The 72089-nt window shown below is 36.1% G+C and overlaps 1 protein-coding gene across 1 annotated transcript; it reads left to right on the plus strand.

The window, feature by feature from the left end:
* The first annotated feature begins 7755 nt into the window (after nucleotides 1-7755).
* LOC113051603 (stromal interaction molecule 2-like) lies at nucleotides 7756-51931 on the plus strand. The gene is made up of 12 exons (XM_026215500.1): nucleotides 7756-7897; nucleotides 27577-27707; nucleotides 31029-31140; nucleotides 37878-37989; nucleotides 38834-38949; nucleotides 39929-40106; nucleotides 40737-40914; nucleotides 41940-42101; nucleotides 42588-42688; nucleotides 42781-43019; nucleotides 47405-47585; nucleotides 48472-51931. The coding sequence occupies exons 1-12, from the start codon at nucleotides 7756-7758 to the stop codon at nucleotides 49010-49012; spliced, it is 2193 nt and encodes a 730-aa protein (XP_026071285.1). The 3' UTR covers nucleotides 49013-51931.
* Nucleotides 51932-72089: the final 20158 nt, after the last annotated feature.

Here is a 72089-nt window from a genome sequence, read left to right on the forward strand (position 1 = left end):
AGGCTAAGAACACCTTCGCAACTGCATAGGAACATGATTAAAATAATATCTTAACAACTTCTTAGCAATGGGATAAAACCTAAAAAAAAAAAAAAAAGCCACTGTTACTTTATTTTATTTTTTTCTGATGAAATACCTGTAACAACTTAGAAGTGTTTTTCTGAAAATATTAAAATCTTTTTATTTAAATGTAGTTTATTCTTATTCTTATTCTCATTCTTATTATGTTACAATAGTTTCCAAATGGAATTATGATGTCACTTCAGTCAGTGAAACGGTGTTACATTATAACAGTGCAGTGCCATCTTGTGGCTAAATTATGCACACACAAGTCTCAGACCGCAACATTTGTGAAAGCAAATAACAGAAAGTTTTGAAAAAGGGTTTAATACTATACTATGTGTATGTTTTGGGGAGTGTTTCTGAGTATATCTATGTGTGTGTTTGTGTGTGTGTGTGTGACTCTTTTAGGTTGAGTATTGCCTTAAAGTGGGTAGTCTGAGCCTTCTCAGGATACCTGCCCACCGACCAGCTCCTATTGTTATGGGACTATTGCCAACTATTGTGAACATGTCATGAAACATATAATTAACTGTTGCTTCACTGTTTCAAATCACTTCTTGAATACAGCCAGAGTTTGATGTCAGGAATTTAATAGATAAATAGTTAATAGGTGTTTAGTAGGTGTTAAACTGTTTTTAATTGATCTTCATTTTGAAAATGTGTCCTTTATGTTAGGGCACTCTTTAATAAGAAGTCATATGGCATAGGCCTACACCCAATTTCCTGGATGATGACTATTTGTCTGTTCTTCTTTTTCAGTCCTGGCTGCTGCGGTCTTTGCCTTCCGAGCTGAAAACCTATTGGAAGTAACATCACTGGCATCAGCTGTGGTTTTTACTTGTGTGTGTTTGTGTATGTGTGTATGTGTGTGTGTGTGTGTGTGTGTGTGTGTGTAAGGAATACCAAAATAGTGTCTTCACTTACAGCCAACACAAGTAACCCAGTCTACCCAAAGCACATTCTTCAGAATTGCTGGGATAACTACTTTTAAATGTGGACCATGTCCCCCACACCCCAGCTCTATAATGTTCAGACTATGTGATGTCAAATGTTATGGGAATTTTACCATGACAGTTAACTGTCGACACTGTATATGTGTGCGTGTATCCTTCTGTGCCTTTGTATGCGTAACCTTTTATAACTCATTACTTAAAAGAATATTTAGTACAAGTTACGCTCAGTTGTGGAATGATGCTTATTCCCATAAAATAATGTATGATTATCCTTCACAAGGTAATGCCATAAACTAATAACTTTATAACAATTGTGTGATGGAGAACATTGCCCTTCACTTACATTGAAAAAAACCTGTACACAGTAACCAAGATTATTAGTGTTTTATTTTTATTTATTTATTTATATATTTTTTTATATGCAAAAGCGCAACATGTTTTACTTGGGAATTAATTTCTACATGTTTAACTTTTCTGAAAGCATCCTATGCTTGTTATGCTTTGTCGGTCGCATGCAACTCCTTGATTGACAGCTGTAGTAAAAGTGCATCTGACCTGCTTTCATTAATTCTAGCTGTATCCCACAGTGCAGCACAGGCCTGGGTCCCAAGACGGTGTGAAGATGCTGCTGGACAGTCTCTGCATGCTTATGTACCACCTGGTCCCTACAGGACAAAGTATCATAACACGTTGTATTTTTAGCACCCAGGCCTGGTCATGAAACATTAGAAGGAGATGTGCAAACCTGATAGGGGCCTCTGAGTTTATTTGCTTCCAATTCCACAAGGACCGTTGCTTGAGAACACTTGATTCCTTCTGAAGGACCTTGCCCACACGGCTCCTGTGAGGCGGATGCACTCTTAGCACTTTCCAAGCTTTTGAATCACATCACTGCAGGCTAGCAGACTCCATCTAGTGAAACTGGATTGACAGTTATGCGTCTTTGTATTTCGGCTAAATGTGTGGTCACATCAGCAAATCTTCTCATGCAAAAAAAAAAAAAAAAGGTCATTATCCATTGTCAACAAGATTGTCAGTGAATGCGGCAAATTCGCATGACCAACTTGCACATAACAGAAATCTGCATGCTGAACTTTCGCCAAACATGACCGCACCTTTAGTGTCTGGTGTTTTTATTGCAAGGTTTTTTATCTGAATGGATGCCTCTGTTGTGAATATTTACCATAATGGGAAACACTAGCTTAAATCCACCTCTGTGCTTGTAAATACATGGTCAGAAAGAATTTTTGTTCAATTGTTCAATTTTCTTCAATTATTTTCTTCTTGCAGGCTGTTCTTGCTGACCTCTCAACCTTGAAGGTGATGCCCTTGTTGCAGATCTTCCTCTACGCCTCCTCTTTCTGAGAAACCAGCGATGTATTTGTCTTTTAGTGGCGGAATGTTGCAGTCCATTTTGATTTCATGTTGACTTTAAAGGGATAATTCACCTAGAAAATGATAATTCTTTCTTTTTTTATTATTATATTTTTTCTTTCTGATTTACACACCCTCATGTCATTACAGTGACATTTGTATAATATTAGTGTGTTTGTATGACTTTCTGTCTTCTTTGGAACATAAAAGAAAATTATTGAAGAATTTTGGTAATCACACACTGCTTATACCAGGATTTATTAAATAAATTAATGCTCTGTTCCGTGACAATGAGGTTCATTCTGTGGGATATTTTATATGTTAATGGTTGAATTTGTGCTGTAGTTTCAGTGCAAGGTTTAAAGATCCCTAGATAAGGTCTTATAAGGATCTCAGGCATAGTGGAAGTCTTGAAATGATAATATATGCCATCTACTTAGGACACTCTGGTTAGCTCTTTGGTTTAGTGTCAGTGAATTTGGAATGCGAACACTTATCAAAGTATGAACATAAGTGTAATTGCTATGGATAACAGAAGCAGCACTGATGGAGATGCGCATTTGCCTTTATTACTGAATAATGGCTGTTTTGTATAACTTAGACTCAGATCTCTTTACACTCCCTGAGATTACCTAAATGTTATTAATTAATCTGAAAAGAGAATTGCAGGTAATTTTGAAGTCATACACCAAATGAATCGTTCTTTTGTCTGTATCATCGGTTTATTTTGAGCAAAGGGGAACGTTACACATCTGCATGTGCAATAATATAACATACATTTTATGCAAATTGAAATTAATCAGGGTTCATTATCTTTTGGTTTGCTTTAATATATCATTTTCTTTACATGATCATCATTTGTGTATGGGTTCTGTTCTTGACAGTAACTTTTATTTATTTAGTTTTCTTATGCAGAAATGAATGTGAAGAATTGCCTTACAGTACATTTTAAACTTCATGCTAATTCATTATTTATTCAGTATAAGGTGTATAATCTGAACATAATTCCATGTTGTTAAGGGCAAATGTTTCATTGCCCTACATTAATATGCATGACTAGATTTATTTCAGTTGCCATAATTCAATACATTTTATTATATAGGCTTTATAGTCTAAACAGTAATTTCATGTTCTGCATTGCCCTACATTAATATGTATGACTAGATTTAGTTTCAACCTCCATTAATATTTCAGTAATTCTTTGTAACGTAAATTTGGATGATTCTATGTAAATGGATTTTAAATTTGTAAAAAAAATTAAATATGCACATGTGAAAAATGTATAGCAAATAATGCATTAAGTTAAGTTTTACACAAAATGAATACATTTTATTATATCTATCTATCTATCTATCTGTCTGTCTGTCTGTCTGTCTGTCTGTCTTTTTGTCTGTCTGTCTGTCTGTCTGTCTGTCTGTCTGTCTGTCTGTCTGTCTGTCTATCTATCTATCTATCTATCTATCTATCTATCTATCTATCTATCTATCTATCTATCTATCTATCTCTCTCTCTCTCTCTCTCTCTCTCTCTCTATATATATATAGTTAAACTGTGTATAAATATATATAAGGTGTGTGTGTGTGTGTGTATGTGTGATTTTGCCAAGTAAGACATGTTCCTGGACAACATATTCTGCCCAAAAATACCTCTCCCAATCCCTACCTCTAAACCTAACCTTACCCTTAATTTATTCCTAAAATCAGTGGGAAATGAGAGCTGATTAAAAAGGGTGTAGAAGCACCTAACCCTGATTGTAAGGCCAAAACAGATATTTCCTGAAAAGTTATATCTCAGTTCTGATTGGTTGATTGGAATGTTATTCCAGGAATAACAAGGATTTTGATAGGAACATGTTGTACTTGGTGAAATCATGCTATATATATAGTCACGGCCAAATGTTTTGGCAATGACATAAATTTTGTGTTTTGCAAAGTTTGTTGCTTAAGCTGTTGTGGTGTTCATTCACATTGTTTCTAGATTATTTTGAGAGGTCAGACGAGTTGAAATAATTTTTAGAAGCTTAATTTGCCAAAAAAAAAAAAAAAAAATTACTTTTCACACAAACATACAAAAACATTTCATTGTTTTTTGATCCTGACACAAAATGACCAGCTAACATAATTGACTAATCATATCAGCAGCACATGTGAAAGAGTGAATGAGTACTAGTCAGGTTAATTACTATCATACTAATTAGATTGTAAGAGCAGACTGATTGCTATAAAAGGATGGAAGAAGCGATTCCAATCATTGTGTTCTTGTTAGCAATGGTTATTTCCAAAGAAACACATGCAGACATCATCGCTTTGCATCAAAATGGCCTCACATGCAAGGAAATTGCTACAAAGATTATTGCACCCGAAAGAACCATTAACTGGATCATCAAGAACTTCAAGGACAGAGGTTTTACTACAGTGCAGCAGGAAGACACTTCTCTCCAAGAAAAAAGTCAAGGACAGACTGAAATTCTGCAGGAAATATACTGATCAGCAGAAGACTGGTGCAAAGGTATTTTCTCTGATGAAGCTCTCTTCTGACTTTGGGACATCTGGATAATTGATTGTTTGAAGAAGAAAGGTGAACGCTTCCATGGGTCCTGTGTTACGCCAACAGTGAAGCATCCTGAGACCATCCATGTGTGGGGTTGCTTTTCAACCAAGAAGTGGGCTCTTTCTGATAACTCTGCCCAAAAACACTGCCCCATTAATTTCTGAAATGTTTAAGAAATACATTCTTAAATTCATTCTTTCACATTTAAAGACACATGTCACCAGTTTAGCGGAATGACCCCTATTTAATAAAGGCTGTACAGTGCATTCAGGCGCATGGATTTCAGCATCATTCATGACCTTACAAGTTGTCCCCAGCTTATAACAAATTCCAGCAGGTCTCCAACATCTGCTCCATTTATCCACCTGCCCCTCTCATTCCCTCTGTGCTTCATATCAAATTATGCCACTTGTCTGTTTTGCTTTTCGCTCTCCACTGCCTTGTAACTGCCATCTGTTTACACCGCTTCCCATGCCCTGTCCTGTTTTTACTGGACTTTCAGTCACCATGGGACCAGCAAACCCCTAGCGGTCCCTAGTATTGCTCCTCGGTGAAACATTTCTTTTGGACAGGCACTATCACATTTCTTTTGCCTCTCTCTTGGACACCTTTATATATTTAGACTTCTGTGATAACTACTCTCCTCTCCCGCTGATACAGTTGAAACCTTTATGCAGGAAGTTAAGAGAGCTTGCTTTTAGAGAATGAAGCATTTATTGTGAATACTAATTGCATGCTAACACAACCTTGATTTCATCAATCTAAACATTTAAGTCTAATAATAAAATGAATACATTAGTACATTGATATATTAAAGCATTTTATTTTTTAGTATTCACAACAAGTGCTGATTAAAATTGCACTCATTATGCTTTTGTTAGTGTTTAGCTGATTCTTATTTGTTCCAAATAGTATCTATGATTTTGCACTTTATAGTGACACCTATTGGCCTGGATGCATTAAGTGAGTTTACTTATCACTCCCTTCACTTCATATCTCTGTATTTTGTTCCTTTTTTTTTCTGTATGCTATTTTCTGCCTCTTAACACACTCATATGATGAACATTCTTCTAATACGTCCTAACAATTGTTGTTTATTGTGGATGGTTTGTTCTGTTACTTGATTGAGCTGTTGCGGTTTGTTTCACCATAGCGGATTGTTTAAACATTTAAATTATTATTATTATTTTTTTTTCATTTGTATTGATTTGCTTTAAACAAGTCCATCGCTATAGACTATGATGTGGACTCTGGATCTTATGGGATTTGGGGTTAGTGCAAATTTACAATGTTAGTGTCTACTGTATCAATTAAATGCAGCCTCTGTGATCATAAGATACATTTTACTGACCACCAGACTTTTGAATGGAAGTTGAATGCGGTTGGAAGCAGGAACGCACATAATACCTTACTGTAATAAAAAAAATAAAAAAAAATAAAAAAGCGTTTTTTATGGAAGACTTATATGTCTGGGTTCTTCATCCTTTGAACTATATACATAATTTAAATCATAAAGCAAAAAATACAGAAACAAACTAAAAAATGCATAACTTTTAATAGCCTACTAAATCGGATGCACATCGTTTTATGTAGGAATATAAATGAATGAATGAATGAATGAATGAATGAATGAATAAATAAATAAATAAATAATCTGCCTCCACGCTTTCAACCGCGGTCTGCCTTTTCAAAGCTCACGTCTCTCGCGCTCTATCAGCCAATCGGATTATGCCATGTTGGGACCTTTCAGCCAATCGCAGCCCACCGCGAGGAGGAAAACTTGGATGATTGTCTGGGTGTAAATTGTTGCGTGTCGCGATGGGAGAAATACAAGTGGGAAGTAATGAACAATAGAGCTAGCTATTTCCGGGAGGCGCCAACATTCCCGAGCAACTTTCGTGCTCTTGTTGTGCATAGCGATAGTCAGCCAAACACACAGCTCATTGTTGTCGCTCAAAGCCCATCCAGTTCACACTAGCAGCTGGTTTTGTGTCAGGAGAGATTAAGCGAGATCACCGAGGAGGGAGAATCAAACTGCCGGCGTCCTGTTGTCAAATGATTTGCATAAGGACTTCCGCCCCCTGAATTTAGTTTCTGCATCAACTGGCAAAGGCAGTGGGCAGACCCGAGCCCTCAAGTCAGGCGCAGTCATGCGGACTTGACATTTAAACTCGGTTAATATTTGGACATGAACGGCACACGCGTGTATTTCGGATGGTCCCGATGGATTTGGATTAAACGGCACACTGGGATCTGACACTTTCATTCTCAGAGGCGTTTACTATGCTGTTTATCTGCAGGCTCTTGTGGTGGATATACATTGACTATTTGCTGTTACGTCCAGTGTAGACCTGGAGTATTGTATTGGACTCATTGGGGTATTCTGTTGCAGGAAAATGCGCGTTCTCATCTCCTCTCAAACAGGGGATTCCTCGTCTGTTTGGATATGTCTGTTTGGATCCTAAAGTAGGATACAGCCAGATCCTCCAACCCAGTCCAGGATCTGATGTCTATTTCAATGTGTCATATTACAAGAGTTGACCATCTCTTTTGGATGGAGTTTTACCTCGCGATCTTCTTTTGAGGTGTTGGACAGCTTGGATGCGTTTTAAATCGTTGTTCGCCTTGGATTACTTCTTTTTTGGCTACATTTTGCAGGTTGGATCTTCTCGTTTATTTCGGGTGTCTAAACTCGATGTTTACTGTTAAAATCACACGTTTCATTCTTCTGATTCGTTTTGCCGATCCACTGGGTGGAAATACTGTGTGATCTCTTGTTGGTTTATTTATTGGTCGTTTAAAGCTTTTGCACACCATGACTTTCGTGTCCGGGGCAGTGGTTCTGTTGATGCGTGGACTCGTCATCTCTGCGGTACTGGGCTTAGAGGGTTCATACACGAGTCATTTGTCGAACCGAGTCACTCCGGATCCAGCAGCAGTAGCTGTCGCTCCTACAGGTAAGACCTCTATATCATAATAATGCACGGATCTGATCAACCTGCGTTATTCTCTTTAGAAATTCCAGATACTGTTCCAGATACTCGATGGCTAATGCTGTTTTTGATGAGTGCAAATCAGGGAATGTTAATAAGTCATTTCGAGGCACCTGATGGTATGCAGGTCTTTCCCAGCCTCACATCACTTCTGGATGATTCTAGAGAATCTGATGCTTTGCCTGTATGATGGACTGCTTATGAAAGTGATGAAGGTCAGGACAGTATTCACATGGAATCCCTGCTATTCCACCAATAAACGCCTGGCATGAGAGAGCAGGAGGAACCCCCTCCATACAGCACTGTCATCAGGCAGCACCTCTGTGAAGGAGAAACCACCAGATGGGGTTTTCCATGACCACTGGCTGATATAGGCCCAATGCCTTTGTAAAGAGAAACTGACTACTACACAATATTCACTGAAGAACATAGTACATTAACCATGCTTTTTATGGCAAGCTATTTTGACAATTATTTATTTAAACAATCTTTTTTTTCAGTTACTAATTAATAATCTTGTAGTAAGTAGTATCTTTTTTACATTTTACTGCTAACCTATCCATTATTCTATAACTCTTTAATAGTGACTAGTTTCTATCATTGGTAGGTTACTTTTAGTCATTAGTCACAATCCTAATAGTGCCAAATAACCATTTCACTAGTAACTAGCACAAGGCTACCCATTCAAACAGTATTTTTTTATGCAAACTTCCAATATTTGTATTGTAATATTATAGAATATTTCTATATTGAAAAATTTATGTTCATGATTATTTTAGGTATTAAAATATATTTGCCAACAACCATAAGAGATACAACCCCTTTCACTGGCTGATGACAATACATTTTCAAATGTCCAAATATTTCCAGATGAATTGTTGTGCCTGATATACTGTATGTCTGTCACTATTGTACAAGGCTGTTCTTGTCACATGTAGGGCTTAGAATGTTGTTCCGGGCATTGTGTTGAGGGTTGCTCAATAAGATCTATAGTGTAGCCTACTCTTTAGCTTTTTAGGGCCCTTTAAATTTAGAGATGACTGTATTACTATGTGTTCAAATGGATGCATTTGATCCATAGAAGGATAGCTGATAGGACAGTACTTTAAATCCATATTTTAAATATCAAACAAATCATTTGTATCAATAAATAAATTGTGTTAGAAAAAATTGTACCAATACTGGAAGCGCATAATTCATAAACATACAGGACTGATGCAGTCAGTCAGTCTGTTCTGATTCATAACCCCACAGGTGTTTTCCCAATATTATTCATGCCTTAATGACAGTGGACAGTCTGGTCAGAGTGTTTGCTGAGGACACAGGGTGAGATAACAGATTGCAGTCTGTACAGAGCTATAAACTGCTCATATGATGAATGTAATCCAGATCTGTGCTCATACAGGAATACAGACTTAATCGGAAGTTTAAATAACCTGCATGCAATTGGAAGTTGACTCATCAGAAATTAAAGGCCTCAGACAAATTGTTTCAGCTGTTGCCGTAGTTTAGTGAACTCTAATGGACACTCGATATGCATACTTCATTAAATACAGCAAGTGCACCATATTTCCCAAGCTGCAACAGGGCCCTTGAATTAAGGAAACCCTTAATTATAACTCTTAAGTGCATTCTACCTTGAGGTTTTCTTAACTCTGATTTTTCAGGGGGTTGTTGCATTTACAATGATTTGAGCCTTTACAAAGTTTCAATGTTGGTCTTACCCTCTGGTATTTGTAGTCACATTTCAACCTACAGCATGTCAATTTAAATTGAAATGTATTTAACATTGACAACCCAGGCCCATTGGAAAAGCATGCTTGTGGTGACATTACTATGAAACAGATGTTCAATTGCTTTTTGCAAGTTTCGTGACACTTTCAAATCGAAATGTTCAGTGAGTGTTGCTAAAAGCATGTTCAGTTTTGACAAAAAAAGATGCATGTGAATCTGGCAACATTTTAAGTTGTTTGTTACCGTTCGGAAATGAAATGTCCAGTGAGTGGTGGTAAAAAGTCAATGCTGTATTGCAAGAATGTTGTACAACCTACACTAAAACCTATCCTAAACGCAACCAATAGTGATAACAAAAAAAAGCAAATGTGAAATAAAGAGCAATTTGCTGAGGCAACCATTTTGTTTCTATGAACCGTTTTACTGTGATTCTTGTTTCACGGGACTCATACCCAAGCTCTCTGCATCACAAGTGCAATGCTGTGGCAGGTGAAAGCAAGTTTACTACATTAGAAAAGCCAAACATATGGAGCTGATTATGTGTATTAGTTTACAAATATTCACAAAATTCTTAAAGTGTTCTAGGCAAAATGCTACTAAAGAATTTTGAGGTCATAACAGTCTTATTTAATATTGTGTTCCTGCAATCATAGTTTATGTGTAAATGAATAGCAGTTTTGGTGTTTTACTACCAGTAGTGTTAATTTCAGCTGGAACATGCAATAAATTGTTTGTATAGGTAAGTTATTGGAGTATTGTAATAATGTAGGTAGATGCATTATAGGTAGTCTATGTTGATCTTTGACACAATAAGACCTTATTACGGCCTTCTTTGGGAGTCGATTACTATCATCCTCCAAATGAGTCTCTACACAGATACACGTTTATTATTAGGACATGGGAAATGAGAGGGCAGTGTGATCAGTATTGTTCTTAAGTCACCGATGAGTTTAGTTAAAGGGAAAGTTCACCCAAGAATGACAGTCAAGTATTTTTTATTTTTTTTTTAATTCCATGAAAGTCAATGGCTACTGTCAGCTGTCTGGTTTCCAACATTCCTAAAAAAAAACAATATTTTATATATCTGTATATATATGTGTGTGTTTGTGTGCTTGACAAGAAAGAAGAAGTGGAGAGTAAGTACGGAATTGAGTAAGCTATCCTTTTGACTGTAAGTTAAATATGATCAGCAGTTGTATTGTATGAGTTTTATGGCATACGGCTTTAAACCTGCTAACTAAATATATAATTAAATATTTGTTTGGCAGGAATTCTGCCCATTTTCAGACTGATAAGCAGGAAGGTAGCAGAGGGAGTATTCAGATGCTGGCACATAGCATCTGTGTTGGCATGCATACTTAAGAATTGTGCTTTACTTATTCAATTATTGTATATGTGCAAGCATCAGTGAATAACAAATAAAAAAAAAAGCTGTTAAACCTCAGCAGCAAGCCGCGAAAACAGGGAAAGTTGTAATCCAGCTATAGGCAGATAAAACTGCGTGAGTGACAAATGAAGTGCTTGTCTCAAAATGTATTTACACAGGCCGCTGTAAACTGTTGTGTGTGTGTACTTTATTGAGTTCCCACTATATCAATATGGGTGCAGTCATCATGAGATACAACCTATAAGGAATATTTAGATTCCATGTGCTGCTTAAAAAAAGAAAAAAATCCTATAAATGCCCTATACCGTATAAAACTGGCAGCTGTGGTTGCCAGAATTTTACTGTTGGTAACTACTTTTACAGTCCCGGGGTATGTTAATAATGTCAATATAACATCGTATTATAGCTGTTAAAATCTGTTACTGTAAAATGCGCTGAAAATGACACAGGTGGACAATGGAAGGCCTAATTGATGACTTAAAGGCCATCAAAATTGCCCTTTAACATTGTTAGTCATGCAAAGACAAAACACCACAATTATAACACACAAGACTGGAATGCACATTGACATAGAAACCATAATAAAATATGACAAAAAAGATTTTCTTCTGTAAATTGTTGTGATTCACACATTTCACAAAATGAGATCTTTAAGGTAGTCTTTTAAAAATATGTTTTTTTTTATTTTTATTTTTTTACTGTAAGTGATAAGGTAACTTGCAATTAATGTAAACATGTTTTATTGGAGATTTATTTTTAATTACTAATATTTTAGCATTGTATTCAAAATGAAGTTTGATTGTCATTTTTTATGATTTCAGTTTAAAATGCTAAATGAGAATTTGATCTGTTTGATGCATGTGCATGTGTAGTCGTGTGGCCATTCCTCTGGTGGTGTTGTGCTTATGTATGTGTGTGTATGTTGGGAGTTTGACTTTAAGCTCTTTGCGAGTCAAACAGTCCCGCCGGGGTTGACCCAACATTTCACTTCCCATCCGGGCTGTGGTCACCATCGGTTGCTTTGCACGATGCCACTGATAATATAAGTGTGTATGCAAGAAACAGTAAGAAAACGGTACAGTTTCACCAGATGAAGAAGTAAATATAGAAAGCATATAAGAGAAGGGCTTAAGTGGACCTGGCTTGTGTCTGTGTGAGTGGCATCTGTTAGGCTATTTGTTCAGTTAAGGGCTACCAATTGTAAGCACATTAATGAAGGAATTTCCTGTAGCACAGATGACGATCATAACAAATGTCCTCTGAGTGAAAGGTTGATTGTGTTTGTTTCTGTCAGAACATTTAAATACGCATCGTCTTAGAGGCTTAGATTAATTGTTTGTGTGCCTTTTTAGTCTCTGTCCCATGCTAAATGATGAGAGGATGAACTGGTCACTTCAGGCCATGCTGCAATATTTTACAATTAAAGATTTTTTTTTATTTCTTCACTTTACCATTCTAAAATGTGTTTGTAGTGTTACTCGGTTTCAACGGGTCATTTGCATCAGCTTAAGCTGTAAAACTCTCACCATCCTGGTTGAGATAAAGTCTATTGGAATATAATTTTGTTTTTGAAATGCAATGTTTTTTAATCAGGACATTAATCCATTTATAAACAGTCATAGTTGATCTAAAAATTAATCTCTCGTCACTTATTCACCCATAGAAGCTCTGATAAGGAAGGATGACTGAATTGTTTGTCATGGCAAGAATATTGGTAACCGGACGGTGCTGGAGACCACTGATGTCCATTATATGGACAAAAAAGGACACATTGAGACATTTCTCAAAATATATTTTGGGTGAACTGTCCCTTTAAGAGTATGCTCAGTGAATGTAGTTCCTTCTTTACTAATTCATTCCTTATTTGCATTTTCAGAAAGATGAGATACTATATGAGACTGCCAAAATAATTTCTCTCACTTTTTATCACCTCTCTAACTATTTACAAGGCTAAATCATATAAGATTATCTAACAGATACAGTAAATACTAACTTAGAGATATTCTTGTGAACGTGGTTGTCCGCACATATAATGCTGTTGTGTATTTCGACTGTTTAGCTTCTCAACAAACAAGCCTCCTCTTAGAGAAACACACTGTCCTGGAAGTATGAGGAATTGTTTTTTTTTGTGTTTGTTTTCTTCTCTCTTTCTAAACTGAAATATTATCATTACATAAGTCTGAAGTAGAAAGAAGGCATCAATGTCAAAGCTGCCTTTCACAATACAGTATTATGTAGGCTGGTCGATAGTATACAAACTTGAAATGCGACATTTTTGTAACTTGTGTAACTGTGTTGGAATAGTTGGGATTGACGTTAACATAACCAATGATTCAAATGAGACTGTCTCAGTGTGATTAAGATGTTGAAATTCAAAATTACAAGGGTGTTGTACAGTGGGGAAAATAAGTATTTAGTCACCAATTGTGCAAGTTCTCCCATTAAAAAAGATGAGAGAGGCCTGTAATTTTCATCATAGGTACACTTCAACTATGAGAGACAAAACGTAAAAATCCAGAAAATCACATTGTAGGATTTTTAATGAATTTATTAGCAAATTATGGTGGAGGCTCCTTTGTCCTCCACTTGTTATCAGTATAAAAGACACCTGTCCAAAACCTCAAACAGTTACACTACAAAGAAAAAAAAAATCTCAGAACCACACAGGGGGACCTTGAGAATGACCCGCAGAGAGCTGGCACCAAAGTGACAAAGGCTACAATCAGTGACACACTACGCCGCCAGGGACTCAAATCCTGCAGTGCCAGATGTGTCCCCCTGCTTAAGCCAGTACATGTCTGAAGTTTGCTAGAGAGCATTTGGATGATCCAGAAGAGGATTGGAACAATGTCATATGGTTCGATGAAACCAAAAAAGAACTTTTTGGTATGGTCGTGATTGGAGGAGAAAGAATGCTGAGTTTCATCCAAAGAACACCATACCTACTGTGAAGCATGAGGGTGGAAACATCATGCTTTGGGGCTGTTTTTTTGCAGAGGGACCTGGATGACTGATCCGTGTAAAGGAAAGAATGAATGGGGCCATGTATCGTGAGATTTTGAGTGGATACCTCCCTCCATCAGCAAGGGTCATGAAGATGAAACATGGCTGGGTCTTTCAGCATGACAAGGATCCCAAACACACCGCCTGGGTAGAAGTGGCTTCGTAAGAAGCATTTCAAGGTCCTGGAGTGGCCTAGCCAGTTTTCAGATCTCAACCCCATAGAAAATCTGTGGAGGGGGTTGAAAGTCTGTTGCCCAAAAACATCACTGCTCTAGAGGAGATCTGCATGGAGGAATGGGCCAAAACACCAGCAACAGTGTGTGAAAACCTTGTGAAGACTTACAGAAAATGTTTGACCTCTGTCTTCGCCAACAAAGGGTATATATCAAAGTATTGAGATAAACTTTTGTTATTGACCAAATACTTATTTTCCATCGTAATTAGCAAATAAATTCATTAAAAATCCTACAATGTGATTTTCTGGATTTTTACGTTTTGTCTCTCATAGTTGAAGAATGAAAATTACAGGCCTCTCTCATCTTTTTAAATGGGAGAACTTGCACAATTGGTGGCTAACTAAATACTTATTTTGCCCACTGTATGTTCATGTCTCTGTTGACTGGGGAACAGCAATAGAATTCATCTTTAGATGTTGCCATTGTATGTGTACTCCATGTCATAATGTTTGTCATTCTCTAAATAGTTCCTTATCAGGACAGAAACTGCTTCTGAAGTTCACAGATGTGGAATAAATGCAATTCCATAAATGCTGAAATACTGTTATGACACAAAGGCATCATGCTCATTCAGACGTGATGGATCAGGATGTTAACACGGATCATCTTTCTTAATAAACAAAAGGTGTAACACTAAAGTAGACTGTACAGACTTGAACCTACTTCAGCTGGTGCATGGTACCCTCGGTGACACAAATGACTAAAATTGAAATTTATACAAGGTGATATACAAAGATGAAGTGATGAATTGAAAAGTTATAAAATGATAAATTGTTGTTCAGTATTCATTTTATTATATACGTGTGTGTGACAAAAAGTACTTTTTTATTCTTGCTCCGACTAGAACAAACTTTTTTATTTTTTTATTTATTAAAGTATTTTTTGTCCTCAAATACATCATTAAATAAAAGCTGAATATTTATATTTAAAATATTTCAATATATCTGTGCACATTACTATTGTCCAATTCACACACTAGTGACCAATTCTCACTATTTATTAACTAATAAACCAATAAACTCCTAATTTGCTTTTTATTACTTATTTATTTGTCTATTAATCTCTTTATTTGGTCTGATTAAAAGGAACTCTGTGCCAGAGCAATTGTTTTGCATAGACATAGTCTCAAAACAAACAGAGCTATTAAGCGATTCGTTTTATTGCTTTGGTGAGCTGATGCGAAACAAGGAGCGTGGTCTGGCTCTGGAAGCAGTATCAGAATATCCCTGATACAAGGCTGAAGTGGGTCAGAGTTGGTATGTTATAGGTCTGCATATGCAACCTTGTCACTTTAAGTGCAAAACATTAAAGCACAAACACTACTCTGCAGCCGATTCGAAAGATTGAATTGGTAACGTCAATCTCAGTGTTGATGCCTAAATAAATGAAAAAAATAATAACCCCTAACCTACATTCTAACCTAGCCTTAGTATAGCAGTGCTAGCACATCCTGATAGATAGCATTACTGCTGGTCACAGTTGGATCCCTTTACTCATCAGTGGATCTATTTATGATTTTTCTGAAGTCTGAACTCTTCTTGACAGGAGATCGTGTGATTGAGTTGACCAGTGAAATATGCTGTGGGGCTGGGTTTGTGATTAATTGCTTTGAGGGGTGAAAGAATGCTCTTTGAACAGAACAGGCTGCACAGAAAAGGGAGAGTTCATGCAAAAACGTCATTTACACACCCTAATGTCATTCCAAACTTGATGACTGTCTTACTTCTGAATGTTCGGATCCCAACAGCATTGAACCCCACTGTCATTATATGGACAAACCCTTTTGAAAAAGAACTGTGCTTAATTGTATTGAGTTCAATGTATTTTTAACTGTATTTCCAGATAATATAATATTGATAAAATATAAGACCCCTTAGATGTACTTAAAGTTTAGAGTATATTTTAGATCACTATTTTTATAATCTTTAGTCATGCTTTAAAGAAGTACACTTTGATCTGTTGACTAACTAAAGCATGTAAATACATTTCTTTATTATAATATTAATGAAAGTGTTCAAATGTACCACGTGACATTACAAACATATTTAAATATATGACACAAGTTTCAATAGAAATGCCATTAAATTAGGGCCTACATTTAAAAAATTAAGGGTCAAAAGCACTCTAATTGCAATAAATGTAAACTATAATACATTTTAATTTAAATAACATACAGTTGAGTGTCTGAAAACATTACATCTGCTTCCACAGAAGAAAAAAAAAACCATACAGGTTTGAAAAACCATAAGGAGGAGGCAATGATAACAGAGGTTTATATTTGTCTTCCACCGTAATTTACCGAACATTTTACACACTACATTTCCTGTCTGTTAGATTTGTAATTATTTTAACACGTATTTATAAAGGAAATTGGACAGTTACATTTTAGGTTAATTTCTGCTATAGCATAATCACAATCACAAGCACAATACCATCAAAAGACAACTGGTCACAGTCTAAACTTGAATGCTAGGACTAGATGTCATAATCTACACTGCCCTGAAAGCATTTCTGATGACCTGATCATGCTTTTCGATTAGATCTAATATAGTCACACATGTCTGCTCAGATGGGACACTAGATTCCATCAATTCCTTTGGTTACTCCGTCACAGTTTGGGAATATCCTGCATGTCTGCTTCCTGCTGTCACCACAAGATTATGACCTAGACACGGTTCTCACCTTGGGTAATCCATTGAACCCCTCGGAGTTTATATTAGTTCACACAGACACAAACACATGCTTCTGTCATGTTCTAAAGCTTCAGACCAAACAACTCAATGATTCAATTGAATTTAAGGTAGTTTGTTAGCAATCAAGAGTAGGTTTATATACTACTCTTTATGTGAAAAATGTGTGAGGTTAGGTTAGGCATGCAAAACACACCACCATGGTACTAGGCTGCTGTGGATTGGCTGTGTTGTAAGGTTTTTATAGTGCATTTCTATTCATTTGTGGGGGGTTTCTGGTTGTTCATGTGGTTACTCAACACTCTCAAAAAAAATGTTCTTCATTGGCATCTATGTCTCAATGAAGACGAAGAGCCTTTCCATGTATCCTTTACATTCCACAGAAGGCTCTTTATCTTTGGATTATTAAAAGGTAGGCTAGAGAAAAAATGGTTCTTTTCAGTGACAGGTACTTTGGGGAACCAAAACAGTTATTTTGTGACATCACTGTGAAAACCCATTTTGAAGTCTGCATTAAGGCAGTCTCCAGAGGACTGTTACTACTCACATTTCGGAATACATGCTGACTGTTATAAATGCACTCCAGTGAAATTACCCATGGACAGGTGGTGAGCCATGTAAAGAGAAATAAACATCCTTTCTTCCGTTTATTTGGCTCACCACCACCTGGCAATGTCATTATAGAAGGATATTGTTTGCACTTCTTATCAATTTTCTTGTGACATACTGACATACTGTACAAAGTTATGCTGCCCATACTTTACACGTGGTTTTCTGAGTCGTCAGATCGCTTTACCTTTCACACTATATGACTGTTTTGGGTTTCATGTTTCTTTGGTTTGCACATTACATTACAGATCGGCAACTGTGGGTCACACATTACACAATATTTCACAAGGAAGATTCCCTGACAACATCACATTTTGTGGTACGTGATTACGTCATATTGATTCTGGCTCGAGACTGGATTTCCTCCGAACGCAAATGGTACAAAAGAAGCTTGTGATCCAGGTTGTGTGTGTGTGCTGATTTGCTGAAAAAAAAAAAAAAAAAAACACCAATCATGCTCACTTATTGGCTGTACAGATTGACATCTGCATCATTTCAAGTCAAAACACGTTTCACACTAGAAGAGTTGCAAACAAGTCTAGATATTTTAGCCTGCTAAAAGTGTTTCAGGCACTGGCACTTGTGCACAGATGCATTGGCGGTTTTCTCAGATTGCATCTTTGATAAATAAAAGTATGTGATCATCACTCACTTAAACAAGCATTGATTAGGCTCAGATTTTAAACTTTTGTCTGTGATTTCTAGAAAACTGAATAGCAGATGTGTGAATGCATCTGTTAATTTGAATTCAGAACTGGATTTTGTTTTTTAAATACATTTTTACTTTTATTCAGGAAAGATGCATTAAATTTATCAAAAGTGACAGCAACATTTATAAGAAAAATATATGCTTTATATTGCTTGCTTTAGTAATGATGTAAGCATAAGACACCAACGCGATACCAAGACACTTTCACAGACAACACCAGAGAGTAGCTGTCTGTATTAAAATATAGGATGGAAAATGGGCCACAGTTCATGCTGACAGCATGCCTTGTTGTTAAAGCAATAGTTCATCCAAAAATAAAAATTTACTCATTCCATCCAAGATGTAGATGAGTTTGCTTGAACAGAAAATTTAGCGTTGTATAATTTGCTCACTAATGGATCCTCTGCAGTGAATGGGTGCCGTCAGAATGAGAATTCCACAAACAACTGACATGACTCCAGTCGCAAACAAATCCACTTTTTAACTTTTGCTTGCAGCTAAAATATAATAGTCCTCCGTCCATAATATTGCTTTCTTCAGTGAAAAAAAAAAATAACTCAAAAATATACACAGATCCAGTACAGCACACACAAAAACAGTGTTTTGATGAGGACATCATAGGATGGACTTTTCTCTGGAGGAAGCGTTGTTATCAGATTATGGACCCATATGTTGGATTAAAGTTAAAAACCTTCATAAAGGATTTGTTTCTTACGAACATGCAGCTTTTCACTCCATAAGATGCTAATTGATGGATTAGAGGCATGTGGATTACTTGTTGATGTATGTTTTTTTTATCAGCTGTTTGAACTCACATTCTGATGGCACCCAATTCAAGTGATGCTAAATCTCTCCATATCTGTTCTGATGAAGTAACAAACTCGTCTACACATGGCATTGGGTGAGTACATTTTAATTTTTGGGTGAACTATCCCTTTAAATTCTCGAAGCACATGAGAGAACATAAAGACAGAGACATTTTACACATTCATGCTTATGCTTTTTGGTCCAAAACCACTGACTTGTTCACTCATTCACTCTCCCTCACTTTTAATTAATTAATTAATCAATCCTGTTTGAACTGCAGAAAACTAGACTGTTATGCCCTTCAGAGAGATTGTTTTAATGTAGTCGGGTTTAAGGCAGATTCATATGAATGACATGTATTAGGAAAGCTTGAAGTAGTGCTGTTCATGGGTGAGGAGATGATGAAGAGATATTTTGGATGAAAGGAATAGCGGCAGCCTCTCATTTCAGGGACTTTCCCTCTTCAGGGTCAGAGAGAGAGGGAGAGAGAGAGTGAGTCTTACATCTTCACGCTGCAAAGAAGCCCAAAACAGACCGAGTCTTCAGAAGGGGGTGTGTTCTATGAAGAAGAAAAAAATAGCTGTCACTTCCCTGTCACTAGGAAAACAGCCAGCTCAAAAAACATTGAAAGCAGTAGTGAGAAATGAATGTCACATTTTCACACTCTCAGTTTTTTTATTTCTAACTTCAATGAGTACTTCTCAGCACTTTGTCTACAGTAGGCAAAATGACAAAGACATCACTTTCTCTTTTAACAGACCCGGTATTCATCAAAATGTTTGCTTTTGCTTTTACACCTTTTCTGTTTCTGTTTCCCTTTTCTTTATTGAAAAGTATTTCCAATTCTAGTAAATGCTGTCCTTTTGTTCTTTATATTCAGCAGAGAATCCTGAAAAAAAAAAAAAAAAATCATGTTGTCCACAAAACTATAAAGCAGCATAATTGTTTTCAACAATAATAAATTGTAAAATGTTAAGTTTCTTGAGCACCAATTTAACATATTAGACTGATGTCTGAATACATTTCGACTGGAGTAATGGCTGTTTAAAATTCTACTTTGCCATCATGAGATTCAATTACAAAGTAAAAATGAATTAAAAACCTTACTGACCCCAAACATTTGAATGGTAGTGTAAATGCACATTAGCGTTAGCTAAACTTTTCTTTTTAAGCAGTGCTTAGTGACAAATAGTAAATCAAGTCACCTTTTTTGGTGATTTTACTTTGCATTGTGGGTAAAGTGGGCTGTAGTGCTAGATGAGTCAGCGTGGGCTTTGAGGTTAGTGGTAATCCTGCTCTGCAGGCCCTCCAAAAACAGGTGTGTTCTCAAGGGCTGCTTATCAGCGGCTTCACAGACTGCTAGAGTTACACATCCTGTAGCTGTGTTGTTATGTGCTGCGCTTCCGCTTTAGCTCTGTTCAGCTAATTGATTGTGGATAGATTGAAGGCTCAATTATTCCAGTTGCACATTAGATGTGGTCTAAGGTTAGATCCATCGTACTCGGATGTCACCTCTGTGGAAAGTGAGCGAGGTGTGTGCTGCCATGACATGCTGAAATACCATTCGTGCTACAGTGCTCCAGAAAACACCTTCTAACTGTTGTACCATCTTTACCTTCTCAATCTCATTAAAGTTGTCAATGGACACTTGCTGATGAAGTCATTGGATGAGTGGCAAATATTTTTCAGCAACTGGAAAATATAAGCCCAGAAATCCATGGATGTAAACCTTTTGTAAAGCTGAAATGGAAATTGAAAAATGGAGTAAAAGTGCACTCAGATTTGGAAAGGTCTGGTTGTGGCAGTGTAGTGGAGCTGTACTACGCTGCTGTAGTTGATCATAGCTGATGTCTTTCCCTGCTTAACTGCTAAAGTCATGTTTGTGGTGGCGGCATTCTAGAGAACCTGTAGGAGAGCTCGCAGGAAGTGGTTCCAAACAAACAGGAAGTCACAGTTTTAAAACAAGAAGTTCAGAGGGTTGCCTAATGCCTACTCAGAATATTCATGATGACTCTTGTTTTCGAGAAGTCAGATTAATAAAGAACTGTTTGGTAAATGGTAAATGGTAAATGGACTGCATTTATATAGCGCTTTCAACAGACCACATGGCCATCCAAAGCGCTTTACAATTTGCCTCACATTCACCCATTCACACACACATTCACACACCGACGGCGGTGTCTGCCATACAAGGCGCCATCCAGCTCGTCGGGAGCAGCTGGGGTTAGGTGTCTTGCTCAAGGACACCTCGACACTTGGTCAGGTGGAGCCGGGGATTGAACCACCAACCTTCCGGTTTGTAGACAACCTACATGAACCACTGAGCCACTGCCGCCCCTGTTTGACTAGAGTTGTCTCTCTCATGATAATTACTGTGGAAATATACTGTAGTGCCAAAGTCAACCTAAATGCAAATATCACAATAACCAAATGCTTTCATTGCAAACAAATGTTAACCAGACATGTGATTTTCTATTTAGGCTACTGTTCACAGTCTGTAGTTTTTGTCAGTGATCTACAGCAGCCCTATTGCTTGTTTGCCCTACTTTATTTCAGTATGAGACCATTCGACACTCTGTTCACAGTTCTAGCTGTACAGGTTTCCTCTAATGTGTGCAAACACAAGTAACACCTTAAACCAGCAGTTCACACATTGCAACTGACTTTTTAGACTATTGCTTGTCGGGTCATATGACCTCAAGTTGTGCCACTCAGTGCAATATTTTAAACACTTATAGGACTAAATCTTACAACCATTGATATTGCACATAAAAAGAAACAAGTTCAGCTAATTGACACAAACAAGTTTATTTTTTCCTTTCTTTTTTGATATTGAAACTGAATATTGTTGTGAAATATTGTGCTTCTTTAAATGTCAATGCATTAACTTTATAGCTAGCTCTAGATGAATAATCTTGAAGGCATCAGTTGTAATGGGTTGGAATTGAATAAACAACAATCATATGCTGTCATTTTCCATTAATTCTAGCTGTTATCATACATTAAAAATAGGGCCGGGACTCGATTAAGAAAATTAATCTAATTAATTAGAGGCTTTGTAATTAATTAATAGAAATTAATCGCATTTTAATCGCATATAAATATTTGACCTGAGAACAGTGAGAAGTAATTTTTTTTCACATGGATTTATAGTATACCATTGAATAATGACTGAATACATAAGCTTAAGCAACACAATATTGTTTATTTTTGTTCAACCAAGTCTAGCAGACCAGTGCAATTTTTGCCATGAAGTGTAGCAATAGCATATTTAGAAACAATTTAGAAATAGTACATTTCAGAAATTCAGGAAGCTTATAGGTGCTGGAACCTTCTGTAAAGTGTTTTTTAAGTAATACACAATACTGTCAATTACATTCAGAACATTTGAAACACTGACTATTAGAAAACATCTCTCTGTTGCTTCAGAGGCCATAGCATACTAAGTCCATCTCTCAATAACCTTGGCCAAAACAATAAAGAGTTCAACATAAACTGTTGCACCAACAAAATAATACATAGTTCAACATAAAGTGTAAAGTCCACGCTAGCTGCTATATGTTTTGCGTTGAGGTGATACTTTAGACTTGATGTGCTGCTGCGGCGATATGCGAACGCTAGTTGGTGCTCCAGTATAATCGGTCCGCCGAAACGCATCCAGTGAGAAACGTTCCGCGGTGCAAAAATAAGCTACTAAAAATGCGGGATTTTTTTTCTGTAATTAATTAATCTTAGTTAACGTGTTATTTTTTGTGTAATTAATTAATCTCAATTAACGCGTTAAAGTCCCGGCCCTAATTAAAAACCTACGTATATATATATATATATATATATATATATATATATATATATATATATATATATATATATATATATATATATATATATATATATATATATATATATATATTTAGTTGGGTAAGCTTCTGTAGCATTGAAGGGGAGACTTTTTTGCACTCCCATTTGCTCAAATAGCAAAATAAAAACTCCACGACAGTGTTTTCAGGTCTTTCAAAAAGAGAGACATTGATGGTGCCAATCAGAAGAGAGAATGATGTGGTTTTTTTTTTATTTTTTTTTATTTGAAGCAAAAGTGAGTGTTAAATTTTTATAACACAAATACACACACGATTTATGATGCTGATGACCATTGAAATGCATCATCACAGTCTGAAAAAAAGTGTCCAGATTTACCCCGAGCAATGTGTGAGTGTCAGTGTGGCCCTCGACATCCTGTCTTAATGTTAAAGTCACAGCATTTGTGACTATCTCTACACATCATCTGCAAACACAAACGGATGGTGTGTGGTTCTTCTCCCTCTGATGACTGCTCTCTTTCCTCTCCTAGTGCAAACACTGATCTTCTCTGCTTATACGATCATAGATAAGCATCTGCTCTAATTAAGACTCTGGCTGTCTTTGCGTTGGTGGTTAGTCACTCATATCTTGAGTTTCAGCTTCTATCTGCACATTCCTATTGTAATGGTGCACAAGCTCTGTCTCCTTTTCTGGAAGTCTGAACTTTTGGATTGTGAGCTTTGTCAGATAAAAAAAAAAAAAAAAAAAATATATATATATATATAGGAGTATTTTAACACACACTTATGCAATGTCATAAGCAGAGGATTAAAGATACCCTTTCCAAGGATGAATAATATGCCTTTTTATGGAGGTTCAAAAAGATTGCTTTTCACCAACACGTGTCCAGATTTTTTTTCTTCCTATTTTTACACTCGTTATGATTTGCTCATCTTGCTGATTTGAAACTGGAAGCTTAGAAACTCTGAAAAAATAAAAAAAATAAAAAAAATAAATAATATATATATATATATATATATCATGCCAAGAGGTGTGAGTATAACAGGAAATGCAGTTTCTGCTGTGTAGAACCAGTTTTTGATTTGATTGTTCAGGGCTTCCCAAAATTGTATTCGCAAACCCCTGGAGGTATGCAGTGGGTTCTTAAGTTTATAATTCAATTATTATAAGTTATTGGTAATTCAATAATAAACAAACAAATAATTTATTAAATAATACAAATATAAAAACAAGTACATCAATAAAAAATGAATAATAAAAAAGCTAAAAAGGGTTTACATACATGTCAACATCATTAACCTACAGCAGAGAACTGTGAACTCATTTTATGCCAATGTTAACTTAAAATCTGGGGGTAAAGTAAACTTAAAGTAAATATAGTAGCTCAAAGTGGTTTCACTGACAAAAAAAGTAGTAAATCCCTGAACTGTACCATTAGAAGGTGGATAAATTTGTTTATAGAATTCATAAATCCATGGATCAGATTTAAAGGCTTTTGAACGTTTAAAGCATGGTGATATCACAGCATTATTACTTTAATTTACTTTATCTCAAAGGCATGATGAATATTGTTTTGGGAAAGAGGACATTTGAAATGTGAAAGAAAAGGTTTAGACCTATGTTTTATCTTGCTATTTGGAATAGGAATAGATGGAAGTCAATAGGTTGTCTACTTATTTAAAATCATACTTTGAATATGTTAAGTACTCCCGAAGTACCCACAACATTTTATTGGAACATTATTCAGTGTCATTGGTACTTTTTGTCACATCTTTAATATTGCAGAATATTTTTTTTTTCTGGTGACTGTCTTACGGTAGCCCACCAGCTCCTCTTGGTTTGTCCATTAATAAACTGTTGAGTGCGCACATCTCTAATTCTTTTTCTCTCCTGCGATGAATGAACACACACTTACATAAACACAGTTTCCGACCTCATACTTCCTCCGATGCTGACGTGTGTGTTGGGAGTGTTTCAGCAGTGTGACCGCTCCTGTAATCTGAAATCAGATCTCTCACAATATGCATTTACTTTACACTCCACTTCATTCTTGCAATTCTGTAATTACCAGTTAAATTAAAGGGACCGCACAACTTTGAAAAAAAGGTTTCCATTTTGAACTCTTTTTAAGGGTTGATTATTGTGCAAATATGTCCCTTGGAGCATACAAGCTGTTCTGCCAGTAAAGGTACAATTTAAATACTTTTTTTTTCTTTTTCCTGAGAGTGTAACAGCATACTTACTGATATATTATTAATGATAATAAAAAAGGCCTAGAAGATTGTTTGAGTTTCTTTCTTCTTGATATAGAATGTTTGTGCAAGTGGCGGTTCATCTTTTCTCTGTAACTCGTTACTTCAGCCTCTGTCATTTAAAAAGTTTGTGTATGTGCGTGTATTTCTCGTGGAGGCCTTTACTGTTCTTTGTCATTTAGATAAACCACTTCCTGACAACTGGAAACAAAAATCTATTTATAACTTTGTATGTCCTAATTTTACACTCACTGACTTTGTTCTCCAGAACTATTTTTGCTACATGTTTATTCTCCCCCTCACAGTGTCACTTCCTGCCACATGCTGTGTGTGCGAAGGGAAGCTTTGTAGTAAGTCGATTAATGTTATTTGACCTGCACATCATCGGCAGTCTTTTTGTTTTCTTTACTAATCTGAATATGCTGTTGAAAGATTTCTCTGTTTTTATTCACGTGATCAGTGTCACTAATTTTGTCAAAAAAAATGTTTGTATCATCATTTTTGTTTTCATTTTTTACAATCCAGAAACATTATTTTCGAGGTTTGATACAAATCCAAATTCAGTTTGCATGATATCCAACATTTGTAATTGTTAGGCATTTCTTCTTGCCACAGTGTTCCTGTGATATTACCCATCAGCACAGTGAGTTCTATGCAAAAAAAAAAAAAAAAAAAAGAAAAAACACATGGAAATGAGTGTGGACAGTGACATCTGGTATACAAATATGATTATGCAATCAGATGGGGGAACACATGCAAAACAAGATGCAAATACTAAGAAAAGACCTTCTTTTGTTTTTGTTTAGCAGCATTTTGAGGTTGTTCAGCCATACAAGCAAGGGCTTCAGTCACTTTCATCTGTGATACAGTAGCTTTCTGCTTTTTATTCAGTTAACATAGAGTTTTTGGTTACACTTTATTTTAAGGTTTCCTTGTAACAATGTAATTACACATTTAAGTAATGAGTAATATTAATTAAATACATGTACTTACTTTATGATTGGGGTTTGGCTTAGGGTTACTTGCATGTCAAGTCTAGTCACATTTATTTTTATAGCGCTTTAAACAAAACAGATTGTGTCAAAAAAATTAATTCTAATTATGCATAGTTAATTGTTATTATAATAGTATGTACATGTAACGTGTAACAAGGACACCTTAAAATAAAGTGTTACTGAGTTTTTTTTTAAAAAAATAGTGTGCTTAAAGGTACTGAATATGCACAGGTAATGCATTTCAAATCTTAAAATTCTATTAAAAAATACTTGCATATAAAATATTATGAATGAAATAAAAGGCTTCTTATTTGTACTTCGAGCACACATTCATCACTGTTTCTTATCACACTTTTAAAAAGTGCGCTTTGTCATTTCAAATGAAATATTTTACTTTAAAGTACATTTTAAATCTTGTTTTCATATTCATTCATTATTATTTAAAGGAGTACACTTATTTTGATGTGTTGACTAACATCCTAAAGCACATATTTTATTTATGATGTTTGATTAGAAATATTTTTTTATTAATTAAATACATGAATTACAAGTTTCAGTAGAAATTACCTTATTACCTTATTACCTAATAATGTTTTTGATTTACCATAGGCTACATGTTTCTCAGTAAAATCAACAGTACACTTTAACCATATTTATTTCACAACAGAATTATGAAATTGCATATGAACTTTAGTCCTTCTTAAAGGAATAACTCACTTAAAAATGAAAATTCTGTCATCATTAAGTCACCCTCAAGTTGTTCCAAACATTTATGACTGAATTCTGCTTGACACAAAATAAGATATTTTGAAGAATGTGGGTTTTTGGATAACATCAAACTTTTTTCATATAGTATAGTCTAGATTTGTCTTTATTTAAGCATATACTACAGCTAATATTTTGATAAGGCAATTATATAATTAAATATGTGGGTCTTTTTTCTGTCTAATGTTTCTGTCCATTGGAAAATGTTCCTGGGCTCCTCAGTGATGTGTGATGTTTCATCCAATCAGGGGTCTTTTAGGGTAATAATTTTGTTAAAACTGGATTGATTCTTCTATCCTCGCACGTCTTCTCTTAAATAGATTAATATTCTCATTTAAACAGCCTGCAACCTAATACGCGTGTCAAGCACACCACTGTAAACAGAGTCTCTCATACATAAAGACAGTTAGACAGGATAAAAACTTGATGAGTAGGATTATTATTTATTAATCAACAATAGAAAGTCTTGTTGACAGGCATTTAAGGCCTGAAAATTGCCATAAAATAATAATGATCATAAATCATCTGTCTGGATATGCAATAAACTTGAACTACATAGAAAAGCATAAGTTTAAAGCAGAGTTTAATAAATACAAAAAAAAAATTAAAGAGGATAATTTTGTGTCTCTCCCTGCAGACCCGTGTTTGACAGTCATCCCTCCATGTATGAATGAAGCCGACCGCTTCAGTTTAGAGGCGCTTCGGCACATTCACAAGCAGCTAGATGATGACAACGATGGAGGAATTGAAGTGAATGAGAGTGTAGAGGTGAGCATACATTGTTTAGATCTGGAGAAGTGTTTCTTTAATACTTGCCTTTCATTTGTTTGAGTGTGGGGGCATGTCTCTCTCTCTCTCTCTCTCTCTCTCTCTGTGTGTGTGTGGGTCGGGGGGCTCAAAAACAGGTCAGTAAAGCTTAGACCCACTAGGGACCTCAAATAGCAAAGTTGACATTGGTTCTTGCCTGCAAAAAGAGTCTATTGACATATGAACACATCACCCAGAGGGCGAAGTGTTCATTCTTATGTGTTTGTGTATACATGATGAAATATATTCATGCATATTCATACAAGATTTAAATAATAATTTGTTCTAAATATGTTTAAGAAAATCAACCCACAGCCATAAATAAGTTACAAGAAAGTTAATTTAATTTATATTATCATGAACTAGCAATTAACATTTTTACAGAATTCATTAATCCTAATTTAAGATAATTATTAATAAAGTTAATAGCTTATTCATGTTTGTTCATGAATACACACACACACACACACACACACACACACACACACACACACACACACACACACACACACACACACACACACAGTAGGTACGGAAAGTATTCAGACCCCTTACATTTTTCACTCTTTGTTATATTGCACCCATTTGCTAAAATCATTTAAGATGATTTTCTTTCCTCATTAATGTTCACACAGCACCCCATATTGACAGAAAAACACAGAATTGTTGACATTTTTGTAGATTTATTAAAAAAGAAAATCTGAAATATCACATGGTACTAAGTATTCAGAATCTTTGCTTTGACACTGATATATTTAACTCAGGTGCTGTCCATTTCTTCTGATCATCCTTGAGATCCAGCTCTGTTTGATTATACTGATTGGACTTGATTAGGAATGCCACACACCTGTCTATATAAGACCTTACAGCTCACAGTGCATGTCAGAGCAAATGAGAATCATGAGGTCAAAGGAACTGCCTGAAGAGCTCAGAGACAGAATTGTGGTGAGGCACAGGTCTGGCCATGGTTACAAAAACATTTCTGTTGCACTTAAGGTACCTGAGAGCAAAGTGGCTTCCATAATCCTTAAATGGAAGACGTTTGGGATGACCAGAACTCTTCCTAGAGCTGGCTGGGGGAGAAGAGCAGAGTGGCCCGACGGAAGCCTCTCCTCAGTGCAAGACACATGAAAGCCCCCATGGAGTTTGCTAAAAAAACACCTGAAGGAATCTGGTCTGATGAGACCAAGATAGAACTTTTTGGCCTTAATTCTAAGCGGTATGTGTGGAGAAAACAAGGCACTGCTCATCACCTGTCCAATACAGTCCCAACAGTGAAGCATGGTGGTGGCAGCATCATGCTGTGGGGGTGTTCTTCATCTGCAGGGACAGGACGACTGGTTGCAATCAAGGGAAAGATGAATGCGGCCAAGTACAGGGATATCCTGGACTAAAACCTTCTCCAGAGTGCTCAGGACCTCAGACTGGGCCGAAGGTTCACCTTCCAACAAGACAATGACCATAAGCACACAGCTAAAATAACGAACAAGTGGCTTCACAACAACTCCTGAAACAACATCCTGAAAATGGCTGTCCACCAATGTTGAAAGTGAAAGTGAAGTGACTTTCAGCCAAGTATGGTGACCCATACTCAGAATTTGTGCTCTGCATTTAACCCATCCGAAGTGCACACACACAGAGCAGTGAACACACACACACTGTGAACACACACCCGGAGCAGTGGGCAGCCATTTATGCTGCGGCGCCCGGGGAGCAGTTGGGGGTTCGATGCCTTACCTAAGTCATGGTATTGAAGGTGGAGAGAGAACTGTACATGCACTCCCCCCACCCACAATTCCGTCCGGCCCGAGACTAGAACTCACCCTTCGATTGGGAGTCCAACCCTCTGACCATTAGGCCACGACTTCCCCATCCAACCAGACAGAACTGGAGAGGATCTGCAAGGAGGAATGGCAGAGGATCCCCAAATCCTTGTTGCATCTTTCCCGAAAAGACTCATGGCTGTATTAGATCAAAAGGATGCTTCTACTAAATACTGAGCAAAGGGTCTGAAAACTTAGGACCATGTGATATTTCAGTTTTTCTTTTGGTTGTGCAAAAATGTCAACAATTATGAAATAAAATAAAAAAAATATATATGTATGTGTGTGTGTATATATATATATATATATATATATATATATATATATATATATATATGTGTGTGTTCTATATTAAATTATTAGTATAACTAATGCTATTTGAACATTTAACTTATTACAAGTTATTAATAGTACAAAACGATTTGTACAAAAGTTGCTGTTAGTCTGTTAAAATAACAGATAAGTTACGAGGTATTGAGTCTTCTGGTTTGTCCACACTAAACGCGTACATATGTCACAAGTGGCCCTCACCATTTCCTTTGAAAGTGAAGATAGTGTTTATTTACTTTCCTGTTTCTTAGCTGCTTCGCTCTCTTTGGTTTTTGACGTTTGGTTTTTGACTTTTTACGTGGTTAGTGAGGATGTGACGTGTGTTTTGAAGATTGTTTTTGGTCATGGCTGGTGTTCCTAGGCTCAAGAAGTGTTTCGAGAAGAGGCCCAAGAATTTCTCCTTACAGCCACTGAAAGCCACTGAGTTGGTGTCCTCTTTCAGGACACAGCAGATTCCCGAGTGTGTGTGTGTGTGTGTGTGTGAAGAGAGAGCGAGTTGCTAAATAAACCTACATGACTTTAAAGCTGTCTTGTCCCTCATTTGTTGGATACGAGTATGTTAGCATAGCAACATAATTCACAAACAGAAAGGACAAACAAACCTTTGTTTAACAAAATTAAATTTTTCATCATGTATGTGCAGCACACAAATATACAGAACCACTGATAGATACAGAGTTTACACAGACTTGACCACAGACAGCTTTACTTTTATCTAGTATGCTTGTCATATTTGAATTGCTTTATTGTGCAACAAAACTCTGCTCTATTTATGTATTCTTTTGGTCTTTTTTTTGAAAGTGCATTGTGGCTCTGCAAATGTTGTAGTCTCATTATGATTAATCACATGTGTTTTTCCTCATTTGTTAGTCGCTTTGGTTAAAAGAATCTGCAAAATGACTCATGTGTAAGGCAACAGATACAATATTCAAATGTAGTGTTTCTCTTATGTCTTTTTGCATTAAAATTATTTGCATTATATTGAAAGGTAATTTTGAAACCAGTAAAACCTCTAATAGAGTCACTTGTGACCTGAAGCCAAATTTACCCTGATACGGCATTAACTAATTGGTAAGAAGTCATTTTCATGTGGTCTGAGCAGTAATGTTATCCTATTGTTCTTTTGCAGTTTATCATAGAGGACATGAAGCAGCAGCAGACCAATAAACACAGTAATCTTCACCGAGAGGACCAGCACATCACGGTGGAGGAGCTGTGGAGGGGCTGGAAAATATCAGAAGGTAAAGAAAGATGGACTGGGAAAACGTGAGCTGGGTGGCATGTACAGCACTGTGTGAAATAAAATGTGTCCACAGGTAGAAATTCTGCTTTACTTTTATAATTTGAAAGTACTGAGCAGGGGTGTATTTGCTAAAAGCAACTATGGTTGCAAGTTCCATCATTACCAATAGATTTCAATTGAACTAAACACCATAGTTAGCTTTAACAATGCTTTTGGGAAACGCACCCCAGGATGTGTCCCAAACTAGTCAAGTCAAGAAAGGTATGGTTTTTAACTTATTAAGGGAAGAAAGTGCTCCAAAATCTTCAGGTAGATGGCTACATTTTACTTCATTATTCACAGACTACTTGAAATACACTAGTTATCTTTTGATACAAAAAAATCTAATATATTTGCATTAATTAATAATATAATTGATTGTTATTTAAATATATTTTACTCAAATATATTCTGATGACTCAAGAACAGTCTTTAACCAAACATTAATAAAATGGTATGTCAACACAGACAAACAAGGTGCTTGCACTGGGCCATGTGTCTCTGTTGTAATTGTAACAAAATGTTAAAACAATGATAGAACATCGTCTGCCATCTATACATACCTATATAAGCATAAGTTGTTAATTTTTATCAATAACCTAGAGAAAATGCAGGTAAGTTTAAATTCACGGTTCTCTAGGGTAACGGTAACTTTAGACAGCAGAAGAAAAATACTGTACATCCAAAAAGTAACTTTCATACCTCAAAATCAGGATTTTGTTAAAAACTTCAGCTGGGGTGAAATTATTGTGCTGCTTTTTCACAGACAGAGAGAGAATCCTACTGAGCATGTGCAGATGAAGTGTCATCACTCTAGATTGTGGAGGAATTGAGTATGATACAATTGCCCCCGATCTCCCCTACAGTACATCCAACTTGCTGCTTAAATATATAATTCAGATGATGACATTTGTGCATTTGTCTAAAGCATATATAAATAAAGGTGACTTGACTTGACATATAAATTGGCTATTTTTAGTTTTTATTATTTGAGAACTATACAATTTTTTATTAGTGAAGTTCATTGCTTAAAAATTCATAATAATGTAATAATAAGGTGAAGTATATTTTTTAAGTGTTTAATTCACTTTTAAAATCAAAATTCAGCATTAAAATGTGGTTATTAAAATTAATGTTGATTAAAATAATATTTTTGTTGAAAATCTGCCAAAAATAATTACTGTTCAAAAGTTTGGAGTGGGTAAGTTCATTTGATGGTTTTTGAAAGATTGATTTGAAAATATAGTACGATAAAACTGTATTATTGTGAATTGTGTTATTTCAGTTCAGAACTGTTTTCTATTTTAATATATTTTAAAATGTAATTTATTCATGTGATGGCAAAGCTGAATTTTCAGCTTCCATTCTTTGATGAATAGTAAGAACAGTATTTATTTAAAGTAGAACCCTTTTGTAATATTACAAAAATCCTTATCGTCATTTTTGATCAATTTAATGTATCCTTGCTGAACAAAAGTATTTATTTCTTCAAAAAAAAAAAAAAACTCTTACTGACCACAGATATTTTAACAGTAGTGCATACCATTATTGTAATAGACTGTACAGAGATATAAAAATTTGGTCAAAATATACATCTACATATGTAGATTAATGAAACACATTCAACACAATCACCAGGAATATAATTTGTGTTTGGTTTTGGGGTTTCCTAGTAGTGATGGCATGACTCATGGGATATCTGAATGGAGCGATGTTACTGAATTGAACAAGCTTACACAGACATCTCTAAACAAAGATTGTGTGTTTCCCATTTGCGCCTATATTATGGAGTGATGTCACCATACAGCATCAGGCTCTGTTGAAGCTCTGAGATATAATCTGAGAAGACACTGGTGCACCCTGTTGTGTAGATAACACACACACACACACACACACACACACACACACACTATGTATGTACTGTTGATTGTTTATCTTCATTTTGGTTTGAGTAAGAAATGTGATAGTAAAGTCATTAAATATTGATTGTCAGTTGTTAAACTTAATCTCATTGTCATGAGTGGCCACCTGAACAACCCCTACAGATTCACCCTGTTTTCTTGATGTCATCTTTTTCAGATTGACTGAATATAGTGAACGTGATTTCACCAAGTACAGAATGTTCCAGGATCAACATCCATGTTGATCCTTGGAAAAAAATTCCAGTCAACCAAACAGAATTGAGGGATAAGTTTACTGGAAATATCAGTTTTAGGCTTATGCCCAGGGTTAGGTGCTTTTACACCATTGTAATTCAGCTGTAATTTCCATCTGATTTTAGGGATAAATTATGGTTAGGTTTAGGTTTAGGAGTAGGGATAGGGTCTATGTTTTTGGAAAGAAATGTTGATCGAGGAACAGGTCTTAGTATCTCGTTTGCTTAACTTGATAGCAGAATGCAAGCTGCATTAACTTACAAAAGTTTGTATGAAACCTGATGATATGATCCAAAGAGCATCTTAAGCTTCAGTGGAAGAACATCTGACCATTTGTACCAACTATCACTTGATCAGTTTCCCAAAAGTAGGGGTGTCATGATTATACAAATAGTCACAATTATTGCAATTAATTAACTGTTTTAGGGCTTTGGCAATTCTGACGATAATGCTTATTATCACGATTAATTGTCTGTTTTTTATGGCTTTCATAATGTAATTGTGATTGGCTCAGTAAATAATTATGATGTTATCCTAAAATCTTCTTTGTAGTTATTATTTTGCAGTGTAATATTATATTAAATATTTCAAGAGTTTTTTGTTTTAATTCTGATGGTTATAACTTACAGCTTAGGAAAATAAAAAATCAGTATCTCAAAGAGTACTTATCTTACTCTTAACAATACCCCATAGATTATTTGTGAGTTTCAGGTCAGGTGAGTTGGCTGGCCAATCAAGCACACTAATATCATGGTCAGCAAACCACTTTGAAGTGGTTTTGGCACTGTGGGCAGGTGCTAATTTCCTGCTGCAAAATTAAATCAGCATCTCCATAAAGTGCTCCAAAATCTCCTGGTAGATGGCTGCATTGACTGTGGACTTGATAAAACACAATGGACCAACACCAGCAGACACCATGGCACCCCAAATCATCACTGACTTCAGAAACCTCACAGTGGACTTCAAGCAGCTAGGATTCTGTGCCTCTTCAGTCTTCCTCCAGACTTCAGATTTTGATTTTTAAATGAAATGCTAAATTTACTTTAATCTGAAAAGAGGACTCTGGACCACTGAGCAACAGTCCAGCTCTTTTTCTCCTTACCCCAGGTGAAATGCTTTTGACATTTTTTTCTGGTTCAGGAGTGGCTTGGTTCTAGGAATGTGACAGCTGTAGCCCTTTTCTTTAAGACGTCTCAGTGTGGTGACTCTTGATGCGCTGACTCATGCTTCCGTCCACTCCTTGTGAAGCTCTCCCAAGTTCTTGAATCAGCTTTTTCTTACAGTCTTACCAAAGGCTGTGATCATCCATGTTGCTTGTGCACCTTTTCCTACCACACTTTTTCCAACGGTTAATTCCATCAGGTGCGTGATTTCACATAGAGCAGCTGTTACTACACAGAGCCGTTGTTAACTGAGAAGATGCGCAAATAAACGCTGAAAATGAACGTGGATTTGCGCAGCTTCTCAGTTAACAACGGCTCTGTATAGTAAAATAACGCACCTGATGGAATTTACCGCTGATTAGAGAACCGTTTTTACTGACGAGATGCGCATAACGATCGGCCGACCGTGATCGGCGCACCCCTACCTTCCAGTCAACTTTCTATTAATATATTTTGATACAGCACTCTTTGAACAGCCAGCCCTTTCAGGAATGACCTTCTGTGGCTTACCCTCCTTGTGAAGGGTGTTGATGATTGTCTTACAACATAATTGTGTTCTAAACTAGCCCAAGAGATACCCAGTATTTATACTCAAAATAAATCAAACTAATCAAGCTCAAAACGGAATATTGTATTTTTTTGAGATATAGAATTTTTAAATTCTCTAAGCTGTAAATGGTAAGCATCAGAGCATCATAACCAAAAAAATCTCTTGAAATATTTCAGTTTGTGTGCAATGAATCTAGAATATAAGAAAGTTTGCTTTTTTGAATTAAATTACAAAAAATAAAGCACTTTTCCATGATATTAAAAAAAATTTTTTGTAGATGTACCTGTACTCACTTACTCATTAAAGAGAAAAACTACATTTGAATAAAAATATAAGTCATGAAATTAAACTAGCTGACTGTATAATTAAAAAAATACATTCTTATTCTTACAAAATACATTCTTGAAAATAAGATAGGAATCTTGAGAAAAATAAATGCTTCTAACAATCATTCTGTGTGCAAACTGTTGATAACGTGAAACACTTCAAACAGAGTGCCATAAAGCTCTTGTGCACATCCAGGGTGCATAATGATGTGCTTGAAGCAACATAAGTCTCACAAAGAAAAGAGAAATGAGAGAACAATGAACTCCAGCAAGATGCCTGGAGAATTTTATGTGAAATACCCAGACCTTTTGTCTTCACATCAATTATTATAATGGGAATATATAATCTTTGAGAAAGAGTTTTACTGTGCTGTCATAACTGAATGTAACGTGCTGTTTTAAAACAATCATTGACCCTCTTCACAAGGAGGGTAAGCCAAAAACATTAATTTCCAAAGAAGCTGGCTGTTAACAGGGTGCTGTATCCAGGCATGTTAACAAAAAGTTGGGTGGAAGGTAAAAGTGCACTCGCAAGTGGATATTAAATTATGTTGTGGGATAATTAAATATATTCTAAATAAACTACAAACATAAAATGATATAAATTTATTTTGTCCTTAAATTCTTTCTCGTAACTCTTCCCTCTCAGTGGCACAGCTGACAGAGAGGCTCATTATGCAGCTCATTAATGCAGGCCTTTGTCTTCTCAGGTGTAAATTACAATGATATTCATGATAGTTGACGCCTACTCGCATATGACTTTTACCAACAAAAAGTGTCTTCGAAATTTTAAATCAATATATTGTTTTCTGTGAGTGAGTAAACAAGATGATTTTCACATAATTTAGAAAGAAAAATTCTAGGCTTCAAGCTCCAGTTCTCAAAAGTCCCGGGAACCAATGTTCTGTATGTGTTTTATGGCCTTATTCAAGTGATTTAACATTTTTAGTTTTTCACTAACCACTCATGACATTTTTTTTTCTCAAAAACACAATCATGTACATACATGATGCTCACATATTATAGCCCAGTTTGTGATGATTACAGTGAGATTAGACTTTAGCCATTTAGATATTTATAAGAAACTGAAAAAATGTCAGGGTATGACAAAACTTCTCCAGCCCCCCAAAATACCCTTAGACCTCAGAAGGTTAATTTTCCACAGTCTGTGATGATTTGGGGTGCAATGTCATGTGCTGGTGTTGGTCGATTGTTTTTTTTTTTTTTTTTTTGAAAACCAAAGTCACTGCACCCATTTACCAAGAAATCTTGGAGCACTTCATGCTTCGTTCTGCTGACCAGCTTTTTGAATATGCTGATTTCATTTTCCAGTAGGATTTGGCATCTGCCCACACTGCCAAAAGCACCAAAAGTTGGTTAAATGACCATGGTGTTGGTGTGCTTGACTGGCCTGCAAACTCACCAGACCTGAACCCCACAGAGAATCTATGGGGTATTTTCAGGAGGAAAATGAGAAACAAGACACCAACAAATGCAGATGAGCTGAAGAAGACTGTCAAAGAAACCTGGGCTTTTATGCCAGGCAGTAATTAAAGCAAAAGTGGCCCTTACTAAGTATTGAGTACATGTACAGTAAATGAACATACTTTCCAGAAGGCCAACAATTCACTATTTATTATTATTATTATTATTATTATTATTATTATTATTGGTCTTATGAAGTATTCTAATTTTATGAGATAGTAAATTGGTGAGTTTTTGTTAAATGTGAGCCAAAATCATCACAATTAAAAGAACCAAAGACTTAAACTACATCAGTATGTGTGCATTGAATTTATTTCATACACGAGTTTCACAATTTGAGTTACTGAATTACTGAAATAAACATACCACTACGTTCTAATTTATTGAGATGCACATGTATTTTATACTGCCTCTGGAGCTCATCAGTATCTGCATGCTATCTGCATACTTTGGGACAATTGGCCATTCATTTGGGCTGGCATGAGCTAATAGGACTTCTGGAAAGGTTGTAAGGGAAGGAGTTCCCATAACAGAGAAATAACTCGGTGATGTTTGTGAACGCTTGAGAGGGGGCCAAACTGGTGCTTTTCTGTTTATGACTCCCCCTTGTGCGATATAAAAAGCACCATTATAATAATAAGCCGTTATATAATATAATCGCGATTTGACAGTAATTTAATTATTGCAATAGTCCTCCCCGAAAGTGACATAGAAATCTGAAATATTTTTTATTAATTCCTCAGAGTGTTTTTCCTTCTGTTTTCAGGTAAACCCTCTGTTTTTTTTTTTTTTTTTTTTTTTTTTTTTTTTTTTTTTTACTGATGTACCTACATTGAAAAAAAAGCAAAATATTAGAAGAAAAGTGAAGACTGAGCTCTCAATTTTTTGTTGTTGTTGTTGGAGTTTTGTGTTCAAAACATACTGAAGGATAACAAATTTGTCATTGAAATATGTTACAATATGCATTTTTTTTCATACGTCTTCTCACCCCTCTCTTTGCTCTGTCTCTCTCTCAGTGCACAACTGGACACTGGAGGATGCAGTTCAGTGGCTGAAAGAATCCGTGGAGCTTCCCCAGTACGAAAAAAACTTCAGAGAGTTTAAAGTAGATGGCAACACGTTACCTCGGTAAATGCATACACACTTTTGTCTATTCATCATGGACTTTCCATTTACTTGAATTGATTTTAAACTTAATTATAATACTTCTACTCCTAAACCAATCACAGCCTCACAAAAACATTATATTTTATTTTATTTTTATTTATGCATTATTTTTAAGCCACACTTGTTAAAGGCAAATTAAACTAGAGTTGAAACTAGTAGAAGCTAAAGTTGTACAAGTATCTTAACTAACTCTATAAAAGTAAAAAGGTGTGTATTCAACACTGATATTAAATGCTTATACACCAATAAAAAGAATCACCAAATGTGAGTTTTTAGCAGCAGTGCTTCCCTCTAGTGGTGCTGATGTGTCAGTACACAGACAGTAAAGTTTTGTGCATAAGCTTTGGGGGTAAAGAAAGGTTCAGGGTGTTAGGTTTCCCCTCTGCCGCTTCTCCGTGACTCATGAAATGATGTCACAGCAGCAGATCACCTTTCACCTGCAGCTATGCTTAATATGTGTGTGGCAGCACATGTGATCTTTCAGTCGTCTAGTACTCGCTTCTTAAAATTAGGCCTTTGAGCTTGAACTTGCCATTCATGCACACATATACATTGCGACAGACTGTGCCCTTAATACATACCAGTTAATTTCACGGTCACAGGATAGTTTTGCAGTTACATGGATTAATTTTTCTCCCCTAAGATTATCATAGACATTTCAGAGACATTTATTGAAGCCCTAGCATTTCAAAGTAATGTTTGAAATCACAAACTGAGCTTTATTTTTAGCAAGGAAAACTGGCTGATTTTATGTGATCTTGACTTATTCTTACTCCCTGACCAGTGTTTTTTCTTTCTGTTACAGAATAGCGGCCAATGAACCGTCGTTTATGTCAATGCAGCTAAAGATATTAGACCAACGACATAAACAAAAATTAAATCTAAAAGCATTGGACGCAGTGCTCTTTGGACCTCCACTACGTAAGTCAATGCACATAAACTGTAATAAGACTTGGTAAATAGTTTATGTAATTGGAAAGTTCAAACCAAAATGTATGTTGTCCCAAACTTTGCTTTCTTGGAATACAAATAATGTACTTTAATGTCACAAACAATGTCACTTTTTTCAATGCAGTTAAAAAGAATGAGAATGGAAAGTTTTAAGGTTTAAAAAGGATGCATGAGCAACACAAAGGTGTCATAAGTAGTCAGTATGACTGCACTACCATTCAAAAGTTTGGTGTCAGTAAGATTTTAAGATTAAGTTAGGGGGAAGTCGTGGCCTTATGGTTAGAGATTCGGAATCATAATTCAAAAAGATGGATTATTGTAGCATAAATGTCTGTCAACTGCTCCGGGTGTGTTGTGACGGTAACTTTGGATGTGTTACTGTAAATGCAGAGCACAAATTCCAAGTAAGGGTCACCATACTTGTCTGTATGTCACGTCACTTTCTCTCTTTTTTGTCACTTTAATACTCAGCAAGTACACAGCAAATTGATCAAAAGTGATAGACTTCTACAAAAATCCTAGAAAAAAATAACAAAAATATTAAGCAGCACAACTGTTTTCAGATGAACAATAAGAAGAAATGTTTCTTGAGCACCAAATCAGCATATTAGAATGATTTCTGAAGGATCAAGTGACTCTGAGGACTGGAGTAATGCCAGCTGATAATTCTGCTTTGCCATCACAGGGATAACTTATATTTTAAATTATATTAAAATAGAAAACTGTTATTTGAAATGTACAATATTCAGTATTTCACAATATTGCCATTTTAACTGTACTTTAAATGGTCATATAAATGCAGTCTTTGTGAGCATAAGATGCTTCTTTCAAACATTTAAATTTTTTTATATTTTTGCGCAAAGCTATTGTATAGAAGTATTTCTTTTATTGTAATATTTGCTTGCTTAATGGGTAACAATGCTCTCTCTTTTCTCTCTTTTCCCTCCAGGTCCTCACCATCACTGGCTGAAGGACTTTGTTTTGATGATTTCAATCATCATTGGTGTGGGAGGCTGCTGGTTTGCATACATACAGAACAAATCGTCTAGAATTCACATCTCCCAGATGATGAAAGATCTGGACAGTTTACAGCATGCTGAACAGAGCCTGATAGAGCTACAGAGCCGGTGAGAGAGAGAACAAGAGCACTAAATATTCTGTATTATTCTGTCACCTGTTTAACATCATATATCATTCCTTGTTATGATAAGGCTCATCAAGCTTTTCTATAAGAACCTGCAAGGGAAGAGTTCACCCTAAAAATAAAATTCTGTCATCATTTACTCACCCTCATGTCATTCCATGTTTGCATTACATGTGGAACACAAATGGAGAGACTAGCTCCAATATGACAAAAAGCACAATAAAAGTTGTTCATGCCACTCTCACACAAATTCCAGAAGCTGTAAGTAACAAAGATGTATGTGAATAACAGAATGGGTTTTGCTGTCTTCACCCACATCCATATGTCAGTATAATGAGACGCATTGCCATTGAACATTACATGTCAAGTATGGCATTACATTCATAATGTGATTTTTCTGTCTTTTTCTTGAGCTTGACTGCCTATAACCCTTTCACTTGCATTATATGGGAAAGAGTGCACATGATACGATTTGTTTTATTTTCCTCTAAAGCCCTTTGGGTTTTGAAAGACATGAGGGTGAACAAATGATGACATAATATTATCATTACTATTTTAAATTGCAGCACACCAGATTTCAGATGTGGCTTAAATTTCTCTGTGGTTTCATCAGACTGGAGAAGGCTCAGGAGGAGAATCGTACAGTTGCGGTGGAGAAGCAGAACCTGGAGCAGAAGATGCGTGACGAGATCAACGGAGCAAAGAGAGAAGCCAGCAGACTGCGAGAGCTGCGAGAGGGGGCTGAATGTGAACTCAGCAGACTCAAGTATGCAGAGGAAGAACTAGTGCAGGTAGGAACCGATATAAATCAAACAAAGCCTTTCATGGATTTAGATCATAGAAAAATAATAAAGTATTAAGTATTCTAAATATTTTATGCTTTAAGTTTAAGTATAAGCCTGCGCTGCAGTTATGTAAATGACCAAGCTCTGTAAAGCTGGATGGATTCTGATTGGCTGTCACTGTTTTTATTGTCCTTCAGCTGGAATTTATTTTTTGTGAAAGTGATTCCAGCACTATCATTCCTCTGTATAGTTATGGTTATAGTTGAGGTTAATACTTCTTTGGTGTGAATGGGCCATAAATATGCATTGAAAAAACTTATCCATAAGCCAGTAACACTGACAAACACAATTCTTCAAAATCAAAATATTTTTATTCTATGTCTAAATTGTAAATTAATTAACAACTGTAAATTGTAAATTCATTAACAATTTATTTAGTAAACAAGAATACTACTAGTACATTGATATTAGTGTATCCTTCATAAAGTATACTTAGAAAATACTTGATGTATACTTGAACTTTTAAAAGAAAAAAAAGTACACTTATATTTTATGCTTCTTTTTGTAAGGCAAGCCAGATTTTTGACCACACTGTATGCAGCCTAACATTTTCCTTACATGATGCACATATGAAGGGGGTAAATCTGAAATTAATGCTACCACAATAACTGACCAATAATAGACAATTTTATGTAGCAAATTATGAGCTATCAACATGATAAAACAATGTTAAATATATTTTCTCAAGCTATTAAAATGGCCTTTGGGTCTCCAAGACTCGAAACAGAACAGAAGTATTAAATATAGTAAAATGTAATTAATTACTTTTTGTCCAAAACATATTATCTCCTGCAGTTTATCATTGGATTTCTATTGCCTTTCAACACAACAGCCTTATTCTGTAAATACACCACTAGATGGGTGCAGCGTTCCTCAAATTTTTATGTCTGTCATACCACATTACAAGTAATAACTTACAAGTTCCGCTTGTAATATATGTTTGAGTGTCTGTGTTTATTGGGTATATCCAGGTGCGAATGGCACTGAAGAGAGCAGAGAAAGAGATGCAGGCAGATTGGTCGGTGCCAGAAGCCTTGCAGATGTGGCTTCAGCTCACACATGAAGTGGAACTGCAGTACTACAACATTAAAAAACAGAGTGCCGAGCTGCAGCTCACGGTCGCAAAGGATGAGGTGAGTGATTTAATTATTGACAGTCCTTGTCTGGGCAGGAAATCCTTGCTGAACAGAGCTGAACTTTTCAGGCCAAATATTTATTGGATCTTTGAGTTTATTAAATAAAACATCATCTATTATAAGTTAAAAGTGAAGTATATTTTTTTTAGTTTAAATCTACCTAAACAAACGCCTCATTCACATTCACTCTAAGTGACTAACATTCAGTTTAAACTTTCCCCTGTTAATTGAAATTCTTAATGATGTGATTAAATTACTTTTTAACTACATGGTTTGTTTTGCCGTTTGTTATTTGCATCTAGAATGAGTCATCAGCAGTTAAGCTAAAGCAATTAGCAGTCACTGCAGCAGGAGAGATGAGCTTGCATTCAGTACAAGCAGCAATTGTGCAGATCAACCACGAGACAACTGGTGCACTTCCATGCAGTGTCATTGTATTTTCATTACTTGTGTGTTTCTATGGTCATTTTGTGTGAATTTCAGGCAGAAAAGATCAAGAAGAAGAGGAACTCTGTGTTTGGTACCCTCCATGTTGCACACAGCTCATCACTGGATGAAGTAGACCACAAAATACTTGAGGCTAAGTAAGCACACATAATGCACATGCACTTGCTAATGGTTACCCGCATTAAATGAAAGCTTACTAGTCTCTTTTTTTTTTCCTTTTTCCTTTTAGAAAATCTCTTTCAGAGGTCACAGCCTGTTTGCGTGAACGTCTTCACCGCTGGCAGCAAATAGAGAAGTTATGTGGCTTTCCAGTGGTTAATAACTCTGGGCTGCCCAACCTCACCGCCTCCCTGTACGCCGACCACAGCTGGGTGGTCATGCCGCGTGTATCGGTGCCACCCTACCCAATCGCTGGCGGGGTGGATGATCTCGATGAGGACACACCACCAGTCATTCCACAGTTCACTTGTAAGTTCCCTTATTTCAACTCAAGATTGTGTGAGATGTTCTAAAAATGCGATTTATATAAAATATATTATATTATCACACAATATTATATTATTATATAATATATTACTTATATTATATAAATATATATATATATATATATATATATATATATATATATATATATATATATATATATACATATATATATATATATTTAACTAATGTATATATTATTAATGTGCAAAAGGTTTTCTTTTGTAACCATTCAGATGTGTTTAAAAACAAGGTAACACTTCTAACTAACTTTCATTAACAAACATTATATAATGCTTAATGGATCATTAGTTCATATATATTCAAAGAGTTAGAAATGTGATATAATGTTCTTTATAATGTTTGCTAATACACTTATTAAACATTAGATAATGTTCAAACTAATCATTATTTCGTGTAAGTTAAAATGTTTGCGCAAGTCATTAAACTTTCAGTTTCATATGATCAAGCACTTATTGAAAATCTACAAATGATTTAAACATGTTATAATATGATTAAAAGCTTGCATTCATTTACAACCATTTTGCTGCTATTTAGGTGTGATACAGGTAAGATTAGGGACAGGTTTGGTGGTATGAGTTGGTTTAAGGGTTGGTTAAAGCGTCAACAGTGTACAGGGGTCAAATTTATTATTATAAGGGAACACAGTTCAGTATGTTTATATTATATTGTGTTAATAAATGAACATGTATTTTCTTTTTTTTGATTAATTGTTTTCCCCTGTTTATTTATGATTCAAGGAATATCCTCTAATGATATACTGAAGAGTAGTATACTAATGTGAGTGTTGAGGCAAAAAAAAAAAACAAAAAAAAAAACAAACACTGACAAAATGACAATCTGTTATATCTTTAGCATGCATTTAGCTAAACTTATCCAGTCACCCTTTACACAAACATTTTTAAATTAGCTGGAATTCCAATGCCCATAAAGATACTAAATGATTAGTAATTGTTTGTAAACATTTACAAATGATTAATAGTTTCAAATTTATATTGGCTATGGCAACAACATGAACATTTCATTAATAAATGATTAGTAAAGATGTTTGAATAGGGTAACTTCATGTATTTCGGGACACTTTTTGCCATTGAGATGACTGCTCATAAAGGTATTAATGATTAGTAAACATTTATAAACATTTGCAAATGATTAATAGTTTCAACTTTAGATTGGGAACTGCAAAAACATGAACAAATTATTAATTAGTAAAGCTTTTTTTCTCTTCTTGGCTCTCAACAAAGGGTGAACGCATTTCTCTCCCTCTCCTTCCGTTGCCTTCCCTTCTTGCTCTCTCATCTCGTCTATTGTCTAATTCTTCTGAAAAACTCTCTCTGCACTTCTCTCCAAACTGAAAATCAACTGAAAATCATGGATTTGATCGACTTGTCTCTCAACACAATTGACACCATCTTCTCGACGAGAAGCTTGGGTTCGGGGGAACCTGACTGACCTGCCGGAACCTGCGCAGTTGGCTAAATGATGGACGCGTGCGAGAGTTCGCGTGGAGGACATTAAAGATATCCACCTATTCGGAACCATGATAACAGGTCTTCTGCTGATTGGAATAGGCTGTCCAGATGGGGTCCTACTCTTGATCCAGAGTCAGTTACTGCTTTTGTTTGCAGCACTTGATATGAACTTGATGGCCTGTTGGAGAGGGTGACCCGTCACCCCTATTTTTCTCAGCAAACTGGTGGTAGATGTTGCAACAAATCCCATGCACCCCACTTTTACTGGGAAGATGCTAGTCTTGCTGCCGCTCTGAAATGCTTCAGCTGCCAGGTCGTTATATTTGTTCTTTCTCCTCTCATAAGCCTATTCAACCCCCTCTTCAACACAAGCTTCTTATCAAGATCCACTTCCTATTTCCAATCCCGCTGATAGCAGGAGCTTGCATCCTTAGGTGTTGTACAATACTCTTGATGTTGGCCAACTGGTAAGAAATCTGTGAAGTTGACCTGTCCTGCCAATGTTTGTGGTGGTTTGTTTCTGTTCCAGTATTGATGCCAGCTCTCTAAGTATTTGGTTATGCCACCAAGTATAGAGCCCTTGGTTGAGACTTGTAGTCAGAGTATGTGAGCGGAGTGGAGTGGCAACAATTTCCCCTCCGCGCTCAGAGCATTTAATAATCACTCCGCTCCAGCTCCGCTCCGGGTTCACAATTTCCCTGCTCCCGCTCCACTGCGCGCTCAGTGATACCAGAAACACCGCTCCGCCTTCGCTCTATGGCTAAACTATTTCAGTATGTTTGAAATGTTATGTTCATAACGTAGCCTATATTAAAAAATAAAATAAAAATAAATAACAGGAGAGTTTCAGAGTGGCTTAGGCTATTGTGTGCAAACTTTTTTTTCCTACCACATGCCAAACTAATAACATGGATGTCCGCATTAATATAATTACTGTGCAAATTTAGTTTGTGATGAAAATAACAGTACATTTTTATTTTATCTACAGATCAATGCATTTCTTACAGATTTCTGCTCATTCAAAATCAGATACAGATGAAGTAACACTGTAAGATTACATTTGTTTGAATGCATAATTGCAAAAGCGATTGCGTGTGAATGTGCTGTAACTGTTTAAATCATGCTTTGACCCGAAAATATTCAGTAAAAGGAACAGTCAAACTCCTTGAGAACTCTTGGAGCGAGTGAAAACCACAACGCTCCAACTTTTAAAAAATCCGCTCCTCGCTCCTGTCAAAATCACACCGCTCCACTCCACGCTCCGCTCCCACTCCGCTCTGCTCAAATACACTGCTTGTAGTGCACCCTTATAGAATGTGCCTTAGGGATGCACGTACTTGACACAGGGAACAGGCGGGATCTTCTCCATACCACTCTTTCAGATTTTGAGGGGAGGGTAGCAGGTTGTATGTGGCTCTGATGACAAAACTCAGTGAAGTGAAGCGCAGGTTTTGCGCTCTGAGCAGCTTCCGATGGAGTCCACTTCCACCCGCTACCATGACGAGCCTTGCCTTAGTCTATTTGAGCTCTACCACGAGTCCTGTGATTGGTAATTCCAACTTGCCATGTCCATTAAGTCTGATTGAACTTAAAAAACACGGAATTCCAAGCCACTGCTTCAGCTGTATGCTTATCAGCCATTCCATCTTTTCAACCTTGGTGATGGGGATCTTATACACAGTTAACAGCCACAAGAGTTTTGGGAGTATGCCAAACTGAAAGCACCACAACTCGAGTTTTCCTGGTAACAATGTCTTGTTAATGCACTCCAAGCTGTTTTTGAGGCAGTTGGGACAGGTGTTCCTTTGACATAAAATATTCGGTCTGTGACTTGGCCTTTCCCGATGGAGATGCTTCTGCACTTTCTGGGCTTTAACTTTATCCTCTCTCATTTTATATTTGATTAAGTTTCTCCAGCAGTCTCTTGGTGCAGGGGACAGTTGTTGTGAGTGTTGTTAGATCATCCGAATAGGCTCGAATTGGTGGTAACCTCCGATTACCTTGTAGTCGTTCTCTTTCCTTTTGAGGCTCTGATAATGATCTCCATTGCCATCATGAAGGCCAATGGGAAGTTGGTGGACCCTGCAATGATGTCTACCTCCAGCAGTTGCCAACTTGTGGTGAAGCCTGATGTTCTAAGGCAAAACTGTAGATCCTGGAAGTAGTGTTTCACTAGATTTCTGATTATAGTTGGTACCTTGAATAAATAAAAAGCAGCCCACAAAAATGGGGGGACCATAGGCATTGGCCAGATCGTGGAACAAGATGTGAAGATCTTTCCCTTCTTTTTTTGCAGTTTGGATTTGATGCCATATGATGCTGTTACGTATGTTCAAGGCATCCTGAAAAGCCTGCAGTAGCAGTCTTTTGGATTAATGTGTCAATGAAATGGTTTTGTTTTAAATACTGTGTCAGCCGTTGTGCCAACACACTGAAAAAGATAGATTATTTGTGAATTAAGATGTGTAAATAGAGGTCTACACAACAAACAAAGACCAACAAATGAAGATCATATGAACTAAAAGTGTACATAAAAATAATTGCATGTTAATCATTAGGTAATGTTTACTTTAGTAACATTATCTCATATTTCTAGCTATGTGCATATATATATATTAACTAATGATCTGTTAAGCATTATATAATGTTTGTTTATTATCAATAAATGAAAGTTATTATGAAGTGTTACCAAAAACAATGTAAGACATCGCTTCAGGAATAAGTATTAATATTTTTTTTATTTTTTTATTAATGAATACATTTTATTTTACAACCTGTTAATCATGACAACTGGTCCGTAAACAAAGTCTTACCTCCATTGTTATGATAAGTATATCATTCTAAGGAACATAAAGATCTACTGTGTTTTCTACACAGCTACTTTGATTCGACCTTCTCTGACCCGCAACAGCAGTGTTTGTCGTTCTCGCAGAAGTCTTATCTCTCAGCCCTCGTCCCTTTCTCCTGACCCTGACCTGTTGTCTATGGCCTCAGCCCCACTGGCCTACAGACCTGAGGGAGACGATGATCACATCTTCTTCACTGTCGAAAGGAAAGGGTACGTCAGCATTTCTTTGTATATATTAATTAATTTATTTAAAATTCTGTACGTTCATTTACCCATTTACCTTCATAAAATTACATTTATATATGAATAATTTCAATTAAAGCCAGTTCACACAGTTTAGAATAATTAATTTTTTTTAAATGATTTTGAAAGTCACTTATCCTAATCAAGGTTTATCTATAAAAAAAGGTAATACTGTTAAATGCTATTGCATTTTAAAATAACTATTTTCTACTAGAATATATTTTAAAATGTAATTTATTTCTGTGCTGGCAAGCCATTACTCCACTCTTCAGTATCACATGATCCTTAAGAAATCCCTTTAATATGTTGATCTGGTGCTCAATTAATGTTGATGATTATTAATGCTCAATTATTAATAATGGTTCTTACTATTACGTTGAAAACAGTTTACACTACTTATTTTTTTTTTTTTTTTTTTTTTTTGTGGAAACTAATAGTTCAGTGAACAGCATTTCTATGGAATAGAAATAACATTATAAATATTCTAACCATGACTTTTAATCAGTTGGAAGCTGATTCGGTCTTGCTGAATAAAAACCTTAATTACTATCTGAAAAAGTACTTAAACCAAACTTCTGAATGGTAGTGCATCACAGTTTCCACAAAATATTATGCAGTGAAAACTGTCTTCAACATTTATGATAAGAAGAATAGTTCCTTGAGCACCAAATTAGCATTTTGAAGTGATTTAGACTGAGCAATGGCTGCAGGAAAATTCAGCCTTGACATATCAGGAATAAATAGCATTTTAAAATATATGAAAATAATTTAAATTGTAATCATATTTATTTATATAAATATTCATGTTTTTACTGTATATTGATCAAATAAATGCAGCTTTTATATCACACAGGGATCTTCAGGACACATGCTCAGATTCAGATTCTCTCAGTTCCTCTTTGGGCAGGAAGCAGTTCTCTGGTCCTTCTGTTCAAAGTACATTTGCTAAAGGCATGGAGACCCCAGCACGTAAAATCTCTCGTGATGAACTACTTCTCCTGGCACAGGAGGCCCAGGCTATCGCCATGGAGTCCTTACCTTCTACCACATCCTCCCCTTCATCTCCTCTCGACTCCTCCTCCATTCACAAGGGATCCCCGGACATTACCCGCTCTTCTGTCCTCCCAGAATCTCAAAGTTTAATCTTTCACCCTGGCTCCAAATCTGCAGCCTATAATGGCATTCTGGAAAAGTCATACAGCATGGGGCAGCTGTCCGCTGGTGGGATGCCTCCAGGGGGACATTACCCCTCGATTAGCTCACTTGACATAGAAAGCAAATCTATCAAGGAGCCCAAGCAACTCCAGCCCACCTCCTCCCAGGACTTGTGTGACAACGTAGAGAAAAAACGCTCCAAGATCAAGAGCTTGTTCAAGAAAAGCAAAAAGCTGTGAGGAACAGTAGAGAAGAGGAAGAAATGGAGAGAAGAGGAAGAAATGGAGAGAAAAAGAAGCCTTAAAGAAATAAATGAGGGTCAATCAGAAGCCAAAACATTTTTCAGTTACTTTGTCGTTTTTTAAATTTAAATGGATGTAGCTTCACCTGGTTACAGTGCTGGGTTGGAAGCCTTTTTTGTAGCCTCACACATACGCCTTTGAAGGCCAAAAAAAGTTATGTTAGCGTTTTGCAGAACATGTCCTCTTCACTGTTTTTCGTTAAGTCTCAATTTTCTATAATATGCATCCTAATGATGTCACCAGGAAGAGGGATCAGGAAAACAGAATAAAACAGAATAGAGTCAAATATTAGCCAAATCTCCAAATTTGAAAATCCTGAAAATTCTGTCATTTACTTTCCCTCATGCCACTCCTATTATGTATACAGTAGTTTAATGGCACACAAAACCATTTTAAGGAACTGTTAACAGAGTTCTAGCAATACAACCAAGATTCATATTGACCAAGGGCTGTTTATCTCGGAAAAGAAAAAAAAATAAAAAAAAATAAAAGGAAATAACCACACCGAAGAGCAACATAATAGTAGTTTTACAACTCATGTGCAATATTTCAAGTATTCTGTAAATCTGCATTTTTTTTTTTTTTTTTCTGTTGGCCTGCGTTACAAATGCTACAAATGGATGTGTTTGATTGTTGCACCGTGTCTCACTATTTAATTTACAGGAGTGACAACTGCATTTTACAATTGGATTGACTCCCCTGAAAAATGCCAGTAGTGACAACCACATTTACAAAAACTCCAAACACATTATCTTGGAAATAAGCCACATATCAAAACATAGTGACTTTCACCTGCCTCTTTTATTAACTCCATAAACTGGACCGCTTTATGAGCCAATCCCAAAAATGCTTGATACCTAACATGCAAGATTGCAAACTGTTATGGTTACCATTGTGCCAGTTTTGACAGTGAGTTCTGTTCCATACACACAAAACTGTAATGTAGGGGATTTACTCCCTATTTAAATGCGGTTGAAACTTTACAGTGTGTATGTGGCCACTGGCATGATCAAACAATAAGGCATCATGGTTTGCCATTATATAAAGACTTGCTGACCAAATGAATAATAATAATAATAAATAAAAAAATGAAGAAAGCAAGTCTGCTTATCTTATAGATTACTGAAATTATATAACAAACTTGTTTTCATCATGGCAGGTTTGACAGAAGATGAATTTTAATTTTGAAATGGCAATTTTAAAAGTGAAAAAAAAAAAAAAGTAATATGTGTCTTAAAATGCATTTTAAGATCCTGTATTATGTTCCATCTTGCTTCTCCCAGTACAGATGTTTAAATTACGTTTTGAAGGTTAAGTATACATGTCAAATATTGATAACTGTTTTCACAACTGATCATTTCCAAGTACTCATGTCTATCACTAAATCTTAGGGATTTGTGTGATAAACAGGTTGAAATTTAAGTCATTATTCCATACATACGTTTCTTTTTTTTATCATAATATCAACATCTATACATTTTTTCCCCCTGGTTGTTGGGTAAAGATAGCAATTTAATCCCACACTTAAATTGGTTTTAATGTATATGCTGGCCAACGTGTCAATATCATTGGAAGTTTTTGACTTCGGCTTGATTTGCATATTTGACATCAATTTGATGTCTTGTCAACATCAATTGCCCACTGTTCAAGTTCACTTTTAGATCTGTTTCCATTTCTTAAGTGTACCAACATCTCAAAATCACCCGATGGATAGAATAATTTGTTTACACTCTTTACACAACAGTTCAGCTGTAGAAATGGCACGTTGTGTTTGGTTACTAGGCAGCCAAGATCCAATGGCTTTTTGACAAAAATTATAAAGCTGCATCTGGACTCAGGCTTGACCATAGCTTGGTTGGAAGTAAAGATTATTAGTGAGAACACTTAAATTTAAGTCTGGTTGTCTCAAAAAGCGGTCATATGGCTTCAGAAGACTTGAAATCTAATGCACAAGTCATATGGATGGATTTCCCTTATGGTGTTTTTTTATGCTATTTATTTATTTTTTGGGTACTTAACATCCCATGGTCCCTTTGAACTAAGTTGTATGACAAGACCTATATAACAAATCTTTAAAAACCCCTACTTTGGTGACCCGCATACAAATTATTAACATTTGGAATGACACAAGGGTGAGTTAACAATTACCTTTTTTTTCTCCCCACATTTGAAGTCATAAGAGTTTGAAAGGCAGCTGGGAAGGGTCCAGGGTGAAATCTGGGCTTTCAGTTTTGTCACTTCTGTTTACTGCCACAGAGCTCCTGTACTTGACAATATTTTTTTTAAGAAAAAAGAAAAGAAAAAAAAGGGAAAGGAAAAAAGAAAAAGAGTAACACTTAACATAAAGCAGCATGTCAGAACGCCTATATAGTGAAATAATGAACATAATGTAAAGATTCAGTAAATTAATACAGATTACTCTTTTCTGTGCTAAATACTTCCCTAAGCACTATATTTCAATTATCATTACTCTTTTTATTTTTGTTTTAAAACACCATTTTACATTACTAGAATGATGCCAGCATATAGTTTTGGCGAATTTGTTATATAAATAAATAAATAATAAATACATTTATAAAAAGAAACAGAAATTAAACCCAAGCTGTGTACAATTGATAGCAGACCTATAGAAGTGTTATGAAGACTTTTCAGGTGTGGCGTTTATAAGGCGTCTTGACTAACTGCTGTGTGGAAAGCGCTACTGAATTATCCTGCTAAAGGTTGTTGCACTACTGCTTTCCTTGCCAGGAAAGAGTCGCTTTTGGGCGGCATTAGAGTAAGTTATGATAGTTAGATCAAGGAGAATATTTGTAAAGATGCGTTAAAAAGCAGAAAATTTACATCAAAGCAAGAAAAAAAAGGATATATTTAGATTAGAATGCCTCTTGCCACATTTATTCTCAGAATTATTATAATTTTTTTTTTCATCATTAATATGATTATTAGAAGTTATTAAATTGTATTAATGCGATTTCTTTTGGGTAGCTGAGGAACTATTTTTTTTTTCTTCTTCTGAGTAATGTATATGATATGCAGATTTTGACCCAAAATTCCTCTTTCTTGAGCTGAGTGCCCTGTTTCAAGGGCGTTACCATCACTGTGATCATTATACCTCTCTCCACTCATACAGATCATCCACTATGGAGCACTAAACTGATTCTGTTTTGGCAAAAATTATTGCAACTTTTTTGAATTGCAAGACCTTTGTCCGGTGCCAGAGAGGACAGCGCAACAGTGGTGCCTAAATTTGTCTGTCTCAGAACTCTCTCACTCAGCATTGTGTATGCTGATAAATATGAAGGCTAAAAAATGTTTTCTGTATATACACATGAGTGTTTATGTGTGTGTATATATATATTTATACAGTGACTGACATGGACACATGAATGTTGAGATGATTGAGCTGAGCCTTTTTTTTGTGAATATTTGTATACAGTAGGACAAATTAATAAAAAATTGAGGCAGAAGTCTCATCTGTGCAATTACTTGAAAACTGTTGGTGACTTATTAGGGATGCATTAATCAACTAAGTGTGCCTCACATGTTTTGAAGCCAAAACATTTTGTTCGCCATCTGGTGGCTGGCTGCAGTATAGGTCATAAACCCCGCCCTCTCCATGTAAATGAATGGGTGTGCCGAAAGTAGGCGTAACCAAAGGTAAATCAGTACAACAGAAACTACCCCTAACCATACCCCCACACCCTGAGAGACAGCTTTGTCAACCAATCATGAATACCATTCTCCGTGCCCCTACCTTTCAGCATGCCCTAGACCAGTGGTTCCCAACCACATTTCTGGAGGCCCCCCAACACTGCACATTTTGCATCTCTCCTTTGTCTGACACAACGAATTCATGTCTTGGAGTATCTACCAATGAGCTGAAGATCGGAATCAGATGTGTTTGATTAAGGTGACATGGAAAAAATGCAGTGTTGGGGGGCCTCCAGGAATCTGGTTGGGAACCACTGCCCTAGACTTTCACCACGTCCATTGCTCCAGCTGCAGTTATCCCTACATGGAATGAATGCGACCTGAACCAAACAAAATAACAGAGTTACACTTCAAATAAATACACTAAAAAACAAATTTTTTAAAGACAAGTAAAAACTAAAAAAAATCAGAAGGGGTATTAGTGATGTATTTTATGTTGTAGAATAACCACAGACTTTATTTAACCAAAATACCATTTAAAAGACCATTGACATAGGCTGAATTTACACTGCAGGTCTTGATGCCCAAATCCGATTTTCTGACTTTATCCGATTTTGACGACCCGCTTACATCATCTTTTAAAAGTGTCCCGTATCCGATTTTTGCATTTACACTATACACTGCTGAAACTACCAAACGTAGACGTTCTGACCCGGAAAAGGAAGTAAAAGTGAAAGGTCAACAAAAAAAAAAAAAAAAAAATCAGCAAAACATTGGTCTCGTACGGCAGAGAAAAAAAGAGGAGCCCTTATAGGGCGAATTTCGCGCCTATAATAAGTCATGTGATCTCAGTTGGTAGCGTCCACTTGAGTTGATGTCACTTTTTTAATGACGTACAACTCCCATTCACTGGGGAATATCCAATTTGTCTGCTTACATGGCACACACAAATGGGACTGGGACTGGGACTTTTCCCAGTGGGCAGTCAGCTTTTGGGCTATAAATCAAATATATACCTTGACCTAAACAGATTTACTTTTCTGTCACCATCAGCCCGGGCTATTTAAATTGTGGTTTGTGTCATACTGTATGCACAATGATTAGTCTCCTGTAGTCTTCTGTACTGCACGTCTGGTTTCAGCCCTTACAGCTTTCAGGCATACATTCAGCTTAATTTATCACAAATTCACAACAGTTTTATGGGAAGTTTAGCCCAGTCATCTAACTGAAAGTCATCTGAACACATATATAGCATATACCTTTGTATATATATAAAATGGTCAATTTATTCAAGTCAGTAAATTCATTAAATAAACACAACCAAATGAGCTCCACACTTGAGTTTACTGAAAACTGAAGAGTAATCATCTAGGATTTGTAATTTTATTGTTAGGATCTTACGTTTCTAGCGCCTGATTGTTTTAGCATTTTTTTATTGTATAATTTAATTCTGCTGTATTTCCAATTTACAGATATTTTGATATATAAAAGCACAGTGAAAATCAATGAATTAAGATTGTACAGCAGGAAGTAGTTTGTATTTTATAGAACATGGTTGTAGAGCTGTAGTCAAGTCCGGCTTTGTCGAGTCCAAGTCAAGTCCAAGTCCAGGACTAGTCAAGACCGAGTCCAAAGAGGTTCGAGTCCAAGTCAAGTCCAAGTCCAAAAGTTTTGAGTCCAAGTCCAAGACCGAGTCCAAATGAAAGAAAAAAGGGTCCTCTTCAAGACCACATACTTAACTACTGATAATGTTTGTGATGCGAGAGAAAGCATATCTCCTATTCTAAGAAAATCATTTTACATTATTATTTGTAATGATCAAAAAGCATGTGCAAATTAACAACTCTGTAGGACAGGGGTCTCCAAACTACATCCTGGATGGCCAATGTCCTGAAAAGTTTAGCTCCAACTGGCCTTAAAACACCTGGAAGATTAGTGTGTTTAGTAAGAGCTTGATTAGGTTCAAGTGTGTATAATTAGGGTTAAAGCTAACAGGGGCGTTAAACAAGATCCTGGGCCCTATGCATAGGCAGTCCTGATGGGCCCCCATGGCCCCCACCCATGAAAATATCCAGGTAAAAAATATTTATTTCAGATTCATACTTTTCAAGGGCCCTCTCTTCCTTTGGGGCCTTGCTAATGAGTACTGGTTTTACCCCCAGTCCGACCCTGGGAGCTAAACTTGGATAAACAAACAAAGTTTGGGACTGTAAGGTCAAATAATTTTTATGTACTTTATTTTTTGTTGACATTATATCTGTGGTCAAAAATGTATATGACTATGCCTAATTGGCACAGTGCACAGACACGCAAAGCTCGGGATATGACAAATGCGCGCAGCAAGGCTAGAATGGATACGTTTGGCTCTACTGGACATGCGCACATAAATACAGTGAACTTTTTGTCATACTGTACTAGTGCTTGCATAGACTAGTCGAGCTCTGTCGGAAACAATCGACTACTCCAGCATGCATTAACCATAATGCATACAAAGTGTTTGCAAGTACAACGTGAATTTTAGAATTACAATATTGCGTGGAGCTGTTACTATATGACCTTATCTATGTTGCATGTAAAAATAAAATATGTAATGTAATAATTAGGGTTGTGCCTGAAGCCGAATTCGGAATGGCACGGATAATGGCTTAAAAAACGAATAACGCTCAAGGAATAATTCTGCCTGAATACTCGGCTAAAGCTGACAGAGTCTGGTGTTTGCTAGATAACAGGTGAGCCAGGGCATCAGCGCCAGAAGTGAATGAATGTAAACTTTATGAGTGAAAAGAGAGCAAATCAAACACCGCATTGTTGTCGCCTCTCTGTTTATCTCTCAGAAACCAGAGCGTTGCAAGAGTAATTTTACCTATAATAATACATCATAGCTACATGTTATATTATTTGTATATATTTAAAAGGCAAATATTGAAAGCTTAGGCTACCATGATACAAATGAATGGAATAAGCACAGCGCGCTCGCCAATCAAACAGCAGCGTTGCGCGTCTCAGTCTCTCAAAAACCAAATCAGTTCTCTCAAGAGTAGGCTAATAATCAGCTTCGATACGGATGCATTGTCTACTTGTCCTACATGTTTGCATATTTACCTTTTGCTGGTTTGCGCGGCATACACACATCTGTTTAGTGAAGTTCATTAACATTAAGACTCGCTCAAAGTGTTCTGCGTAATGAGAATGTGTGCATTGAATGGATTCAGTTGTGATCAAATGATCACTAAACGTTTGTCATGACATCTCTCTGCTTGCATGATAAATATTATTTTAGAAATTAATAATTATTTCAGTTTAACACGACATACTTGTTCAGTGATAACTACGAAAAAATATATAAAAAGTCATAACAGTCTTATCAAGTAACTTTACGATGTTGTATCTGAATGCAGATAGGAAAAATTTTGTGATTGTTACAGATACAAATACTGGCTGTTACATGAAAATGTAAATATGTAATGTCATATATAATTTTTTTAAAATTTACATATGTAATTGTTGCATAAGGCTATACATTAATATGCGTTTATTGATAAAAAAAAAAGGCTATCTAGGTGTAGATGTAAATAAAACACAATCTAACAGGTAGAAAATTAAATTAGAAACATCTAAACTTTTCAGGTCGCAGTAAGTGCACCACTGGTCATGCACATCCTTTCCCAGAACAATACTGAAAGCTAAGGCAAGATGGAGAAACAGATGATCATAGTTGTACAAGGATAGCCATTTTTTAAATGAATCTATTAGCAGAGCTACTGCAAGTGATTTTAAGTGCTGGAATTCCATTTATTCTTTGCTGAAACTTCTGCATCATCATGGAGAGCGGGTCATGGTTGCCCAGCCACAGCAGACGCCACTGGAGCGCAAGCGCAGGCTACAGATTGCTTTGGAAATAAGGAGAGCGGCGCGCCTAGCGTTTTCCACACGTTTTCAGTCGCGACATCATGCAAATGTGGTTTTGTTTTGAAGGAGAAATTTTTTATTTTATTTTTTTGCTGGACTCGGTCGAGACCAACTAGAAGACTTGGCGAGTCCAATGGCCAAGTCCGAGACAAGTCCGAGTGCAAATTCAACGAGTCCGAGACGACAGAAAAATGTCTCGAGTCCGGACTCGAGTCCAAGACCGGACTCGAGTACTACAGCCCTACATGGTTGCCATTTATATGATTTGAAACAGCGGGAGATCATGAGTTGTTGGTTTGTGGTTGATCTTAAATTTTCAGTACATCTCTGTTTGCAATAATTGCAACTCAATGTTATGATCACCCTGGTTCCCTTGACAAAAAGCAAATAGGATTATTACAGAAATTAAGCTCTATGTCCAACAAAACATGATTTGTTCATCTATGAAGCATTTGAATTTTGACGCCTAAATACAATTGCCAGACATGAAGCTATCATTAAGCAATAAATGAACTACACCACTGTCACATAACTACAACATCACCACCACTAAGCTTCTGACTACATTTCAGTATTTGAACTGTTCAAGATGGAAAGTAGTTTACATGACTGCAAGTATAAGCGCTACAAGGGTATAAAATACAATATTGAATGACAGAATAACAAACAAACAAACAAAGTGCATAGAATAAATACATAATGTATATAGTGTGTCATTTGGGACACAATTCTTATTTCAGCTGTTTAACCAAAAACCAATTCTAAAACTCCACTGACTTCAGGACAATAGTTCTAACACAATGTCAAAATACAATAGAATCTGTGTTGAAAAAAAAAAGTTCAATACTATTTTTGTCCTATTTCTATCTCTGTCTCTTAGGCAGGTTGAAGTATACATTAAAGCAATAAAAAAAAAAAGCAAAAATGTGTTTGTGTGACACCCCATTTATCTTATAAGTGGGCACTGGTGACTGTTGAAGAAACATGCATGATTGTTTTATCAATATAAAGAGAAAGTGAGGAGAATTGTGTTGATGGTTCATCAATTCAACACAGAGATACGCCGAGCAGATTCTTATGATGAATGTGCTGCTCAGAGAGAGAGAGAGAGAGAGAGAGAGAGAGAGGGAAGGAAGAAATGTTAAAACAACTCAATCTCGCTCGCTCGCTCTCACATATTCCCCCAACATGCTGTCTTTCTCTCTCTCTGGTTCTTGCTCAAATAAATTCAGTGCCATTCTCTTTCTTACACACACACATACACAAAAAAAGTATTTTTTAATGAGCCCACTTGCAGCAAAAACAGATGTTGCACTAGATGGCAGTCATGTACCATTGAAGTGTGTGGAATATGGTAAAACTCCTTCGGTACCACTCCCAGCTCACGAGTTAACACGTCTCAGTGACTATGAGTCCCAGTGTATGTTGTTTTACCATTACTTCTGGGACCACAATGACCCTGAGTGCTATCTCACAAAACATTATAGACAATCTAAAACGAACTATAATAAGAACTGCTTCTTATTATCGTTTCTTTCTATGTTTTAAAACTAAATACATAATTATGAAATCACCATGAGAACTTCATCATTGTAGCTGTGCACACCTTAAATTTCAGCAGGAAATAGCATGCTGTCAGAGTATGTACTGTATTTTATTGAAAAATGTGCTTCTTGACAGTTCATAAAGTACATAATATTTATGTCTGTAGTTTGAATATAATCCAAACATACATCCATCATGCTGGCATTGTCATGTGACTTAGGATGTCAACTGCATGTCTGTACCTTGACATTTACAAATATGATGAATCCTTTCCTCTCCTCACTGGGTCTTCAGTCACTGTGGAAGTAGTAGGTCATACTGATGTTTTTTGCTTGGTGTGTATTAGGACATGCTACTTGATGTATAGCATTTAACATGCTGTAGATTAGAAAGGTATTTATCTTTGGGTTTGTGTGTGTATGTGTTACAGTAGTTACAGGTAGATCACAGAGACAGAGTCATGGTGACTAGCTCCTGAATGGTTTCATGTCTGCGAAATGTAATAAGTGGTTTGCTGAGAGCAGATTTTCACCCACACCTTTTGATGCTGCTTTTGGTTGAATGGAGAGGACCGTTGAAAGATGAGGCCTGAAGTTCTTCAATATTAACTCTTGGTTTACTGAATTGTTTCATAAAAAAGAAAATTGCTTTCTTTGGCCCCTAGCCAAAAGGAAGTAAACCAGTTGTGTACTCTAACAATGTATTTTTGTTACTGTAATTAAACATTTTATAAGAGTATTTTTATTTTTTGGAAATTTTTACTAATAGTATTACTAAAGCATAAAATTCTACTTTTTACTCCACTACTTTCACAAATTGTCAGTCATATTTAATTTAGTTTAATTTTCATAGACTTCAGTTTCCTTTTTCCTTTGTTCTAGTTCCTGCAAATCTTTAGTTGGCATGGTAACTGAGTTGAGAGTGTCATGCAGTTTATAGGTTTTCATTTTTAATTAACCTTATTTGCTGTTTACTTGTACCTTTGTCTTCAAGTGATTACCACAACCAGTTGTGACAATTACAGTTAAAAATCTTTTGTGAACTAAATCTGCTTTAAAGTGTGTGCTGCTTGTATGACATGCTTGAATATGAATGTGCACATTTGCATGTCATCATCTGTGTGTCTTGCTTATTTGCAGATCAGTATACATTCAATGTAATCATCATACCTTGTACTGTAAGATGAAGAACGCACAATGGCAAAATAAATGCTAACACTTTATTTTGACTGTCCACTTTAGACATTCTCAGTAACTTTGCAAATGCATGTTAACTACTGTACCAGTCATTAATTATTTGACATAAGTTGCAAAGTTTCGCATAGTTAGTATAATGTCTTAAGTAGACTATCAAATAAACAAGGTTTGTGACACTGAAAAGAGTGCTTTTTACTTAAGCAAAAATTTGTTAAGGTATCTGTACTTTTACTCAAGCTTTGTGTACTTAATCCACCACTTAATTAAAACAACAAGCACATAGTGCTTCTGCAGCTTTCAGAAACTTTTAGGCTACTCTGTAAAAACTGTAGGTTTCTCACACATTCACCGGCTCGTTCCTCTGCATGTTACGCACACCTTCTTTATGCTTCTTTCACGCCACCACACTTTCCTGCTGTGCATGAGAATTTGCATGTAAGTGATATGTCACTACGTGGTTGTGCATATTTGGATGTTGCACATTTGGTATCGCAAATATGAGTTTTTTTTTTTTCTTACGTTCTTAGCACACGTGCACTCTGTCTGCCTGCTGCGAAAACCTAGAGGAAATCACTTCCCTCCAGAGAGTCAGAGAGTGAGGCAGAGTTACGGCGACACGCTAAGATCATTTTTGTACCTACTGTCTGAATGTATTCTTCCATTCCAATTCAGTCCTGTTTAAGTGTCAAAATTTCCCTCTCCACACATCCCGCACATTGACTCTTTGCACATCTGTACTCCTCATCCTCCTTCAATCAAATGAATTTAATAAAATCTATACAAATCCAACAGCCAGGCTTGATCTTTCAAACAAAGAGAGCTTCTATTTGATTTGTGCAAACTCAGCAGATGAGAGTGGGGATGAATAATACATGTCTCTCTCCTTTATCATATTCTTCCTTATTAAATATCTCCCATGCATCCCTTCTTTCCCCCAGTAGTCCCTGCTCCCACTGTCGCCCCACTGCCAGAGCCCTGGGAGGAGAAACCTTGTCTCCTTCCTCTCTCTCGCTCCCTTTGCCCTGCGGTATATACTCCCTCAGTTTCCTTTCAAACCTCTCATTCTTTTAGTAGAAAAAAGACAGAGAGAAGAAGAGAGAGACACATTAATTTGATGAATCGGGTCTCATTATTGGCAGTAGGGAGGCTCTTTTTGTGACAGTATAGATGGCAGCACTGTGAGCATCTCTGTGTGTGTAAGCTGTGTGTGTGTGACCTAAGCCTTGGTTCATCAGTCTGTCAGCCATCCAAGGACACTCAGTGCTGCAGGGTTCTATTAAGTGCCGCTGTACATATGTGTGTGTGTTTGGGAGTATCAGTGTGTGCTGACAGTGCTTTGTTTCTGCTTTGAAATGCAGAGGGTAATTAGACCTTCTAAGATCAAATTCTGCTGCTTCTTATGCTCAAATTGTGCCAGCATTTCTGTCCATACACACCACTGAGTGTGTGCTTGTGAGTATTATAGCATCATGTTCCTCAGACCAAAGGCCTTGTAATCTCTCTCCTTTCTGTTTTTTCTTCTTCCTGAGCAACAGAGAAGAGCTGAATAGAATAGAATGGGATAGAATGGAATCATGATCATGATCATGATCATGATTTTGATTACCACAAAAATAGACTTGTTTTATTAAAACAAAAAACAAAAAAACAAATCAAGATCAAGGTTACAGTGCCAATTTTATTACTTATTCTGTTAAAACTTGTGTATTATTTTAGTTCACTCAAACATTTAAATTTGCTGTTCATTTACTCACCCTCAGGTTAACCAAGATGTACAGTAGGTGACTTTTTTTCTTCAGTAGAACAGTAAAAAGATTTTTAGATGAGACCGTGGTCCTTGGTCCCTTTTTTGCAACATTATTACCTGGGAAGTAGGATTCTTTTCTGCAAACTGCTTCTTTGGGACAGTTTGTTTCAACATTATTTTTGATTACTATGCATAAGTTAAGGAAACATTCCATTTTACATTTTAAAGTAAAAAAATACAGAATATAACAGCACTCTCACTTAAGCTTTTTATGTTTCCAGTGGTTTTTTTATGTTACCAATATGCACTGAATGAGGGTTGTTATATCTTTAATATATATGTTCTGTTGTTGATGTTGCATTCTCTGGATATGTATTAAAGAGATTATTTATCATTATTATTATTGTTGTTCGCGGTTTGCTTGTTAACTAATTATTTTTATCCAAAGTTCTGAGAGCAACAATCCTTGTTAGCTGTATGTGGGTTTCTAGAGTGTTCTGTGCTTTGTAAGACACACAACTGTACATAGGATTTTTCCATACTAGAAAAAGTCCAAATTGGAGAAATAGCAGCACAAGAAAACCAGCTTCCTCTTAATGTCCATTTCATTTGAGCAAATCAGTTTCCTTCTGTCTTGTCTTTTGTTTCTGCAGTCTTTCTTTCCATAACTGCAACTCTAAGATATGACTTTAGCTGCTCTGCTGCATTTAATACAATCACATAATCAAAGAACCGAGACAAAAAGTATTTTCTAAGTCATGGCACTCTTTTGAATAAAAGGATTCAGCATGAGCTTCAAAAGAACAGCTTTTTGCTGAGTACATTTCAAAGTGTGGGCGTCATGAAATGCTTTTCTGTAATTCGGGTAATAATTGTGAGCAGGATTATTGGCTCTGACAAAATATGGAGTAATTCCTTAAAATATATCAAAGTCAGTAAAAGCACACGGGGAACAGGGACGTTATGAGGCATGATCAAAAGAAAGTGGTTGCAAGCACGCACACACACACACACACACACAACAGATGGCTTGGCACATCTCATGATACACACTCAGTAGAGGAGACAAGGAGGTGTGGGAGAGCACATCATTACCAATATCATCGGCGTATTCCAAAAAGAGAGTGTGCAGGTTCACACAAACAAACACACCGTATGTTTCTAGACTGGTATTTGCAGTGTGCTTGTTTATATTCTTCAACTTTTGGCCCCAAGAAACAAAAAAAAACAAAACAAAACAAAAACAAACAAACAAACAAACAAACTAGACAGTTTGACCCTGACATCTCATTACCAATTTAGGGCCAAAACAATGACCTTAAAGGAAGACAGATCTCTCTCTCTCTCTCTGTTTGTGTGTGTGATCATGAGGAATTTAATGAAAATGTCACAGTGGAATGAGAGTGTGGAGAGTGACTTAAAGTGCATGAAAGTGATGACTTTTTATTGATAAAGGACAAATATATATAATGAATGAAAATATTATTAAAAATAAAATTATTAAAAAAATAAACCTGGTGAAGCTGCTTTATAGTGTGGTTTTAATGTACATATATATATATATATATATATATATATATATATATATAACAACAACAAACAGCTGGTTTAGCACACCGAAATAAAACAAAGAAAGGTAATTGATACCTGAAAAATATTGTAATTAAATAAAACAACTTTACCAAAAAGTATTAAGGTACATTATTCTGGTAGGAAGATAATACCATTGTGAATATATAACTATAAGTGACGTGACATTCAGCCAAGTATGGTGACCCATACTCAGAATTCGTGCTCTACATTTAAACCATCCAAAGTGCACACACACAGAGGAGTGAACACACGTCTTTTGGAGAGAACATTTATTAGATTTTTGTTCATAACATGCTTTCCAGACAAATACCTCAAATCTAGCATGATGCCAATCAGAAACATAATAACCATGATATCATGTGCAAAACATGAAACATCAAAACAAGAGGGCATATTATGATGATCCACTACCACTTTGAGTACCATCTCCCATGAGTGTCATTTCTAATTCTACTCCCACTTACTCACCTTGAGCATATTCTCAAGTTGCACATACACATTCAGTACACATCACATATTTGAAACATGCATAACAAATAAAGGAATTGCACACTGCAGACTCCACATTTTCCCACTGAACCAAGCACACATAGACAAGACTTACTGAAATAGACAAACAACCAGTATTTCAATGTGTTTTTACTTTCAAAGGAAAGCAATTATGCCAATGTAGAATGTAACAACGGTGCAACAAATATGAATGATGTGAATTTAACAGTTAACCACATCGTAGAGATAACTTCTTGGTTTGAGCAATGTCAGACTTGAACGATCAGGATACAAGCAATTCGAGCTTTAAAAGAGTATAAAGTCTTCATTCTAAAAGTGTGAAAAATTTCTGTAGAGTAAAGATCAGTGACCAATATTTCCCCCCACCTGAAGACACCCTAGGGTTCATACAACAGAGAGGCAAGGCCTTCAGTACTCAACAGGATGATTTACCTGTCTGTGAGGGCCAATGGCTCTGACAGATCAGAAGTTATAAGTTGATATAAGAGCACACTGGTATGCCAAACTCAATCTATTTCTGTATAAACCAAAACTATTCCCCATGTGTTTTACCCGATTTAACAGACAAAATTTGATTCAATCAATACATACATTTAATTGTAAATTAATTATGAAACTATTTGTTTTGCCCAGGGTGGATAATACATGATTTAGGCAGTTAACTGTAGGTCTGCACCATACAAATAGGATAAGCATACTGTGTCTATGGGTCAAAATTACTAAATAACGAAACTTTTTATACTTGATCTGATCTAATTAGTCATGTACATTAAAATGATTCTTGTTGGTTTAATTTAAACTACTGTACCTGCTTCAACTCAAAGCACATTTCTTTCCTGTTCAACTTGATTTTCTAGTTCCCAGTGTTACTAGTTTTTAGTTTGCTTTAAATAAAGCAGTTAAACAGATCCACAACTTCCACTTTACACGACAACTGTTATAGTAAGTTGCTTTAAACTGAAATACATACTGTATATATTTTTTTCGTCTTTGCACTTCTGTTTATTGCTGCATGCTTACATTTAGAGACAATGTTTGGAACTGGTTATGATCCTGCCTTCACACGCTATCAGAAATGTCTACTTTACACTCAACTGTCCTATGTACCCTTACGTTATAATTACTAGTTTGTGTGTGTGTGTGTGTGTGTGTGTGTATGTCTGTTCAAGTGTTTTGTTGTCAGAAAGGACATGAATCATTGAGCGCAGCCCATTCAGGAATTCAATCTTGCCTGTTTCTTGGGGGAAAAGGTGTAGAGGATATTTAGTGAATGTCATGCTAGATACAACTCAGATATTCTGTCAAATAAATACTATTTGTGCTGTGTTTGGTATATACAATATGCATCTTGTTGTTTTATTGACAACAAGAGAAAGCACAGTAGATGCATAAAGTAAATGTATAAAGCTTTACATTACAACAGCTATGTTTCTACCTACCTACATGTTTCAAGTTTATGGTCCTCCCAACTCAGAAACTCGTTTATCAAAATTCACTCAGGGTTTCCTAGTTGTATATATGACTTGAAGGTCTGTTCATGTCCACTTTACGACTAGAAAACACTTTCAATAACTCAATAACACTTTCGATAGCATGTGATAGCATGTGAAAGGCAGCATAAGGTCTTTCATTATGATCGATTATAAAAAATTTTTTAAAATCCTTGTTTTTGATTAAATGAGTTATTTGCTTTTATTCTAGGGCTTGTAAGCGATTAAAATTTTGAAACTAATTAATTACATGATGTGGTGATTAATGAATATAATTAATCACACATCAGATTTAGAGAAATTACTCTATGTATAAATATAAAAGACAATTTAAAGTCATTGTTGTGCAAAGCATCAAACAGAGATTACAAAAAGTAGGTTTAGCAAGAAATATTTTGTTTAATTAAATTTAATATACTCTTTTGGACCATGTGAGTAAATGATGACAGAATTGTCATTTTTGGTTGAGTGAACTATAACTTTAATAATAATACAATTAAGAAAATAAATTATTACTATGAAAATATTAAATTATTTCTAAACAATAAACTAATAATAAACTAAAACTGCCAGTAGGTGGTGGTAAATGTCTTAATGATTAAGTCATCGATTCATTTATTCATTCGTTTGATTTGTTCAAATAGCGGATTCATTTAGGTAGTAAATTTTAGTAAAGGGCTCTTTATGAACAGTTCATTGAATCATTAGGCTTGTTTGACTTGAAGTAGTCTCATTCTCAGATGTCATGCCCACAGTGCGTTGGATAAACGTCTGATGCATATGGGACACAAAAGTGGAAACACTTCAGAAGTGTCATAGTTGTCATTGGATTGGTTGAAATATGCAGGATTTCCAGGAGACTTGTGTGTTGCGTTCTTTAACGTTGCGTTCATAACTCGACCGGTCTGTGCAGTGCCACTTCAAATCCAACGCGACTATGGCCAATGGTTCAGCGTGCTAAATGGTTCACCCAGTTTGTGGATTAAGACATTAAATGCTGCTGTGTGTTGCTCAGGGATGAACAGTTCTGATTTTTCTTTATATTTTGTTTGGCAAAATTGAGCAAAACAGACAACATTGTGTCTAAAATAACACAGTATTAACTTCTCAATTAATGAACTGTTGTTTAAGATAAGTAAACATTAAGTTATTCATCCAGACACTGGTCTGCTTGCATGTTTGACAGAAAATTAGGAATCACTGCTCTCCGCTCTTTCCTTTTCAATCACGTCTAAGACCTTATGATCTGTTTCTCACAGGTCCATCTCAATGGAGTGACTTGCTTGCCTGTAAAGAGGAAAAATAAACATTACATGAATGACATTACCTCAGATAAAAAAAAAAAAGATATATATGTGGGTGCAGGGTACATGATAACTTGCAAATGTGTATTTGAGGATCGTTTTGCATTTTCATTTTTAAACCTGTTTTGTGATTTCACACTGCTGGGTTCTATCTCACACATGCTCATGCTTCATTAGAAGCAAACAGTCTAAAGTAATTCCCCTCTCACGAGCCATAGCACACAAGCAAATGACCAGGCTAATTTGATGGCCCCTCTGTCCCTCCTCCCCTCGCACTCTTCTCTTCATCACTGATGGTCCACAGCCCTTGGGATGACCAGCTCTCCAGTAATTGTTATCCTATTTGGTAATCTATGAGCCTTGGTTTCATCAGATGTTTAGCAGTGCATATAAATTTCATTGACGTTTATTGTATGTCAGAGTTCACAGTGTGGCTGATTGATTCTAACCCGTTGTATTTGATCATGTCACAATATGATTTGTTGCCATACAGTAGCAATTTTAAAAGCTAATTTCTCAGTGGGAAGGGAATACTATCATTCAGAGGTGAACTGTAGTCAGCTAACTGTGAGATTAATGAGCATTTTAGTGAATTACCATTAGACTGTACGGCCAGACAGTGAGGGAGAGAGAAATACTCTCAAAATGGAAAGAGTGGACCTCTGATTGTCACAAACAACTATAATCAAGACAGCTTGGGCAAATAGTCTGAGAGCAGAGCCTGTCAAGAAGTGAGCGTACATGTGTTCGGACTGCAAGATTTTGGTTTAGGGGTGAGATGGACCGCAGACTGAAGGCAAAAGGGCCAACAAGTGCTAAGCATCTCTCGGGGAACTCCTTCAAGACTGTTGGAAGACCATTTAAGGTGACTACCTCTTGTGGCTCATCAAGAGAATGCCAAGAGTGTGCAAAGCAGTAATCAAAGCAAAAGGTGGCTACTTTGAAGAACCTAGAATATGACATATTTTCAGTTGTTTCACACTTTTTTTGTTATGTATATAATATAATAGTTTTGATGCTTTCAGTGTGAATCTACAATTTTCATAGTCATGAAAAAAAAAAAAAAAACTCTTTGAATGAGAAGGTGTGTCCAAACTTTTGGTCTGTACTGTATATAGTTAAACCCAGTAGTTAAGTTAATTATTGGATTTAATTGATGATGCCGCTGAAAAATGTAAACACACATTTTGCAATATTTGTACAAATAAATTTATTATTTGAAATGATCAAAATCTATTCATTAGAATAATTATTTGTCATTATGTGGCGGTGCAATTACATTTCTTTGGTCCCTTAATTTGTCTTCAGTTAAACGTTTCCAATAGTTATTATTATAATAGTTATCAAAATCGGAATGGAAATCATCAAAGATTCACTTTCTTTTCTCTTCTGTATTCAGCATTCATAATAATTAAAAGTGTTTTTGAGCAACAAATGATGGATATAAGGATATAAAGGATTATGTTAACCTAAAGATTGGAGTAATGGATGCTGAAAATTCAGCTGTGCCATCACAGGAATATATTATATTTAAATATGTTTGAATAGAAAAAAAGTTATATATTTGTTTTAATCTATTTTAAGTGTAGTTTTGATCAAATAGATGTAGCCTTGTTGAGCTAGAGACTTCTAGAAAATCTTACCTTCCTAAAACCTTTGGACGACAGTGTAAATGAAATTGAGAATGCAATATTCAAAAAGCACAGATCCATGTGATTCTTGCAGATTCTTGCCAATGTTCAGATGTAACCCACATTACTAGTTCTCCTTTTATAGCTACATTTCACACATTGTTAAATTTGCTGATCCAGTCTAACACAAGTCAGCACAGGAAACCCAAAAGGTGCCAGTTTGTTAAATTACTCAGTGCAATTAAGATTTCAACAAATGAGAAGCTGGTGTCGTACACATTTTGTCTCTTTCTCTGTCTATGGGGACTTAATAACTCAGATGCAACAGCAGGTGGTAGGGCAACTTGCCATTGTGTAGTTAGCTGGAGAGTTTGTATGGGAGACAAAATTAAATGTGCTTGTGTAGGTGTTTCAAAGATGAACAAGCTGAGGACCTGAGATTCCAGATAGACCCCACAGGAGATGGTGTCCCACCTACACACTCATTCATTTTCTTTGCCGGCTGTAATTTTCCAACGCTTGTATACATTTCTGTTTTCAGTATATCTAAATACATTTGTAATTCTATAAGCATGTCAAGGGGAAAAAGACCAAGAGGAATGTCTGAAATAAAATGAGTGTATCCACTGAGGAAAGCATGACGTTTGTTTGTGTCATTCTCTCTCTTTCCACCCCTTTTCTATCCCTATTTTCCATTTGGGGAAGTTTGAAATAAATAGTGGGCTTTTGCTCCGTATTATTTTACACATGATTGAAGGTGATGCCAGCAGTGAGGGGCTGTAAGATATTTTGGCTGTATTAGTGTTCTGAATCATCACCTCTCTCTTTCTCTTACTCTGTCACACTTTTATAAAACCTGCAGTCTTTATTCCCTCTATTCTTTCCAGCCACACATTTTCCCCTTGCTCTTCCAGAACCCATGTCAAGACGCCTGTATTTATGATATCTAGCTAACAACTGCCACACTAAATTTAGAGTGAATCTCCAGAGTGAGAGAATGAGTCTAGTAAGGCAAGGTTGATCGAACTGTACAGTACAGGCATATACTTTTTCAGTAAGGTACAAAAGCTGTCACGGGGCAGTACCCTTTCAAAGGTACACCTTTTATAACTTATTTACCCTTTTAAGGGTGCATATTAGTACCTTAAAGGTACATATTAGTACATACAGTATTGTTCAAAATAATAGCAGTACAATGTGACTAACCAGAATAATCAAGGTTTTTCGTATATTTTTTTATTGTTACGTGGCAAACAAGTTACCAGTAGGTTCAGTAGATTCTCAGAAAACAAATGAGACCCAGCATTCATGATATGCACGCTCTTAAGGCTGTGCAATTGGGCAATTAGTTGAATTAGTTGAAAGGGGTGTGTTCAAAAAAATAGCAGTGTGGCATTAAATCACTGAGGTCATCAATTTTGTGAAGAAACAGGTGTGAATCAGGTGGCCCCTATTTAAGGATGAAGCCAACACTTGTTGAACATGCATTTGAAAGCTGAGGAAAATGGGTCGTACAAGACATTGTTCAGAAGAACAGCGTACTTTGATTAAAAAGTTGATTAGAGAGGGGAAAACCTATAAAGAGGTGCAAAAAATGATAGGCTGTTCAGCTAAAATGATCTCCAGTGCCTTAAAATGGAGAGCAAAACCAGAGAGACGTGGAAGAAAACGGAAGACAACCATCAAAATGGATAGAAGAATAACCAGAATGGCAAAGGCTCAGCCAATGATCACCTCCAGGATGATCAAAGACAGTCTGGAGTTACCTGTAAGTACTGTGACAGTTAGAAGACGTCTGTGTGAAGCTAATCTATTTTCAAGAATCCCCAGCAAAGTCCCTCTGTTAAAAAAAAGGCATGTGCAGAAGAGGTTAAAATTTGCCAAAGAACACATCAACTGGCCTAAAGAGAAATGGAGGAACATTTTGTGGACTGATGAGAGTAAAATTGTTCTTTTTGGGTCCAAGGGCCACAGGCAGTTTGTGAGATGACCCCCAAACTCTGAATTCAAGCCACAGTACACAGTGAAGACAGTGAAGCATGGAGGTGCAAGCATCATGATATGGGCATGTTTCTCCTACTATGGTGTTGGGCCTATTTATCGCATACCAGGGATCATGGATCAGTTTGCATATGTTAAAATACTTGAAGAGGTCATGTTGCCCTATGCTGAAGAGGACATGCCCTTGAAATGGTTGTTTCAACAAGACAATGACCCAAAACACACTAGTAAACGGGCAAAGTCTTGGTTCCAAACCAACAAAATTAATGTTATGGAGTGGCCAGCCCAATCTCCAGACCTTAATCCAATTGAGAACTTGTGGGGTGATATCAAAAATACTGTTTCTGAAGCAAAACCAAGAAATGTGAACGAATTGTGGAATGTTGTTAAAGAATCATGGAGTGGAATAACAGCTGAGAGGTGCCACAAGTTGGTTGACTCCATGCCACACAGATGTCAAGCAGTTTTAAAAAACTGTGGTCATACAACTAAATATTAGTTTAGTGATTCACAGGATTGCTAAATCCCAGAAAAAAAAATGTTTGTACAAAATAGTTTTGAGTTTGTACAGTCAAAGGTAGACACTGCTATTTTTTTGAACACACCCCTTTCAACTAATTGCCCAATTGCACAGCCTTAAGAGCGTGCATATCATGAATGCTGGGTCTTGTTTGTTTTCTGACAATCTACTGAACCTACTGGTAACTTGTTTGCCACGTAGCAATAAAAAATATACTAAAAACCTTGATTATTCTGGTTAGTCACATTGTACTGCTATTATTTTGAACAATACTGTATATTGGTGCCTTTTGAAATTATACCACACCAGTGACAGCTTTTGTACTTCTTCCACAAATGAATAAAGGACAGTCAGGTTCACCTCATAATACATTGGATTATATTCCCAAGGAAGCTTGCTGCTAACTTCTATTTTTGTATAAGAAAACAGAAGAAATGAAGAAATGCATCTTACAGTCAAAAACTGTATAATTTTTCTTAAACATTACAAAAAAATAAATAAATAAAATGAAAATACAAAATACAAAATTAAAATGTTCATAGTCTTTATTGTATGAATTACATATTTATGGATCCTTGCATCCTTGAGGTGCACTAAGCAATATTTGAAAAATGCTTTTGACCACAGTATCGGACAGAGTCCCAAAACACACTCGCAGCTAGTCAGCAGTAAGGGGAGTGTCTAGTAGTGTAAGGGTGAAGAGAGTGCTCAGTGAGTGCACAGGACTGATATTAGCAGAACAACTATAAATAGTGAGAGATTGTAGATAACAAAAAGGATAAATTCTGAGTAACAAAACAATAAAAATAAGGGTTATGATCATGCAAGCGGTAGGACCGGTGTAAATATTAGAGCAGCTTTCCAGTGGTAAAGAGAAGTCAAAGAGCAGGAAGGCCTGGAATTTGGTTGTCAAGATTGCTTTGTTTCTTCTTGATAGTTGAGTAACATTGATTTTTTCTTTGTTTCAGACAACTAAACTGTGTTGGCTTTTGCTTGGATATGCTGCAGCCGGCGGGCATAGCCAATTCCGCCATCGCCGCTGCCATTGTGGGGCGAAGTTATCAAAATAGGAGAGAGTTTATGTTGGGGTATGGGAGAGTTTATTTTGGTCATTTAAATATCAGCATCATTTGACAAAAACTGTTTAGTGCACCTTTAAAGCTATAATGTTTATTTAGTCAAGAGCAGTGAGTGATTCTCTTGTTGTTTGACATTAACAACAAACACCAGTAGGTATATTAGGATGCTGTCACTTTAAGACCTAATGTACTTACTCAATATAGTGATTTTCTCTCAAGCATTTGTGTTTACTTAAGATGTAATAGACTGTGTATATGTTTTCTGTGTGCATGCTTAAGGTGTGCATAAAACAGCATCAGTATCACATCGAGTTCCAGATGTGCAAAATGGGCCCTCACAAAGAGCAGACAGTGGATGATGAGAAAAGCAGATAAACAACTTTGTAAAACCTTATAAAACTTTTAAAAAGATTGATGGGCCTATCTGATAGCCTAGCCTAATGGTTTCCTGTGAGAAAACAGATCAGCTGTAAAGTCACAAACTATGTAGATACACAAACAGCCAAATAAAAAGATATACAATCATCATATAGTAAGATATTAAACTTAGTAAATTTAGCGAAACTACAAATACAGGATATTTCTTTCAGACTTGAGAATTATAAATTTCACAAAAAAAACTATTCTTTCTGTTGTCTGCCCATTTTGCTATTGGTCTTTTCTTTCTTCTGATGCCTTGTAACTCCACTATATACGTCCTCTTTCATCAACTTTTTAAGCACTCTCATTCCTATTCCTTTCCGTCAGCAAAATATTATCTCCTTTGCATCTGTGACTCGTTTTACTTCGCTCCCTTCATCTCTTGATGGATGAGATGGATAATTGCAGGTAGATGTAT

Source organism: Carassius auratus, chromosome 32 (genome assembly GCF_003368295.1).
Source record: "Carassius auratus strain Wakin chromosome 32, ASM336829v1, whole genome shotgun sequence".
NCBI lineage: Eukaryota > Metazoa > Chordata > Actinopteri > Cypriniformes > Cyprinidae > Carassius > Carassius auratus.

Coding starts and splice junctions, on each gene's coding strand:
- LOC113051603 (XM_026215500.1), top strand. CDS start 7,756: ATGACTTTCGTGTCCGGGGCAGTGGTTCTGTTGATGCGTGGACTCGTC. Junction 27,708..31,028: donor AAGTGAATGAGAGTGTAGAG/GTGAGCATACAT, acceptor GTTCTTTTGCAG/TTTATCATAGAGGACATGAA. Junction 42,689..42,780: donor CACAAAATACTTGAGGCTAA/GTAAGCACACAT, acceptor TTTTCCTTTTAG/AAAATCTCTTTCAGAGGTCA.